Genomic DNA, 52,536 nt, shown 5'->3' on the forward strand with positions numbered 1-52,536 from the left:
TACATATACGTGATGGCAAAATAATTACTTTTTCTAAAAAAAAAAAAGGTTTTAAGATTTTATTATAACAATTAAACTATTAAAGTGAAACAGTCAACACATAAAAAGAAGAGACAACGAAATTTTGAAATGTATTAACAGATAAGTTTTCATGGATCATATGGTTAAGGAATCTCATGCTTGTAAGTATTATTAGCCAACTCAAATGCATGTTACCACTTACCACCATCTCACCTGTCACTGTGACTAGACTCATCTCTCCTAACTCCTAAGTTATTCTAACTGCCCCTATGCAAAGCAGATATACTCCTCCCAAGCCTCTCTCTTTAGACAACACTTCTTTTTTTTCTTTTTAATTTGTGGTCATATAAAATCTATTTTCTAAAAGTGAGTAGACACATGGCAGAGATATAATTTTTTTAAGAAATTACCAGACTCTTCAAAAAAAAATTTTTTTCTTCGATTTTTTATATTTAATTTTGTGAGATTAGTTGGTTTTTGTTTCAATGATCTCTCTTCAAAACATACTTAAGTTATACGTTAATTACTAATATATTTTTTATTTAATTTTTATAAGTAAAAACAATTTAAAAATTATTAATATTTTTTAGTTTTATACATTAAATTTAACATGTATTTGAAAAAAATAATAAAAAAATAAAAATAAAAACTAAACAATTTTGATAATTATCCTTAAAAGATAACGAAACTCTTAATAGAAAAAAATTTGTTAATCCTAATTGATTTTTAATGGATAAATCATCAGTTTAACATACAAGCTTATTCTGTTAATACTGATAAAAAATATTGATAGAGAGGCTAATCAGTTTTATAAAAATAAAGATCAGGACCAAAAAAAAGTATTTATTTTATTGAGGACTTTATTGTCTTTTGAAGTAATCTCGTAAGAAACTATTTAGCGTTTTTCTCAAATATATAGTATCTAATTTGGTTATATGAGAAATAAAAGAAAGAAAGTCATCGATCTTAAACATGCAACAGGCGTGGGCTTTTGCGTGCGTATATGAGAAAGTTGACAAAAACGCAAGTGACAGAGAGAGTAATGAGTATTAGTTATTGGAAGATGCCTTTGAGAGTGTTCGTCTACACCATATGCATAGCTTGTCTGGAACAGAACTCCCAGAAAGGAAAACTTCCACCGCCCCAGCTTTTGACCTTGACCTTCTTCCGCTTTACAACTAGAATATATAAGGAATCTTAGAATTAACCAATCCTGCCTTTCGATGAATAAAAAAACTAGGAAGAGAAGTGAGGCTGCTTGACCGAATAGAACCGTATTAATATAATACATCTGGACAAGGACTTAGATGCATTGGAACAATTAAATATAATAATTAACCTCAAATTTTTTTCCAGGATATCCTCAATCCAACTCAATAGGTCAAGAATGAATCGGTTGTGTTGTTGTGAAGTGAGTTTTGTTGAGTTTTATTTAAGAGTCAATAATTAGTTAATTAGTTACTACATATAGGATGGGAAATTCAAAACTTCACATTTTCGATAGTCAATGAGTTGTTATATATAAAAAATTAAACTCGAGTTTCTAACACTTATTTAAAAAGACAAGTTCGCTGCTCAATTTAATTTATTTGTATTGATAATTTTTATCTTTTACTAATAAAATAATACATTTTAATTATATATATGCTCAATTTTCTTAATCAAATAACACGACATAATTAATATGAATTAATTTTTCAAATGTTTTAATTTAAGATAAATTATCTTAATTATAGAAAATAACTTCTATTAATATTTTTTAATTATATTTATTCTTTTTTTCACTTATTCTTCTTCTTTTTTAAAACAATATAGAATAGGATTATTAGTGAACGAATATTTATTAATGTTTACCAAATTTTTTAAATAAATAATTATTTGAGACAAATAAATTGCGTGTGTGAAGAAATATGTGCACAACTTACAATCGCTGTTATTTGTAAATTTGTGAAAATTTAGGTGCAGTCGACTTCACATGAAGTTAATAATTGAGAGCCGTTAGATGAAATCATCTAACGGCTCTCAATTATCAACTTCACGTGAAGTTAATTGCACCTGAGTTTTCACCTTGCAAATTAAGACCAACAAAGGTGTAATATGATTATATAAAAAGTAAAAACTCTTTTAAAGGATTCATCAACTACCGCGGCACCCGAGAAACTCCTAAGTTGAAGAATTACTCAAAATCAAGATTTTAAAAATTGGACCAGACTAATCGGTTCAACTGGATTAATCGAAAATCGGTTATCTAAGCAATCCGGTCACTACTAAAATTGCCTTGCAAAAAATTTATGAAAAACCGATCAAACCGGTAATTAACTGTCGAACTGGCCGGGTTTTAACAAGCACCGATTTTTTTCCCAAAAGCCACCAACCAGCGTCGTTTAGATGCTGGAAAAAAAATTGCGTTCAATTTAACGCTGAACCACCTTCCTCCAACCCTAATTTCAAACTTCGAAGACACTCACCTCCCAACCTTTAATTTCCTCTTTGACCTTCCTCCAACAAACGCCACCGTCACTACCATAATCCACGCCGGATCGAAGCGTCACTGTTGCGGATCGAGGCAGCTGTCAGCGGCGTCGTCGTCTTGAACTCTGAACTTTGAAGCTTCTGGCGTTGGCGTCGTCTGGTCGTCGGCTTGTCGTCCTGGTCGTCGGCTTCTGTCAACGTCATCGTCGGGCATCTGGTCGTCATCGTCTGGCCTTGTGTGCCCTCCTGCGTTGAGTACTTTAACCTTTTTGTTTTTCGATTAATTTTGTTTATTTGGTGAATTAACTATGAATTGGGTTCTTGAGTTCTTGGGTTTTTTATTTTTTCAATTAATTTTTTATTTAGTGAATTAATCATTCTGTAATTCTGAATAAATTTGATATAAGTTCAATTTTGGGACTCTGAATTTTGAATTTTGGTATATTGAATTTTGCTATATAAGTTCAATTCTGCTATATTGAATTCTGGTGAATTAACTGGATGAATTGCTGAATTTAATTATGTTGGATGCCGTATGAATTGTATGAATTGATATATTCGTCTGGATTCTGGATTGTTGTCATTCTGAATTTAGATGGAACAACCACAAAGTGATCAGCAACTACAAAATATTGTTTGTTCAATGTTGTTTCTTTTGGTTGTAAAACATTTTGTGTTTGTCACTTTAGTTATAAACTTTAATATTTGAAGTTGTTTATGAACTTTTAATGATAAATTATGGATAACGCATTTTGTGAAATTGTCAAATTTTAAATTATATATTGAATTTTTTTTATAATTTTACTCTATATTTAATTAAACCGGTTTAACTACGATTCAATCTCAGTTGAACCATTGAACAATTAAACCAGTCACTCGATCGGTTCGACGACCGGTTCGGTTCACGCAACCTTGCTCAAAATGCTGTTTTTTCATACTTAGTGATGGTAATCAGTGGCTAAGAGAAGGGGTGTTGAATCTTAGCTTCTTTTTTCGTAGAGTATTATTTTTACTTTTTCAACAAACTTCAGGAGATATTTACACTTTTATCTTGTAACAAGTAGAGAGACATTTTAGTTTTGTCTCGTAACAAGTTGAGAGACATTTTCATTTTGTCTCCTGAGAACCAGAAATAGAGAAGAAGCAGGAAAGAGAGAATCACACCAAGATGTATCCTGGTTCAGCTGCTAAGTGCAATGTAGCCTACATCCAGTCTTCATCACAACAGTGACGGAATTTCACTATCTTTAACAGATTACAAATACCAATTCTTTCCCTAGGATCTACCCAATCCTATCTGGGACAACTCCAGATTCTAACCCCAATCTGAATTTGACTTGAACTGAAACCAAGCTTTCAACAGCAAAATGCTAACACAACTTGTAAGGGAATCTCCATAGGATCATGACACACAATAGAAAGATGTACAAAGAAACTCTGAGATATCTATGGCTTTTTCTCTAATTTTGATCACTGTCTTTTTTCTCTCACTGGCTTTTTCTTACAAATCTCACTATGTTTGCCTTTTTCACCATGAGACTCGACAGACAAAACTAAGAAAAAGGAAATAAAATGAACATCATTGAAGGAGAAGAACTTAGGAAGCTTTTGGGTAGCTATGAGAACTCTGTATTTTTTCACTTGCTCTCCTTGATCTCAACCCTTGGCCGTTCACCCTTAATATAGAATGGGAAGCTTCCAAGGTTGAAACCGGTTCAACCAACACAGCAACTTCTTCTCCAACTTTAGAGCAGCAGCGGTTCGAACAGAGAGGAGAGAGAAAGAACCCGAACCTGCTTGCATGTACCTCTCTCATCCTTTTTCATGCATTTTCTTCAATCTTGGCCATTGATCTTGACTTAGGCCCCAAGATTTGATTCTGAACGTTGATGAGCATCTGACCTAGGCTAGTTTCAACCTTTCTATTTTTGCTTCTTCTAGCTAGAGACTTTGGGGCTTTCTTCTTCTTTGAAGCACAAAAACGGAAATGAACTTTTTGTTGTTCCTTTACCCAAACATATTTGCTTCCTAACCGAAGCGGATTGTTTCTTTTCTTGGCAAAGAAATCTTTGAGCCTTTCTTCAAATCTTTCCTTCTGTGGTAAAAATCTTGCTTAGCCTTTCTTCAAATCTTTCTTCTGAGCATTACAATTTTTCTTCTATCTTCTTCCTTGAAAGATTGATGTGACCGAAACAGAGGAGAGAGAAGAGAGAAGGAAGAAAGCTTTCGGTGAAAGCTTTTAATTACATTAAAGTGAATTAAATTCTCACCTCTAGTAACTAAGAAATAAAGTCACGTGTGAAACTTTTGGTTACCATGTAGTTAATTGAATTGAGATTTGAGTTCCAGTAACCAAAGAGAGTAGGTAACCGAAGAGTGATATTTCTTTCTTTCTTCTTCTATTTTAGATCACGAAAAATGTTGGACCAAGAGATGTGATGACTTGGGCTTTGCATTAGTTTCTTGGGCCAATTAGTTTTACTATCCTTTTAAAATTCAGCACTTGTTATTAAATGATTTCTGCATAAGACTTAATTAATTCAAAAAGATCAGATTGGACTTGATTAGCTTTGGCCCAATAAGAAACTAATTTTCTTTCCTGCATACTAACAAAAATATCAAACAAACTATTGAAAGTATTTTGAACACTTAATAATATTTTAATAATTTCCTAATTTATATTTTGATAATGTTTGATCATTATTTCAGTTTTTCAAACTCAACACTTAAAAATATAATAAGTCAATTTATAATTTTTATACTAACTTTGAAGACATTTGATTAATTAACATCTCGTTTGTTTAGTGATATTTATTAACTTCCTATTTATTTTCTTTGTTTTTACCATAATCTCAGGAGGTCGAATTCAACCTTTAAATTATTATTTGATATCTTGATAGCATTCCCAATAACTCATCAACTTGGAATTCCTCCGAAAAAAGTGAATGCTTAACTGCTGAATCTTCTATTGGTACATAGACAACTATTTGGACCGATAGGCTTAGCAATCTTGATTGTTATAACTTACAAAGGACGATGTTACAACATCGAGACGATTGCTTAGCTAAGAAAATCAATATATTGCCTATATAGCTTATTCTTTACTCTTAGACCTTTTTGAAGAAGATTCTATTACTGACATGTTTAATTCAATATATAGACCTTTTTGTAGGTAATGTATTTGATTCAAGGCCTTGTCAAATTTCAATATATAGAGTATAGACCAAAAGAAAAGGTCTTGCAATTGTAGAATCTTTTCTTTATGCTATATTGAATCACTGCGATAACAGTATATGTTTCATAGTTATCTTGGTTTATCGTTTCAACATGTAGATTGTCCCAGCAACTTATGGCATACAAGTAAAAAGATCCGAAATAAGACCCCCTATAAAGCATATATTGTTTAATCCTCATGTAAAACCCCAACAAGCAACAACTGTGGACCCAAAGATAAACATCCGGGCCATTCTATCCAACCTGAAGATTTACAGAATCGTGCACTGTAATTTCCTTTTCCCATAACGGTGGCCTACCATGCGTTAGTTTGATATTGATCAATATCAAACTGGTCATCCATTGTATCAAAATATAATTTAACAAAAACCACGTCGGAACATGATTTCAGCCGGTCCAAGTTGAAAGTGGGGAATTTGCTACTATAGAAACACTTCCTTTCATCATTCATCATGGCAACGAGTTACCTGAAGAATAAACCAACGATCAAAATGCAGAGTTGAAAGAAATAATTGAATCTGCAGTTATTACTTATTACCAGTAGAGGACATAGACACAATGATCTTTCAGCTGCATTGAAGAACTCTTCGGGGATCAAGCTGCCCGCTACAATAACTAGAAGAAACAATTGAAAGCTCTAGTCTTCCTTTCCATTCTTCGCCAGGTTTCAAAGTGATAGGTTTTTCAATAGCAGCAGCCTCTACACAAACCATATGCTTATACTCATTATCACCAAAATCAGTCATAGCCTTTGCTTTTTTATCCCAAGGATTCCACACAACTGCAATAATCAATAATCAATGATAAAAGGGATTAAGGTAACAATCAGTAGTGAAACTGATTCCAGAATATATAAAAGCAAATATATATATAGTGGGCTAGCAAATGCCCAGCCCATGAAAAAGGTGTAGAAAACATAATAACAAGAAGGAACAGAGGAGACAATTTGGGGTAACCCGGAGCCTGGCTCCTCCTTCCAGCTCTTCCTCTACTCTTCAACACACAAAAAGGTCTTTCATGCCTCATTGTGAATCGTAAACCCCATCCCTAAACAATTGATGACCCTGGCTCTGTCTTCCACTCTCTTCTTCTCATCCTTTGCCTTGCAAACATTCTCAGATCATGCATATTCTTAGACTTTGGGAAGATAAAAAATAGCACAAGCTTAAAATGCATGAGAAGATTATAATCACCAGCATCAGGAAGCCCATCTTTACGTAACACATATGTTCTCTTCTTCTCGTGATCAATAATAGCAATCTTTGTAGGAGTGCTGAGATACATCTTGTCAACCTATCATATAAAGAAAAAGAGATGTATCAGTTTGGAACTCATGAATGCATGGGAAACAACAGTACACCCGAATTGGCTAAATGAATGTCATAAAGCAGTCTCACTTCTGATTCAAATGTTAAAGCATCCCCCTGTTCAGTAAAGCGTTTCTTTTTCTGCAAGTTGTCGAGATAATCTAGTGTCTCTAATCCCTCTACCCGGACTTCGCTGAATACAAGCAAACTGGTCGGTTAAATACTTAAATGCAATCCCAAATCACAGGCTACAAGTAAATTTCTGAACAATGAGAATAAATAAAACTCAGTGAACAGGCATTAAGTTGTAGTAAAGACCAAATATAATTCACCCAAAATAAAAAAAAGACTGAATAAGGCAACAACTTCCTTATTCTCTAAGAGATATAGAACAAAATGCGAAACTTAACAAAGAAATGAATTTGTGGGGGGAAAAAAGGAAATGAATTTCATATTTTGAGTTGAGAAAACAAGCTTTGCCCACATGATAAGATAATATAGTTCCATTGGCTTGTTTACTGTGGGGATCTTGAACTGTTTCTCAACCAAATCCAATAAGTAACAATGTAAAATTTGAGAACAGGGGCCAATTTAAAATAAAGACGAGCACATTAATATAAAACTCATTGTAGTGAGACAAAACATGGTCCAAGCTCTTACCATATATCTGAAACAGAGAAATATGTATGATAAGCAAATGTGAATGAAAATGGCTTCCCATCAGTGTTTGTGTTCCTAATCCGAGATGTCAACATCAGATCCCCTCCAGGTCCTAGAGCTACCCTAAGACGGAATTCAAAACTACACGCAGAAAGAAAAGCATAAAATATGAGAATTATAACAAAAACAACCCAAACAATAAAATGAAACATGAAAATATGAACTAAAAACAGGAATTCCAAAAAAAGATCATAAATAAAAGACATGTTTGTCCCTATATATACACCTGTGAGGCCAAATCTTCATTTCCTCTTCTGAGGGCTTAAGAATCAAATCAACAAAGGCTTTAATGGAATTATTTGTTGGAAAGGGAGGAGGGTGGTCATCAATGGCCCAGAAACGATTTCTAGCAAATCCATGCTGATCTAGGTTACCATGGCAGCTAAACTGCAAACAAAGAGCAAGCATCCTTGTACATGTTACATGGGATATGATTGTAAATTTTTAATAATACAATATCTAAAGGGTCATTTACAACCTACAAATTTCAGTTACATGAACAAGTGTTACATAGGAGTAGGATCTAACATGGTTGCAGGTTTAGTGTGATGGAGGCAGCAACGAAATCAAGATGCCTCAAGCTTATAATGTGACTAGCATACTTTTTGCGGATTATTAGCCAAGTGCAAATAATATATTTCGAGTTCAATTGAGTATTTTACTGCTTTGCTGCTGCTGGGCATGTATTATTTATGCAACTGTCACCTTCTTTTAACCTGCTTGACTCATCTGGAATGTTAATTATTCTTGTTGATGCCTGGTTATTTGGGTCCGCAACTTTTGACTAGCCTAAGTAATATACGAACACCAGAGAGGAAAAGGAGAACTTTTTTCTTTCTAAGAAAAATATTATGATTCCAGAGTAATTCTCTATGTTTAATTTCACACATTATCTTGACCTATTTTTCGTGGCAGACATTATAAAATATAAATTAATTCCATAAGCAACTTGTTGATCACCTCTAAAACTTCAGTCTACAGCTTTGCTATTCCTTCAGCACACAATCTCCCCCTAGCCTATGAAATATCATACTTCATATAGATCTTAACAATGTATTTAAGGAGAGTTTCTCACAATTTGAGTTAGGAGCTTAAGAACCAACTATTTAACAACTTCTAATCTCGTCTCTTTTCTCCTTTGTTCTCCAATTTCTACTTACTCTAAATTAAAAGAAAGCAGAATTATCACAACAAAAGCATCTCGGGAAAATGAAACAAAAAAAAATATATCATGAGAAGTACATACTTGAGGAAAGCATATTGGAATCCCTCCACGAATTGCCTTCGGAGGCTTAAAAGTAGCCTGCAATATCAATAAAAGAAGATGTATCAGAGCTTATAAAATTGATTGATGGAGTTGAAAATTTTCAAAAATATATTTACATGGACAAATCATAGTCACATAATTTTCACTATTCTTTCGCACTAAACAGCTTATATAAAAATATAGTGACTTATCATAACTTTATATCTTAACCAAGATTAATCAAATCGGGAGCACCATATTAGTAGTAGAAAGTCAGAGCATTCAATCGTATCATATTAACCTAGTAACAATTACAAGAGTAAATCAAGACTGAAACATACTTTCAGATAGATCCTAATCATCCTATATTCTTTAAAAGTAAATTGACTAACTTAATGCAGGAGAACACTCATCACAAGCTGATGTTTACAACCTAATTGAGAATATATATATTCCGCAGTCATCTTGACATATAATCATAAAGAAATCAGCTACAAACCATTATAGAGACAGAAATTACAAACTTGTTTTGCAGTATACCTTGCTACTAAGGAAAAGCAATTCTTCACCATGGTCATTCTTCCAAGAAGTCACATGACCACCGTATAAGTACACCTGAAGTCCAATAACAAAGAAATGAAACATAATCAGAGCAAAATAATACCAGAACATACACACATGAGACCTACTTAATCCACAGCGAAAAACAGCAAAATAAAAAAAAAATATAAAATAAAATCAAACACCAAAACCACGCAGCTCTATGCAAAGAAACTACACCAAAAGTTAAATCAAATTGTTCTAGAACAATCCTTCTAAAGAGCAGAGTTAACTTCAGCTGCAACACACGAATTAAAAAATAAATATTAAGGTGACGAGATCAGTACTCTAGAAACCGATAATAATCATAGTTATAGCAAAGGTGAAATGCGAGAATCAAAGAACGAAACCGAGAAAGTATGCAGATCAAGCAGTTTTCGATGAAAACCGAATATAGAAAAATGCAGGGATTAAGGTGCATGAAACATGATGCACGATGCATGATTGAAGCATGGAATCGGACCTCGGCGGAGCTTCCACGTGGATCGCGAAGAAGAACCTTGTCGAGGCCATTGAAGCCCTTGCAAACCTCATAGTACCTACTCTTCTCGCTGCTCATGGCTAATTCCTACCTCTTCCGAAGCTTCACCACTGGCACAACCACCGTCACCACCACCATATAGGGATGCTATGTTTGTGTATATATATTTCTCAGTTCACACTCATTAGTTCTAGATTTACGGTTTCTCGGTAACCCCTACCAATTCCACATTGTTTTCTGTAACTGCAATCTCTTCAATTTTCTTCTTTTTTTTTTTTTTTTTTTTTCCGTTACTCTTTTTTGGATTTCTCGATAAGACGTACGTATATACTGCAAATACTGTTGGGTACGTGTTCAGTAATCGTGCATTTCGAACGCTGATAGATACATATAAAATAATTAATAACTAATATAATAATAATATATCGTATTCAAACTTGATAGATTTTTTCATTTTAATAAAGTTAAGTTGGCATCAACTTCACTCATCTCACCAGAAGCAGGGCACAGTTTTAAAATGGTAACTTTGTCTTGGAATTGGAAAACTAAAGATATGGACACAGTAATTTTAATATTTGGCGAGAAACATGTTACTTTTAATAAATGATATTTTTATAGTGAATGCTATGGTGTCTATCACATTGTACCTAAGTTACTAAAAAGGGTAAACAAATAATATTTAATAAATTTTATATGATTTATTTTTTACTTTAAAAGATAAGTTAGGTAATTTAGACATCATAACAAAGACACCATAAAACTCACCTATTCTTATAGTAGACTAGTAGTCTATAAACATAGCATTCTGCATTAATTCAGAATTTGAGACCGTAGTTAATTTTATGGCTTGAATTCGTAATTTTGAAATTATAGAGACTTTGAGATTACAAAAACGATTAATCGTTGTTCTAAGATTTTCTTTCAGTAGTCTATCAATATTTTGAAATCAAAATTTTTCTAATTTTTTGTGTTTATTCTTCGTATTAATTTATGTTTTAATTATCTTTTTAATAAATAAATAAATAATTAAATATACGCTATTTTTTAGGACGCTGTCAACTTTATAAAGATACTTTTCTTCTAAACTTAATTTGTACAATTTGTAGAGTTGAAGTTCAACAAAAGCAAGAAAAAGTTGCCATAAACAAGAATAAGAAGAGAAAAAAATGATACTTTTATTTGCAAAATAATTAACTTTGAGTGGTTTATACACTCTGCTGTACAAATTTTATCCTCAATTATCAATACAACCTAAGATATTATCATATTGCAAGCTCAAAATTGCTTCGCCAAAATTAATAATGAATGAAAGAATGATTGGAGAAAACTCAATAAAGGCAACCTCAAGCAGTTCTCAACAAAGAAAAAAACTCTGCACATCATCAAACCACTACAAATAAAGGTGGAGAATGGTGGAAAATCTCCAGTTTCTCTCTACATCATGAAATCCATCTTGGGAGGAGCAGAAGCAGCTATGTTAAAAAACACTGATGCTGTCCCTTTCAATCCATGCCAGTTTATCACTACAGAATAGATAGCATATCTGAGGTGTATAAGAAAAAGAGCAAAGACAACAATGTGGAAGTTAAAAAATATGTAGACAGTGACAGGCAAAGTTTCCTTCTACCTGCAACTTGAACTGCATTGAATCAACACGAGGCAAAGTATAATGTAAACCTCAGAACAATTGAACGGTCACTTTGAGTTTGTTTTGTTTCCATTTCGGCAACTTGTAAAATTCAGTCTTCGTCATGCCAAGTTTTTCTTTGAACTCTGTTGCTGACAGATAAGCCTACATGCATGTAGCTCAAACAAGTAAGAACCAAAATGAATAAATCTTATAAACACAGTTTTGAAGGTATTAAGAAAAGGTGACTAAGATGAAGGTGATTTTATATGAAGATGATAGCTGAGAACTGTTAGATGGTTTAATATGTTTGACCAAACTACTTAATATGATATGGGTAACATCTTAGCTATCATCTTTGAATCACCTTAAGAAAAAGCTTATACCTCTCGTTTAGTCACATCAATGTCTGGTACTGGATTGGTAGAAGCTGTGTTAACGCTATCATACGGATAAACTGGGAGTCCTTCATCATCGTCAGCTTCACCTTCTTTTGCATCTTCCTCTGTAAGAGATTCTAATCTGCTGCTCATAGAATCCTCACTATCACTTCTTTCTGGGTTTGATTTGAGCGTATTGGAAGTCACTTTACATCATAACAACACAAGAAACAGATGAGGTATATTACATTAAAGCAAAATCTATTACTGAAATCAAATATCAATGGAGGAGGAAACTCATCAAGTTTATTATTTCATACCTCTAAGCGACTGAGGTATCAACTTTCCCCGTGCTGAAGGCATTTCAAAACTAGAAGTAAGCCGAGCTATGGCTGAAGACTTAGATCCAAGACCAAGAGAAAGAGTATTCAAGTTTGCTGTCCCTGATTTTGGATACACTTTTCTCACAATTGGAGGTGGGGTTGAAAGGTTCCTATCTTTAGGCTTCTCAAAAGTGGATGCTATGGCATTAAATGCTGGCGACCGGCCCCTGACACGAACACGTTCAGGAGTAGGACTAACAGACATGCTGCGCGAGGAACGCTGGCACTTATCACCATATTGTAAAGATGGTCTTCGTTTTGGTTTCTGTTAATGTGTTAAATATTCAACAACCAAAAGGATAAATGAAAATGAAAACAAAATATAAATATGAAGGTCAATGCTTTCACTACTATGCAATAATGTAGAGCAGATTAGTAGATGAAGTACACTAGAACTATGAGAGGAAAATGAAAATGAAAAGTGAATCTTCAGAGAACTATAATTCAAGAACTGTCAGGGAAGCAAAGAAAAGATGCCTTACAACCACTGGTGGAGTACCCCCATTTCTCAAGATTGTAAGCTTCCTTTGAAATGAATTTCCAAGCATCTGCCAAGAAAAAGTGGGGTTGGGGGGAGGGGTGGATGATCAACAAACAAAAATTCAAAATGATATAAAATCATATAATTTAAGCTATTATACTGAGAAACTTACTGCAGCTTTTGCAGCCTCCCATTTGAAGAAACAAGTGAAGAACGGTGGCTCGCTACCTTCCATTACAATAAACATTGGAGTGGTCCGAGATAATTTTTCTAGAAGAAAATCATGCTCAATAAATTTCTGTTCAATCCAAAACAGTAAGTTAAGAATTGCACACCCCATGTCAGAAAGTACTAAAAGATGTAAAAGACAATGTAAGTCAAAATCTTATGGTAGTCTAATGTTATACTGGTCTTAAAAGGACAGAAAAACAACCATCTTGTGAAGTTATATTGATAACTCTTCAGAATATTATTCACTAAGTTATACTAGCACATTTAAAACTTCCAGCGAAAGCAAAATCAGTTATACCTCGCCAATGGTTAGAGACTGCATTCTGCTCTTGGGGTCAACTCCCTGGCCAACCCAGACAAAGATTTCAGAGTAACAATCCAAGATGAATATATCTTCTGTCATCAGATCATCCTGGGAAAAATTGTATATCTCTTTCACCTGCAAACATCCCTTCAGATTAATGCATTGTAGCAGGTACAAATTGATCAAACTTTTTGCCAGCATTTTATATTGAGAGTTAGTCTTAAAAGGAAGAATAGATGGTCAAAACTCAAGAAGGGGTATCATATCCAAACTTCAAATATAGATATTTTATATTGACCAGGTTAGCCATAATTTGTTTGTATTTAGCCAATATAAAATAAAGTTTGGTAATTATATGAGTTTAATTAACACCAGTGTCTAGCTAAAATATATCACAGGACATATAATCAAGTGAACAAGCATATGGACTGCCATTGCAATAACTTGATGAAAACCCAAGAATGCATCTTTCACACTTAATCAACAGTATGTCATCCCTGTTCTGTAACTATTCACTGCTGATTAAGCCGATTTTTTTAATTATCAAGGATTTATTTTGTTTCCTATTTTACCAGTTTGAGTACCAGCTTGATTTTCCATCTTGAATAATGATTACTTATATCAATACAGATAAGTCAGTGTAGGTACCTTTAAGTCTCCTCCTGGATGTTGGTCAATCAGGCAGCCCAAGAAATCATTATAAACAAGTCATCCATTTGCCTTCAAGAAGAGAGGGATCTGGGGGCGAACATAAATCTTTTCTATCAAACAAGAAAATAGTCCTTACCTTTTGAGAAGTGACAAGAAAATAGGTGAGGGTCATGCTCCTTGCCCCTCACAATCTTTTGACTTGGATATTCTGTTTTTCCTCCTAATAATTCCCAAAACTGTTCAGATTCTATACCTTCCTTATGTGATTTGGGTTGTAACTCTGGCTGCAGACAATTGGCAAATATATGCATTCAGGAAAAAGAAACTTACTTTATATATTGGTATATTTTTCAGCTCAGTGGCTTGGAAAAATGTGAGATCAATCCTATATATCCCAATGGAAAATGTGACACCATTATGCCTTGTCATGAATCATGTCTAAACTCAGCCCATTTACACTTAAATCTCTTCTAATCAACTCATTCAGAGTCTAATATAAGTATGTAGGTGGAAAAATGGTTATCCTTTGAAGTTGGATAAAACAGATATTTCAGATCAAGTATTTCTTGGAACATATCAGACCTTTATGAAATCCAGCATTCTCTCAACAAGTTCATGGTCTTCTGATGTTGTTAAACTTCCAGACCAACTAAAGAGGGCGGTTTCGCTATGAAGTATGTAGCAATGGGAGGAATTCAAGGAGGAAGCAACCTGGTTGGCAAAAGAATATTCATTAGTGTGCATTACTCATACAAAATGGGTCTATAGAGATAGGCACTGTAAAGAGGCAAATGACATACTGGTTCAACTTGTATAGCTTGCATATTTTCTGGATCAGAGCCCTGGATGCGGAATAATGCAACACCAGCCTCTTTGTATGTCTCATCTGGAATTCCCTTTTCTGCAATGTGATTCTTGTATCCATCACTAAGTCCACCCTGATAAACAGTATTAAAGGAAAACAGTTATATTCGTCAAAAAGAGTGGTTTTTTTCTTAGTTCCAAAAGATGAGGATCCCACACCTTAAAAACGATGAAAGTTTGCATGATAGCATGAAATTGAATTGGTTCACTGCCCTCATAGATACGTGCCTTCAATCAATTGGACATGGATAATGTCAATAAGGACATGAGCAATGAGTGGACATAATCTTGCAACAAATCGAAATGAAAAATTACCATGGAAGGGATAAACTTCATTGACTCAACCATTTTGCAGCCCATTGAAAGAGCTGTAGTTCTATCTCCCTACTTTCAAAAATAAATAAATAAATAAATTACCATGTAAGGTATGCAGGTTAATATAGTACAGTTCTGAAACAATTTCTGTTTCCAGTACCAAAGAAAATACCAATGTTGTGATTGTTTGGAGACATCATGTTTTGCAAGCAGATTTTAAGTTGTTTTATTTTGTAATAAATCATCATAAACAGACATGCAAGAAGAACCAGAGGAAAATATTTCAAATCTTTCACCTCAACACTATTATTTCCCATCCATGCTCCTATGAGACACTCTTCCCTATCATCTCCGTTATATGTATACTGAAATATATAGCAATCTCCACTATAAAACTTTGAAAGTTCAGAGTCTGGTAGGGAAATTTTTTCCTGATCGTTTACGCGCCAAACCTGTGCAGTAATAGTAAACCCCTTGTTAACAACAGAAGCAAAAGAGAAATGTTGAAATGAAGCACAGTCAAGCCAATCATTCGAGCCAAAAAGGGAGAAATACAGAGCATATTTCTAAAATTGTTAAGGGATGCTATTTATCAAAACCTTATGAAGCAATACAAATATTTGCCTAAGATATCTAGCCACAACTGCTTGTAAATTCATAAATTCCACAATGGAATTGACTACTTTCTCTTTGCTGTTTCAAGTCAACAATTATGATCTAAGTAAGGCATGCTTTTCGGTGAAAACTTAAATAGTAACAAAGTGGAACGAAGGAAAATTCTTGGGATCAATAAAGCAAAAAGAAACCATGGGAAAGAGCTTTTGTCAAGCCTTACATGGGGTTACAATACCAATAGCCAAAATTAATTCTTCAGAATTCCAAGTTAAATCTAAACAAGTCAATGTTTCACATATTGAAGTATATAATAGAATACAGCTTGCATGTCATGTATGCTTGAAGTCATCTTTAGAAGGAGAAACCAGTGGAGCTTTCAGCATGCAGATGACTTAGTGTAAATGATTCTTGCATTACAAAAAATCAAAAGACATCAGTGTTGATGGATTAAGATACCTGCAAATGTCCTGTGCAATCAATGTGCGGTTTAGGTTCTTCTTTTACTGGCTCAGCTTTCAATAGACCCTTTACATCCACTCCTTGACGTTTTAGAAGTGCTATAAAGAAACAAAATAATACATAAATTTATAAGAATATAATGACAGTATGACCAATTATGCTGAGAAACAAATATAAAGGAGGAGAAATCTATACAGGCTACAAAAGCTACAAAGTTTATTTCAAACTAACCTGCCACCTTGCCGCGTCCATCTTCGGAATTTTGCACATTAGTTGTCTCAGGCCAAGAATCAAACTTGGACTTGAACATCACTGTTTCAAATCCTTCAATTATACGAATTATCTGGGATTTCGGTCGGTCGGTGCTATTGAGTAACTCCTGTTTTAAGTTAGCAGCAATTTAAGAGTCATAACTCAGTAAAATGTTGAACAGTATTAAGAAAGATATAATCAAATGAGGTCTTACTTCTGCAGATACACCTGCGCTTTTTCTTGCATCAAGAGAAGTGTTTCTTCCCATCCATATAAACACTTCCAACCCACAATCTAGAATATAGCATTTTTTTGTTTCAAGTAACTCCCTTGTCAAAGAATCAGCTTCAATTGGTTCTGCCTTCCCTTTTTCAACACTGTAAAAGTGCTACTTTCATTAATTAACTAGAGCATTATAGAATCTATTTAAATATAATCATTGATTTTCACCAATATAATCTGCTCACTGAAACAACATATTACCGAAGCAGCTTTAGAGGATGAGAACCATGTTTAGCATCATCACTAGCGCCTTTTCGGGGAAGAGGAGCAAAGCCTCCAAATAAAGCCCAGAATTCTCCACTTTCAGCATCAGCCATCAACTTTCCATCCTCTGCATGGAAGTTCAAGTACATACATTCAATTCATGATACTAAGCAATCACTTTGAAAATTTTAAAATATATCTCTATACTTGCCAATAGCAGCTATGTCACATTTGCCATCATGGTAAGTATCCTTAATATACTGCACAACTTCCAATGCTTTAGCCCTTTCTTGAATAGATGAAGTGGAACCATTAAATTGGAAGATTTTGGACTCGGTATCCAGAATAAAAACATCATCATGGTTGAGAGAAGATCGAGCAAAAGGAACCTGTAACCAACACATATAGCTAAATCACAAGTAGTACTAAGGTCTCCATGCATGTGTGGTGTGATATACGGTCTGGACAATAATAAGACTCAAAGCTAAACAAGTTATTGTCACACTTGCCTCTCTAACGTGTACAACATGTTTTCCTTTGACCTCAAACAACCGTGTCTTATATTCTTCAGCCTCAGCATGGTTGAAACCAGAGGCAATTCCACCTTCTTGTGGTATAATGCATGGTTTGAAATAAGACAGGAACTTTTCAGTTTCGTGACCTTGCACCTCACGATACTGAACAGCACGTCCTCCTAGAGTTGCATCCAACTCAACTGTTTTTATAGCTGCAGTACCAGCTTCATCCTATGTTATTGTCATCAAGTCATCATGATTAGTAACATGTTATAAAGAGCTAGTTGAATCAAAAACAGGTGGAGGAGAATGGCAATATATAAACAATAAAACTTACCTGACTGGTGTCTTTTCCAAGCCAGAAATGGATATCATGGCGTAGAGCACCACTTTTTGAAGCAGTTGTCTGCATGGAGTGTATCAGAAAAAAGAAAACTTTGGCACATCAACATCTTTTATGTTTGTACCTAGAAAATGCATATAACAGCAAGAACTGTTCTGTATCACTTTGTCATATTTGAATCTAACTAAATTCTCAGGCTTGATAATGTCCCCCTTCTTTTGGTTGCACAGCTTTACTCTTATGATAAAAGTTAGAGGTTTTAATTTGATAGTGAAACACTAAATATCAACTTAATATTAGAGTTCCTCTCCACCTTCTAAGGTTGCACTCTTTATGCAAGAAAGCCAGAGAGGCAAAGTTAGCATAAAATAGAAACATTATTTAATAGGATTTCTTACATCTAATTCTCTCCCTATACTTCATAATAGTGGGAGCCGCATGTGCTAAATCACCCTAAAAGCATTTAAGTTCCATAACCAATGTTCACAAAGAAAAAAAAAAGAAGGAGCAAATATCAAAATCGATCTCGTGTGACATAACATAACAACAATAAATGTCAATATGAGGCCAGCATTCCATGAAAGAGAAACCAGTTGGAAAATATTGGTTACCTTTAAGATCACATATGAGTCACCAGTGTAAAACTTCCCATGAGAAGACTCAGGGATGGGAACTGGATTAAAATTCTCAATACGCCAAATTTCAAGTCCACTATCTATGGTTAAGGAAAACCATAATGAAGAAGTACTAGTAAGAGTACAAGCACGAAATCAAAACTAAATGAACTTGAATAAACTATCTCCAGATGAAAATATTATAAATTGTAAACATCACAATACATTGAGACAGAGAGAAGATAGATATATTATTGTTAACTAGTTCAGGATACTCCTTCTGTCCAGCTCCTTTGAAAGCTGGATCCAAATCTTTCATTGAAACAGCCATCCTTGAATATCAACAATAATTACCCTGAAACAAAGCAATGAATCTGGATATCAAATTAGCTGAATCTGTTCTATAGCTGAAAATAGGAAATGGTGAATTGCAAAGGTAGCTTATCAGCAACGGAAACAAAACGCGCCACCCCCAAAAAATCATAGAACGAGATTCAGACACATTTTTTCGGGTGGCATTTTGTTGCAATTTTTTGTTGATCATTGTATCCGCATTCTTCAATGCCTTCAATCGAATAATATTAGCGCGCGCGTCGCAATTGGATTGAGAATCGAAAGCGAGTTTTTGGATGAATTCAAAATTTTCTATGACTAAATAAGAAGGAAAAAAAACCACGCACAATAAAAACTATACCTTTTTCTTATAATTAATGTGGGAATCAGCTACAGTGCGATGAGAAATTCCATTGTTTTGGTATGTAGCAGTGGGTAATAAATGACACTGAATATGCATCCATACATGTATCACCACTTTTTTGTTTTTTTTTTTTTGTTTTTTCCAATTTCTATTTTCTATAAATTTGTTTGTTCTAGAGGTTTTCTCTTTTGCATGTTAGTGACATTTCCTTTTTCTCTTTTTTTTTTAATTTTATTTAATTTTTAATAAATTTGGGACAATAATTATTTGAGGAGATAGAAGAGATGAGAGCGAATGGAGTAGGGAGTTTAAGAATGTTTGGCAATGGAGGGAGCTGACTTCCGCATTTTGTGGATTGAATGCCAAAAACATACTTTAGCCTAAGGTGCTGCTGCTTGCTAGGAATTATTAAAATTAAACTTTATATAATTACAGTTACAAATGATGGAAGTATTTATATGAATATCACGTACTAATTCATGTGTATAATTTATGGTAGAAACTCATATTCAATTAACTTTATGTGAAATTGATAAGTGAGAGCCGTTAGATGATAATTTAATTAATGATTATATTACGTGTACATTAAAATTAGTCACCGGTATAAAATATATGTTGAAATATAAATACACATTAAAAATAAATTAAACCACATATATATAAATACATTGATGATTGATTTTAATGACTGATTTTAGTATACAAATAACATTTTTGTTCAACTAAAATATCAAGTCATTTAACGATTCTCAACTATCAATTTCAAGTGCACCTAAATTTTTAACATAATTTATTTGGGTATTAGAATAACACCATAAATATATATTTTGTAATTAAATATTTTACATGGGACGTATTGCATATTTCATACTTATTTTTCAAAAGATATTATGTTTCAAACGAGTTGAACTGTATTGATTGTTAAACATATAGTGAAGAAAACAAAATGAAATTGATATTACGAAATTCGTACATACATTATTCCATGTAAAAATACTAAAGAAAACTATGGTTATTAAGAAATGAAATCTAATACTATATTAAACACGGTTCAATTAGCATGATTCCTCTTGGTAGAAATGCTTCCTAAATGCATCCATATGATCCACTTGCAAACATATAGCAAGAACAACAGAACCATCACTATCAAGACCAGGAAGAAGAACAGAATCACCATCAAATTCATGTGTACCGGGATACATTTGAACCTCTTTACCCCATCCAAAGTCAAGGCCGTTGACCGGCAAAGTCAACCAACTGACCACACCCATGTTAGGGTTACCATAGAATGGACCCTTGTCACTTCTCATGGCATGAAGATCCTGAAACCTGCTCAAATCCTGTTGGTTCTTCAAGAACTCAATCTCTGACTTGATGTACTCATCAGTCACCTTCTCAATGGCTTCCCTTATTCTGCTTGAAGCATACCCTAATGGCCTTGAAACCAAATCACCGGAAAGAGAGGTTGCAACCACGTCCAAGGTTGCGTTCCCGAAGTACCCTTTTGGCAATGGCGGCTTCATGCGACACCTTGAATCCACACACACCCCTAGACACGTTGGTTGGTCATTTTTGTGCTCCCTTGCCTTGCATGCGCTTCTCCACACGTGCCCCGCTACTGTTTCGTACCTACAACACAACATATGCTAAACTTGCATAAGTGAAAAAATTAATAATCATTAGTTTTTATTTATTATTTTACAAATATCCTCGCTTTAAATAGCTTTTTTCCGCAAACCTTATCGAGAAATGGCAAATATTTTTAGTGGAAAAAACAAATTGTTAGTGTTGGTTCTAAGTTCTAACGCATAAATACAAGTGAGGAAGAATTTTTTTTTTGGAACAATTAGTAATTAATATTTAAAAATATAAATTAAAAATATGTTATTATTAGATTATTATTAAAAATTTAAATTAATAATTAAAAATATTGAATGAAAGTAATAAATTATGTTGGCTCTTGAATTTTTTTAATACAAGTATTAAATATTTTCTAAAATATTAACTTATATCAAATTAAATTCTTTAAATAAACTCTTAATATATTATAGATTTTGTTAAGAAATTAATTTTTCTTTTAACTAACAATAATTTAACAAAATAACAAAGTATTGAAAAAATAAAAAAAAAAATGGATTATCATTGAATATTCACTTGAATATGATAGCTAATGAGATGAAAAAAAAAGTTAATTATTACTTAATTAGTTAATTATACTAAAAAGATAATAATACAATCATTTTATTTAATTTAATATCTACAATTTTATAATAAAAACTCACATATACAGTTATATTCATATAAAATTGATAGTTAAAATTTGTTAAATTATCTAATAATTCTCAACAATTAATTTTACATAAAGATAACTGCATATAAATTTTTACTTAATTTTATATATGTAACATTTTTATTATATCTAAATTTATTTATTTATTTATTTTAATAATAATTAATAAATATAAAATAAAAAAATTAGACTATTTTGGATTAATTTATACAACTATACAAAATATACACTAAAATTAATTATCAATATAAAATATATATTAAAAATAAATTAAATTATACTTATATTTATATACAAATATATGATAACTAATTTTAATATATAAATAATATTTTATATTTTTTATTATCTTGTAAATATTTTTTGGTAGTTGATTACCTGGTATAACCACGTCCATTGCTAGGTTTACCCCAACTAAGATTTGCCAAATTCCTCAACCCATCAACTTGTTGTTTGCTCAACTTGAAAAACTCCACCGTGGTTTTCTTTTTCCTCTGCTCCATATTGGTAGACTGCCCCAGCAACAACGGAGGATTTTCGAACTCCGACCGCCCATGGCCAGCCGGCAACGGCGCCAAAGGTGGTTCTCCGGCACGCAACACTTTCCTATCAAGAAACGGCACCATCTCCAAGGCCTCACCGCGCGCAAACCTCGACCACTCGTTGATAAAATGCAGTGCACTTTGTCCATCGGCAATGGCATGAGAAATCGCCAAGCTGAGGCCGAATCCGCCACACTTGAACGTCGTGAATTGAACAATGAACAGCGGCAACTCATGAATCGGGAGAGTATAGTCTACGTTTGGAGAAAGGTGGTAGAGATACTCGGACGAAAGTGACAAGTCACCAACCTCTTCTAGGGTTGATGACGATTCGGCTTCAATGAACTGAGCTCCCATGGCGTTGCATTCGAGCTGAAGACGACCGTTATTTATCCAGTGTAACCGACCAGCCAAGGGGTAAAATGGTACAAGCACACGACTCAAAGAGTCCTTCAAAGTGTTGACAATGGTGGAAGTGTGTAAGGTTGTGGGTTTATGATAGAAGTAGATGGTGGGAACATGTGTGATGGTTCCTATTTGGTCCCATTCGGATAATGGTAAGCGACCACACCATGTTGCCTCGTTAGGCCTCACCATGCAAGACCCTATTAACGTGATTGCCATAGTGTAATTGAATGCTTGGTGGTGAAAATGTTTGTTATTACTTATAGTATAGGTAGTAACTATGAAAATGCATGTTATCTTACCATAAATGTAGGATGAAATGAAATCCATATGAGGGGTTGGTTACGTTGTAGCACCAAAGAGTCAGAATTTCAGCTTTGGTTTAAGCGCATTATAGTGCAGGCACGATTTCAATTTTTTGAATAAATTTGTTGCTTGCACGTTTTTACTTTCTCCTACTTCAACTTTTCACCAATGTGTAAAATGGAAACAAAATTCTCTTTGTTATTCATTTAGAGAGTAATACTACGTTATCAACAAAGTTTATCTTCTTTTTTAAATATTTGATAATTTTAAATTCTAAGTATAAAAATAAAGGAAAAGTAAAAGAGGGTCAGCCAAAAAAATAAATAATTTAACTAATTTATAATTATATTTAATTAATTTTATTTGTTTTTAATTTATAATATTTGATATTAATTGTTTCTCACCCCAAATTAAAATTCTGAATGATATGTTGAAGAAATAGGGGCGGGAATCACAGAACTTCCAACAATCCCGATTCTTAGTATATAAAAAAAATTATAAAATATATAAAAGAACATCCATTTAGTATGAAAAAAAAAAACATTCTGATACTTAGTAGAAGAAACATCCTAATACCTAGTATAAGCACCATCTACGTAGAGATTTTGAATTCACACAGAGACATTTAGCTGGTTTTTGACTGGTACCTTCTCCGTTAAAAATAAAATATTAATCTAATCTACTAACTAATATTAATAAAAAGTGTTAACTCTCCATAATTTTTTATTTAAATTTATTTAATTTTGATCAATGATAATTATGCAGGAGAAACAGCTTGTGAATAGAGATGTTTTGATGTAACAAATTTACAAAATTTTTTAAATATACTGTCTTGTTTATTTTTATTTATTCACGAGTCTCAAATTTTTTATTTGTTTATGACCAGTTTAATGGGTTTGTTACGATGGGTAACCGGAGATTAATGGGTTGAACTCGTTGGGTTGGCCTAATCGTTTGAGGAAGCCTCCGAGCAGGTTTGCGCCTTGGGGCCTCCGTCCGATTTGTGTGTGAGAAAATGGGGTGGTACCTGCAAAGACACTCCGATGTGCTTAAGTTAGCAAGGGTATAAGCAGGTCTAGAGAGTATTGGGACTTTTTTATACCTGAGGGGTGTCAGTGTATTTATAGTGGTGAACCAATAACCACCGTTTGAGTAGTTTCACCTTTTAAGGAGGATAACCGTCCCTTTATCTTAGGGAGGTTAGAATATGGCTCCTGGAAGTGTGTTGAGAGATCTTAGGAGCAGTTACTTATTTGAAAGAGGGTTATCTACCAGCTAATCTTCGTTCCCGACTTCTTTGAGCCAAGTCGCTGTTGAGACCGACTTTCCAAGAGGAGGTCGGTAACGAGTGAGAGCCAATCTTTAAGATTGGGCCTTTTATTTGGGCCTGAACCTTAACATTGGAGCAGGATATGAATAGGGTTATATAAACATATCCATTTATTTAAAAAGATGATAAAAAGAGTTAATTTTAATCCAAAAAAATTAAATAAATAAATTTTTTTAGTGGGTGAATCAGATTTTTGAGTTGAATAAGGAAAAATGTTAAAAAAAAAAAATAATAATAAATCACCTATTCAACTTACTCTTTTTAATTTATCGAGCTCAATTTATTTAATCCAAAATCAGACTCAACACATTTAATCTGAAATTTAAGTAGGTCTGATTTAAAAAGTAAAAATTCGTTCGTTTTTTGGTTTTCCACGGTATCCCCCAACCCGGCAGGTCAAGGACTAATCCGTCGCGGTACTGAGCTCCATTTAAGGGTTTGCCGCTGGCCAATGGGTTGCTGCATGCACAAGGCGGGATTCGAACCCCCGACACTTGCTTAAGCGGACTAGTGAGCTAACCACTAGACCAACCCAACTAACCCCACGAATTTGGTCCATTTTGAAATTTGTAACTTTTTTGGGACTACAATTTATTTTCTTATCTTCGAATTATTTTTCTTATTATCCATCGGGTCAAAGACTAGGAAAAATATAAAAGGGAGAGTAGTACTAATACAACAAGCCCATATAGGTCCATGAAAAGCCCAATTGGCCCAACATTTTTTATTATTTGCCTGTTTTTTATTTGACCCACTATCATTCGGTTTTCATAACCATGAATTAAATCATCTTCTCAGCTAAGAGGGTTTAGGGGTTTGCACTTTGCAGTTTGCAGTATCAAACCCTCCCCTTTCAGCTAACGGTGTTTAGGGTTTTGCTCCTGCAGCAGTTGTTATTGTTGAAATCTTGAAGCTGAAATTATCAAAATTAGCGTGCGATGGCGTCTCGACCGGAGCTGGTGGCGCCACCTGAGATATTCTATGATGACGCCGAAGCTCGCAAGTACACTTCTTCTTCCCGTATCGTTGAAATTCAGGTTTTTTTTTTTTTTTCCTACCTGTACTTCTTTTCCCTTTACTATACTCAATTCCGATCCTGATTATGTTTACTTCTTAGATGAGCTTATTGAACTAATTTCTGTTTATGTTAAATCGAATTAAAACAAACAAAAATAGGCATCACTGTCGGAGAGAGCCCTCGAGCTTCTTGCTTTGCCCGATGATGGCATTCCCAAGTTACTCCTCGATATAGGTAATTCATTATCTTATCATTATTATGCTTATCATGATCATATGAATATGCTTTTATGAATGTGGAAGTAGCATTTTTTTTTTACAATTGTAATATTGGTTTATTTGTTCTATGTAGGTTGTGGATCAGGACTTAGTGGTGAGACACTTTCAGAGAATGGACATCACTGGATTGGTCTTGACATTTCCCCATCAATGCTCAGTATGTTATTTATTTATTTATATATTTATTTTTTTAGGGAGATAGATTGAGTTTAGATGAATTTTTGTTATTCCTTCATTCCTGTTATTTTGCTTTTGCTTTTGGTTTGTTGACATATTCTAATTTTAACTCTCAGATGTTGCTGTTGAGCGAGAGGTTGAGGGTGACCTTCTACTTGGTGACATGGGCCAGGTATTCACCCTAAAGCACTTTCAGTTTCCAAGTTGGTTCTTAATTTTGTGCATTTCACCTGTTTAATTCGTTTCTTAATAGCCTTTAGTTTTTGGTTTCAGGGTTTAGGGCTTCGTCCTGGAGTAATTGATGGGGTCATTAGTATATCTGCTGTTCAGGTGTGCTTTAATTAATAATTTTTGTAAATGTCTTAGCTTTGGGATTTTGCATTAGGATTTAGGAAAACTTTCTACCTTTGAATTGGATTTTGCATTACTTTAGTAGAGATTTGCTAATAGTGAACCAAGTGCAGCAGAAGTATGCATAGGAACACCCTAGGAACAACAAAATAATGGTAATAAATGAGGATAAGAAAATATAATAGATTATGAGTACCACAGCATGAACACCATATTGGAAGTGAATGTAATGCCTTTTGAGAAGAATTTTTTTTACTGGTACTTGGTTAGAACCTTTCTGTAGTGTCTCAATGTATTTGTAATGCGTAGTAAATATTGTAATTTAAAAATTGTATAATCCAATATAACGAATCAAGAAAAATTTCTGGTTTGAACCTTATCATGTGAATAAATCATGGTTTTCAACTATCAACCCTTTTTGTGTGTCTCATACTCTTATTTCTATTCTTAATTTTGTGAACTTATTTGATGATGATCCAGTGGTTATGCAATGCTGATAAATCGTCTCACAATCCAATACTAAGATTGAAGTACGTTCCGTTTCTTATTTAGTCCACTTTTAATTATTTATAATTTGAATCTCCTTAAACTCTTAACTCAAGGACTTGGAAAATTGCAAACATCTAATGGTTATTTTTTGTATTGATAAATGTTGCTCTAATAACATACACTTTTTTCCCCCTCTCGTAGGGCTTTTTTCACTTCTTTGTACAGATGCTTGGCAAATGGAGCTAGAGCAGTATTTCAAATTTATCCTGAAAATATAAACCAGCGTGAATTGATTTTGAAGGCTGCTATGCGCGCTGGATTTGCTGGTGGTATAGTTGTTGATTTCCCACACAGGTTTGAACACTTGTTACATAACTACTAAGGCTTGATTTGTTTCAAGAGGAATTACATTTTTTCTTATTGGTTGTTCAATCAACCTCCAAAAATTGTTGTCTTCAAGTGTTTGGTGTTGTAATCCTATTTTCTGGTCAATCTAGCCATAGGACATTCTGGCTATCAATTGAGCTAAATTTGTGTCCTTTTGATGAGGTAAATAAGTGTGTATTGTGAAGCACAAGAGATGTATGTGATCCATTCCTCTGTTCACTTGGCAGTTTTCGTTTTGTTTCTACATTGTTTGCACAAACCAGCTGAAATTTATTACATAATTTATCTTGGATAGGATCATCTTGAACTGTATATTTAACTTGCTTGCAAATGTGCATCGGTAGCTTATGACTCTTTGCCTAGCCCTCCCGTGCATTGTGGTCGACTAACTTGAAATTGTCTTATGACAGTACTAAGAAGAGAAAAGAATTTCTTGTTCTCACATGTGGTCAAAGAGCAGTAAATTCAATGCCGGAGGGTAAAGATGACAATGGGGAGAGTTGCTCTGATGATGACAGTGAAGATGAAGAAAATCAGACTGTGAGTGTCTCTTCATAACTATTAATTCATTTTAGATCTTTCCAGAGACAAATTGAGCTCTCTAGAGAATTAGAACTCCAAAAAATCGTGGCTTTTAGCATTCCCCCCTCCCCCTTCTCCCCTGCTTGTTTGAGCTTTTAGTTTATTGAACAAAAATAAAAATACTGCAGGTACGAGTTTCAGACAGGCATAGACCCCAGAAGAAACAGAAATGGAATAAGAGTGGCAAGGGAAAAGAATGGATAAAGAGGAAGAAGGAGCAGATGAGAAGAAGAGGAAATGCTGTACCTCCGGATACCAAGTACACAGGTCGGAAACGGAAGGATCGCTTTTAATCTATTTGACACTTTCCTTTCTGTCGTGCATACCATACCAACCCATATGCTATTTATAGACGGGCACAAACTGCATCTGTCCTGAAGGATAGTGTTGCGTGCTCAATGGAAGCTCCTCAATCAAATGGAGTAGAGGACAATGAACAAATTACACTGTGGTGTGATAACACTTATTTTGGGATCCTCAGTCATAAGGCTGTTCTTTAAATTATAGGCGATCTTTTAAAATCTTTAATTTTTGGATCAATTGGTGTAAGGAGAGTCAAATCTACATTTGCTTTTCTGTTTTTTATTATTTGACGAGCTACATTTTGCTACCGTGATGCATTCACGAGTTTTGTTTGCTTTCTGTGTATCATTTTTTTAATTATTATTATTACTATTATTGTTTAAGAGAACCCAAATGATTTGTGATAATGTGTTAAACTCTATGAAGCACGGACACGGGACACGACACGCGACACGGCGACACGCGAATTTTAAAAAGTTGTCGGACACGGGGATACGCATATATTAATAATATAATATATTTAAATAGAGATATGTCTTAATAGAGATATTTCAAAAACAACCATATGATATGTATTTTTCCTAAAGTGTATAGGTATTCAAAAGATAAAAATTCTAAATTTCTATGTCTTAATAAAGATAGTAAGAATTTTGTATATCACATGTACACAAAAAAAAAGTTATCTAAAGTCATTCATTCTCCATCATATATGGTTGATATCTTCATCATTAGAAAAAGTCACTCTTTCCAACTCCGGTTCATCAAGAGAAAGGTGAGCAACTTCAAGAACACCATTTTCTTCATCAATTGGTGAAAAAGCATCTCCAGCAATATCCCACATCATAGTTTCTCCTTTATTATATTGTGGAATTTTTCTTGAAAGAAGACGAAGATTAGTGTGGACAAATACTAAATTTTTTGCACGTTTAGGCTTCAACTTGTTTCTTTTCAGGGAATGGATAAAAGAATATGTGCTCCAATTCCTTTCACAACAAGAAGATGAAGATGGTTGCCCTAGTAGCCTAAGAGCAATTAGTTGAAGAAATTTTGCTTTACTACCATGAATTAGCCACCAAGACTTTGCATCAACTATGCCTCTATCATTCAAAGAGTCATAATCATCAAAGACACCTCTACCATCAGAAAAGTTTGCAAATTCAATGTTTACCTTTCTCCTTTCTTCTTCATTAGGAAAATACCTCTTCAAGCATTTAACTCTCTCATTAGTGATCTCAATATCTTGATGAGGAGAAACTCGTGTAAGATCTTCTCTCAACCATTGGTGGCTATAATACCTATATAATTAGTGTTTAAGCATAAATTAATAATGATTCAATTATCTTCACTTATAAATTAAAGTTATAAACAATAAATGTAAAAAGTTACCTTGGATTCAATGAATGTGCTAAACAATGAAGAGGTGTGCTACTTTTTGTCCATCTTTAAACTAATATTGAGTGCACAACATCGTAGAAGGACGATGACTCTTGTTCATCTTTTCTTTCATAGAGATATATAGCACTTTTTACTTTCTTGATCATTGAATCCCACATATCATGGACCAAATGAAGAGTAGGTGCATCTGTGTCTGTACTTCTTAAAACATCATAAATAGGATTTGTGAAAGCAAGAATATAATCAATTTTTTGCCACCAATTTTCACTCAAAATCTTTTCTGTAACAACTTCAGCTCTGCCAATATTATCTTCCTTATATGAAGACCACTTCTCACTTATAACCATCTCTTTGAGGCCTTGCTTTAACAACCTAAATCTTTTGAGCATCACAATAGTAGAAGCAAATCGAGTAGGAGCAACATTAAGCAACTTCAATGTATTAAATTCATTGAAAATAGATAACCTCATATGATGATTAACAATAAAATTTTTTATAAAAGAAACATCGTCAGCAATTTGAGTAATCCATGAGCATTCTTGATAAACAAAATTATTCTTCTCTGTATTCTTAGCTGCACAAATGTCCTTTAAAGCAAGGTTGAGAGTATGAACAACACAAGGAGTCCAAAAAACAGATGGAAATTCAGCTTCAATCAATAAACCAGCCGCTTTACAAACCGGCGCATTATCAGTCATAATCTGCACTACATTTGAGAGACCAACTTCTCTTATGACATCTCTTATTTGCTTTGCAACATAATCTTTGTCTTTGATCTCATCTGAACAATCTACAGCTTTCAAAAACATAGGCCCACTTTCAGTTACAGCCATAAAATTAAGAAGAGGCCTCCTTTGGGGATCACTCCATCCATCACTTACAATGCTCACTCCCTTTCCACTCCATGAATTCTTAGTAGGTTCTAACATTCTCTCCACATGTTGCTTCTCTTTCTCAAGCAAAGTTGTCCTCAATTTATTATATCCAGGAGGAATATAACCATTAATATAATTATTGGCAGCATAAGAAAAAGCTTTGACAAAATACGGATTTTTTGCTAGATGAAAAGGTAATCCAGATGAAAAAACATTCTAGCAATATGTAAATCTAGAGTCTCCCTTGCATTCACATTAAAAGCTTTCTCTAAAGGTCCAGTAGCTCTTTTTTTTCTTGAATCAATTTCATTTGCATTAGATAAGGGTGGAAGAGGAATTGACTTAGCCTTTTTACTTTCATGCAACAATGTACTTTCACTATCAAGTTTCTTAAGTTCTTCAAGCTTTGTTGATGTAACTTTTGCACAAAATCTAATTTCTTTTCCTGAAATCTTCAATAAATGTGCTCTTACTCTAGTATAAGAACCACTGAATAAAACTTTGCAAAATTTACATTGAAATTCAAGATTTCCGCCCCCTTCAATTTTATCTTTCTTTGTTACAAATTTCTATAAAGGCTTATCAACACTTTCTTCAAAATTATTTTGAACACTCTCTGAACTCATCTCTCACAATCCTACAATAATTTAAGAAACAAAATTATTTTTTTATAATTCAATTTCTTGAGCAAAACAGAACCAAAAAAAGCATTAAGAGCAAACAAAACCAAAGAAAATTATTATATAATACTAAACATTTGTGTAAGTAAGCTGAGTTCATTCCCAGCTATTATTGTTTAATGTTTACTACAAAAGAAACAAATAAAAACATATTATAAAAGGTGCGAATTACCAATGACCACAACAAAACCTTAACAAATAATCCTTCAATATGAACATGATTACTAAGAAGAGAAACATAACCTAAAGTTATGAATCAGGATTAGCATTAGAACCATGATATATATAATAACGGCATATACATAAATGCATATAGAACAAATTATAGTACAGACAAATTGCTATCTAGAGTCTAGACATTTACACTAAAACTCAAAATAAATTGATTTCTAGGAATCTTACAAGTCACTGCATATTCCACTTCATATACATAAGTGCTGAATACTGCCATATTATGTATGCTAAAAAACAAATTAACAATCAATCCAGTTTTTTTCCCCTTGTCTTTTTTCTATCAGTTCTGTGTCTTTCTATTACTTTCTAATTTCTAATCTTCTCATAGCAGCAATAAAAAATTATGAAAGAAGTCTCTAACAATATCTAATTCCAGAAGCACAAAACAAAACAAAACAAAACAAAACAAAACAAAACAAAACCAAACCAAGGAGATGCACATAACAAAATAGAAATCCAAAATCAAATGGAAGCACAAAAATGACAAAACAAATCAGAACCAAAGAGAAGCACAGAGGCCAGAGAAAAATAGAAATACAGAACCAGAAAATTGATTGATGGAAAAATAAATATTCTCCCTTACTTGAAATGGAGGATGCAGAAGAGCACGAGAGCAGGGCAACGGTCACGTTAGAAGTGGTGACCGGGGAGGTGGCGAACACGGCAATGAAGAGGTGGCAAACCGGGGAGTGAACGGCAGCGAACGGCGATGACAAGCACCGCAGAAGAAGTGACGGCAGTGAAGAGAAGATGCTGAGATTAAGAGTGAGTGGGTGTGGAGAGAGATGATGAACATCCACGGTGGTGACGACCGAAGGTGGCGGCGATGGCTGGAGGTGGTGGTAGACTGGCAGTGAGGAGAGGGTGAGTGGGTTGGAGCCACAGAGCCAGAGACGGGTTTGGGGGTGGAGGTGAAAGGTTAGGTTTTTAACTTTTTGTTAAAGTGAAGGGTGAAAGACTGAAAGTGAAATTGATGTTCCAAAATGGCATTGGGCCGTGTCCGGCCGTGTCTGGGCCGTGTCCGGCTTATTTTTTTGGTTTTTTGGACATGACACGTTTGGACACGGGAGACACGCGTGTCGGACGAGTGTCTCCGTGCGTCGTATCCGAAATGTGTCCGACACGCCGACACGGCAATTAAACAAAGTGTCCGTGCTTCATAGGTTAAACTAAATAATTTTTTGCTCCTGGATGTGATCTGTACAATGTGTCAATATGAGTACCTGTGTAATGATGTGATAATAAAATTCAGGGCTAAAAACTGAACAATCTTGTAACGTGAAGAGTGTGAACATGCTTGGCTTAGATTACTTTTTTGAAAAAATATTACTTAAAACATGCGTTCTCCTTTCTTCATTATGGACTCTCTCAGACAAACTTTTGGGTCTTTGCGAGCATCGTAATTTGTGTATCATACCACCTTTAATGAGACTCGTTTGCATTTGCTTCCGAAGTATTATACTAAGAGTAAATAGCCAAAATTATTCCTGAAAGATACTTCGATCTCCATTTTAGTCCTCGAAAGATAAAATTAATCGAAATCGTCCCCGAAAGATACACGATTGGTCACGTTAGTCCTTCCGTTGGATGATGACATGTCACGTTAAGTGTCACGTGGCATATGATGACGTGGGAGGCTAATGCCACGTGTCACAAGATGATTGATTGACGTGTGAGCTCAGTGACACATGGCATGCCACGTGTTAGATCAATGACACGTGGCATGCCACGTGGCACTTGACATGTAAAAAAGTTATTTATAATCAAAATAGTCCTTGAAAGTTCAGACGTAAGTTATTTTCATCTCTGAAATTTAAAAAATTAATCAAATTAGTCCTTATATAATTTTTTTATTTTTTCTTGATAATATTAAATTTAAAATATTTTTTGATACTACTAATTTTAATAAAAATGTAATTGACAATAAAAAAAATTAGCAATTGTATCTTTTCTTCTTAAAAAGTTTTTCAATAAAATTATCTCTCTCCTTTAATTCTTGTCAAAATCTCTCTTATTCTTTTCTATTCTAAAACCTTTTCTATTCTATTATTAAGAAGAACTTAAAGCTTAATGTTCCTTAGTATTTTCTTACATTTTGCTTTAGGAATGTTCCTTATATATATACTCAAAATTGAAATGTATGTATTTGTTAATCTAAATAAAGTTATATGCTTAAAACCAAAATTTATATATGTTAACCTAAACAAAGTTAATAAAAATTTATATATCTTTTTTTTTTATTACGATATTACTTTCATTTATGTTAACATACATAAGTTTTGATTTTGACCATATAACTTTGTTTAGCTTAACAAATACCTACATTTCAATTTTGAGTATATATATATATATATATATATATATATATATATATATATATATATATATATATATATATATATATTCCAGCAAAATGTAATAATGTAAGAAAAAGATTTTAGAATAGAAAAGAATAAGAGAGAGTTTGACAAGAATTAAAGGAGAGAGATAATTTTATTAAAAAAAATTTTAAGAAGAAAAGATACAATTACTAATTTTTTGATTGTCAATTACATCTCTATTAAAATTAGTAGTATAAAAAAATATTTTAAATTTAATATTATCAAGAAAAAATAAAAAATTTATATAAGGACTAATTTGATTAATTTTTTAAATTTCAGGGATGAAAATGACTTACGTCTGAACTTTAAAGGACTATTTTGATTATAAATAACTTTTTTATATGTCAAGTGTCACGTGGCATGTCACGTGTCACTAATCTGACACGTGGCATTGACCTGACACGTGGTATTAGCCCCCACGTCATCATATGCCACGTGGCACTTAACGTGACACGTCATCATCCAACTGACGGAAGGACTAACCTGACCAATCGTGTATCTTTCGGGGACGATTTCGATTAACTTTATTTTTCGAAGACCAAAATGGAGATTGATGTATCTTTCAGGGACGATTTTGGCTATTTACTCATTATACTAAATATTAAAATTAAATTCCAAATTGAATTGATGTAATAGTTAATTTATTAGTTTGTTTAAGTAAATATTGAAGATTCAATTTCTGTTTATGTATAAAATAACTCATTAACCAAACCTTTAAATGGAGACAATACATCTTAATCTTGCTTCTTAAGTGCAAGAGAGTAGCTAGAGCTAGGTCCGCGGGAGTTTAGTAATTTTCATAACATTTTATTATTTAGATTTCTATTGATTGGAATATCATAATCAAATATAATGTTATATAAAATATCAAAATTAAAATAGATCTAACAAAAAAGTATTTTAGAAAATAGAGAAAAAATTTAACTTTTAAAATTACCAAGTAATTAGTAATAAATATTTAAAGAAATCACTTTTCATAAAACATAAAAAAGAAAACAAGATAAATATAAACAAGGCTTATTATTTGAAAAAAAAAAAGACTTACTTGAGTTCTTTATATTTATTTTATTATTCATTCGCATTGCATGAAGTTGTGGAGAGATTTTTCATTTTTATTAATAGTTTTTTTTATTTTTTAATATATTTTGTGATTTGTTCAATACTAACAAAATATATTAATAAATATCAATAATTTCAAATTTCATATAATTAATAATAATTTAATTCACATCAATATTATAGTAATTATAGTTTTTCTTATTTATTTTTTCTTTTTCAGTTGTTATTTTTTTATCTTTTAAGTCACCAAAAAATTAGGACGTTACTTATAGAATTAACTTTTATAATATATTAATGCTTTAATCAGCAATCAACATATTCACTATTTAAATTACAATATTTTAGAGTCACCAAAAAAAAAAATTACAATATTTTAAGGTAGAATATATTTCACCTAAATAATAAATAGCGTTGTTATTATATTTTCCAATAAAATTTATTTCTATTCAGTATAATTTTTTTGGGGTCAAGTCATACACAAAAACTTGTATTATAACTTTAACAAAATGACTTCTCTTTTTATGAACTTATTTTTAAATACCTTCCATGAATATTAATCTATAAACCCTAAGGCCTAAACCTCTGCAAGAGGCAAGAGTACGGAAGAAGGAGCAAGCTGAAACCTTTGCATCGTTCTCTTCATTCATGCGATCCTGCAATGGCTGAAAACGAAATCAACACTCTTGTGGTGAGGAAACCCTGCTTTGGCCTCCCAACCGGTTGCACTCAGTGCCTCTCCGCTTACCTCTATCTCAAGTTCGCTCAACTTTCCTTCCAATTGGACTTCCACCTCAACAACCCTGATTCAGGTTCATTTCCGCACTTCAATTTCTCATCATTCTGGCCTTTCAACTGTTTTTCCATGTGCGTTTTCGTTAAAGTTTCACTTTTTATCTTTTTTAAGCTCATGGGTATGTAAATTTGTGTTTGTTTAGATCAAATTCCTTATTTTGAGCTTGGTGATTATGTGGCGTATAACAATGAGAAAGGAGGGTTGATTGAGTGTTTGAAGAGAGATGTTGGGGGGGTTGATTTGGACAGTGGGATCTCCTCACTTCCTGATTGGATTCAAACTAAAGCAATGCTCACAACTTGGCTTGCTGATGCACTTGCCTATGAACTTTGGGTGGGATCTGAAGGTTATTCCTCCTCTCCTGCTTATACCATCTATTATTCTGATCTTCCATGGCCTTTAGGAAAGGTCCTCTTTTGGAGGAAAGCTTATTGGATTAAGCAGAAACATGGGATAACTAATGAGAATGCTGAGTTAAAGAAAGAAGAGGTCAGTTTCTATTGTCTCTCTTTCCCTTGCAAATGGTGTGTATTTCAATCTATCTTTGATTTGGTACTTATTTATTGTTATAATTAGTGATACAGATTTATAGGAGAGCAAACTCTGCATACGGTGCTCTGTCAACTTGGTTAGGTGAACAAAGCTACTTATTTGAGAATAGGTGACTTCTCTGGCTGTGCATTTCATCTGAAACATAAAAGCAATGCTGGACTTCTTTTTTCTCTTTTAGTGAAAGTGGTAACTTTATCGACGTGGTGCTTCTCTATTCATATGCTTTTCTCTGTTTGCAGACCATCAAGCTTAGATGCTATTTTTCTTGCGCATGGATTAGTTATTCTTCAAGCTTTGCCTGTAAGTTGCACTATCAGTTAATTGTGGTACTTTTGTGGTAGTAAGGCGTATTGTATTGGTCGATTGGTTTACAGTCAATTAAAAAGTTGGACTTTGGATAGCTATTGTTACATTTGTCACCATGGGTGTGTGATATATCATGAACCTAGTCAGATTCACAAATTAAGGAATCAATGTTGTTTTTTGCTTTAGTTAAGTGACAAAAAAGATACATTCGGAAAAAGGATTATGTTAGGGAATCCATTTAGAGCATATCCGTATATTAAGTGCGCTGAAGGAAAATTGTAACTCTGCTTCTTGCGTAACTCGTTTGTGCCATCAGGAATCGTCAGTGCTGCGATCGAAGCTCTTGGAACATGCCAACTTAGTTAGATTTGTGCAACAGTGTAAGACAGAACTTATTGATGCTAGTCCAACTCCTACCTATGTCCAGCAATTTCATACAGCTGGATCTTCATCAACTTCAAGAAGTCGTTCAACCTCAAGTAAGATATTCTTATTATTTTGTATATGCACTCTTTTCTTGTGGTTTGTTTGATGGGATTACCTTAAAAAGGTGAGATAATCATTCCTAGGATTCTTTTCACAAAATTTCTAAATGGACCATAGGTTTCTTAAATTTAAAGGTGTGTTTGGTGACTGAGGGGTATTTTTTATTAATGATTTTGGTGCCTAGATTTGTGTTTTCTCCATCATATTCTTTGCTTCATGTTAATAGAAATGAGTTGCTGGTAGTCATATTGCACCCTGAGCATGAAATGTCTGAAAAACTTAGTCATCTAAATTACAGGACAACATAACCTTACTTTTGAGCATATAGAAATTTAACTATTGGAAAATTATGCAAGTGTTTAGGTAGAATACTACAAAAATTATGATCTGATCTCCATTTGTACCCACTCATATTTGTTGTACCATTAGTGCCTGATAACTATGTGAAGAAGCATTGATTTGCTAACTCGTGCTGTGTCGTTTAACTTGTAGGTTCAAAGACCAAGAGCAAACCCAAGAGGGAGAAAACAGAGGAGGAGAAAACCTTTAAAAGGAGGTCCAAATATTTTGTGGCAGCACAGCTGGTTGCTGTTGTTGTTTTCCTCACTATTATGACTTCATTTGATGATGCTGCAGTGGACTTGGATGATGCTGATGGAGGTTATGGTTATGATGAATAGAAAACAAAAAAACCATCCACGTATTTATTTCATCGGCTCTCTGTTTGATAATACAAATTAAGAATTTTGGTTCTCATGCCAAATTAGTATAACAATGATCCATTTTTGTATACAGGTGTTGATTTTCAACAGATTGTCAATTGTAATTTTTATTTAATTTGTATCAGAATAGTACTACTAATAATCCACATACCATTTCATTGGGTTTGAGAATTTTTATTATCTGGTGCACAATGTTATATAGAAATGCAAAACTGATTTTTCAGAAGACAGAAATCTTGATGAACAGAAATCTTGATGGCTGCCTACTCAAAAAGATGGCAGAACAATTTTATGTATCAGCATATATACTTTTATCAAATCAAATAAATGTAAAACAGAGCGAGCGGAAAAGAGGTAAACTGTAGGGGAAGGAGATAAATGATAAGCTCCTCTTTGAATATTTGAACTCCATATTGGAGGAGCTTTAAAGTCAATAAAAGAATGGTAAATAAAATTATTTATCATTTCCCTACCCTAAGGCTACTTAGTATCAAAAAACTCTCAAACATGGGTGAGAGACTTTACATAAAACTTTTTCCCCTCCCCTTCCTATTCCACCACTCTCCAAAACCTACCCTTAAGTAAATTACATTCACTGGCACTAGCTAATTAAATAAATAAGCCACAAAATGCAAGAGATCACGTTCCAGTCACACAAGTTTGTTGCTGCTGCAACTTCTCATTCTCCCATTGCTTAACAAGTTCATTGTATCCCTCAGCAGAATCAACAGCAAACTCTGCCATTGAACTCATAGCAGCTGACATTCCAGCACAAAGTACCTTAATAGCGATTTCAGCCAATTGCTCAGTACTCATTGCCTCTTCTACCGGTCCAGCTTCCACCATTTCCATCCTCTCATTGGTTTCCGTTGATCTACCAACATTTTGTCGAGAATCTTCTTTTAGCTGTTGTGCATAGAAGGACCCTATACCAGCTGCAAAGAAGTCTATGCCGTCCAGCACCACTGATTCTTGTATCGCGTCCAGTCGCCTTGACCACTGAACACACAGTCCAAACAATGGGTGAGTGCTACCTGACCTGCGAGGAGAACATAGTAACTTTGATGCATCAGGCTCGCATCTCATACACCGAAGCAGCCAGCCGGCAAGTGCACGAATGTAGGATCTTTGAGAAGTGATCCATGACTCGAAGGTGCTTCGCCAATTCCTCAACTCAGTTTCAAGAATTGAAGCAGAACAAGCAAGCCTATGTGGATCAGTTATTGACATGCCAGACTGTTTTCTGACATCAGTGCCAGTTAGAAGAATCTTAGCTTCATCCAAGGTTATTTTCTGCATCTGATGACATTCTGCCATCACATTCCACATCTTTGCCAGCCTGCATTTATATGGTTTAAGAATCAGCAATATGCATGATTATATGCTATGAATACTGTGATATATCTGTTGCATTTGATATGGTGATCATAGTCTATATTATATTTAAGAACAAATAGCATGTTGCTCATGATGAAATCAGGAAAGTATTGAAGATGTCACACACAAAACTCTGTGTGTATAGGGTAGGGTTTCCTTTCTTTTTTTTTTTCTTGGGTTGAAAAATATAGTACTAGCAAGCATGTTTGAAGAATGTAGTACTAGCAACCATGTTTGAAGTCTGAAGTCAACCTATACATCTATCTCCTTGTATTGGAGATAAGTTTTAAAGCAGCAAACTTTTGTATTGGAGATAATGATTTTTTATACATACCCTTGTAGCAATTCAAGAAGTTGGGGATGCAACTCTTCATCCCTTAGAGTTTCAATTCTCTTGGAGATTGCTTCAATTGAGTGAATTGAAATTGTTATCTGGGTATGTAGATCTCTAATGGCTGCTCTTGTTTTATCTACATAAGATTGGTCCTCTCCTTTCACATCATGGTTCTTGAGTTGCAGACATTTCTTCTCATACGCAATTCGAACACGTTCTCCAGACTGTTGCAGAAGAAAATGGGTATAGCAATAAGTTTGCCATTATCAAAATGTATGCAAGCATAAGCATGATGACCTGTAACAATAATAATCTAATAAAATTCAAAGAAATGAGATGCTAAAAGGAAAATTACTGGATATTATGTAAAAGGTTAAGAGTGTTATTTGTTCAAATTTCCATTCATCTAATATAAATGTTTCAAGTAGCTATTATCTCTATAGTTCATAGGTATGTTCAGTATATACCCTAACTTCCTCGTACAGCTTCTTCTCCCAAGCATATAACCTGTCCAATGTTGATTGATGACTACCAGAAAACATACATTGTTCCTCTAAGGGATCACTAGTGCCCTTGCAGCCATCATCCCCAGTGCTTGAAGAATTATTCTTCAAAAATCTTGATGATGAAGACCGGAACAGCGCTACGGGATTCAACAATTTTGATGCTACAAAAGAAGTATAATTTAAGTTTAAATTCCTGAAAATTTACAAATAGGTATGAGTAAAAAAGAAAACAGAGTACTTAGTTCAAGATTATATGTATTCAGTATAAACACATGTGAAGATTAACAAATTCTTGTCCACAAGAAGAAGTTAGCTCAGATTGCATCATGAAATCCAATATAAGATTCCATCAACCCATTTAACATTCATATCTCCTCCAAAAATAAGAATTTTTAGAATGGATATTCTAGAAACTTTGAGGCTTAACTCACATTTTTGAGGACTATGAAATGCAGGACTATGCAAGAACAATTTCATCAAATTAAAATTATGTATTATAAACTGCACCAAACCTGACAGCTCATTAGACGTCGACGAATTTTGAGCTTTATTGACCTCTAATAACGCTGAAAATTCATTGGCTGCATTACAAACTTTTGTGAATTGAACATCAAGATCCCTGATTACTTCTGCCATGCTTGTCGGCCTTCGGTTTACATAAACTGTAAAACCAGGTGTATCTACCTTAGCTTCTTGATTACCAACTGCCACTTCCTGATGGCTTGTAGATTCAACTTGACCTGCAGTTTGAACTTTTGATACTTGAAATCTTTCACTGCCACTGCCTTTTTTTGATTCTTTGACCTCATGTGCAATTTCAGTTTTTGTTCTGTCCACTTTCTCCTCGTCTTCAACCGTGACCTCTTCCTTGGTGGAGTTTATATCAGTTCTGGTTCTTTCTTCTGCAACATTTCTCTTTCCAACAAAATCTTCTTTTTCAGTTTCAACCTCTTCAAGGTCTGGAATTCCTTCTGCTTCTCGAACTTGCCTCAATCCTCGGTCCTCATCATCCGCAATAGTCTCTTCAAGGCTACTTCTGGTTGGGTATCCGTAATAGTCTAATGATGTAAAAGGGTTCCAAAAGGAATCCCATTGAGATGTTTGAGGAGAAGGGGGAGGAATACTAGGCCTATTATTGGGAGAATAAGCAAAAGCTGATGAGTTCATAGGTGAGGATTGCATGGCAAAGAAACCATCATCCATGGCATATTGCTCCATTGGAGAATATGTTTCAACTCGAACCATTTCGGGGGATTGAGGCCTTTCCTCAACCAAAATTGGCGGGTTGCCACTGGGCCTTAGATAATTGACCTTCAAAGTTGAATTGGATGAGAACTCAATTGTTGTTGGAGTGAAGGACTTGGATGATATGGAAATGAAGGCTGGACTAGTCTTCTTCACAGGTGTTATGAAAGAATCCAATGAGAACTGGTGCGGCTCGTCTCCTTGAATGTAATTTCGCATGGCAGCCGAGACTCTTTTCAAGGATTGGATGTATGCTATGTGGCCAGAAGCAAATTGTGCTCTTTGCTCAACAGCTTGTTTGATGAATCTCTTTCTATCTTTGCAAATCTGAACTGATTCTTGATCATCCAACCTTGATTGAGAACATCCCATCTCTTATTCTAGCTTGTTTTTTTTCTGTTTCCCTTTTAGTCCTATGAATGAATGAATATTTCTCAGGCTTGCATTGAAATGGAAATCAAAGAAGAATCTGTCTGCAGAAAATGAATGAATGAACACAAAAAGAGAAATGAATACAGTAATTTGGATGCTTTTCTTTATAGTGAAGTCAGAAAAGGAGAATGAAAGTTTGAAACTTGGTGAAGAGAAACAAGTAATTGAGATTCCTCAAGCATTCCAATTCCCTGTGTCCCCAAAAAAAAAAACCCTAGCTATACTCTATCAGTAAATTAATTAAGAAAGAAGCATCTAAAATGTGCAACACATGAGCAATTGAAAGTGAAAATGCAGACATTGAAAGAGATGATGATAATAATAATAATAAATTAAGAGTGAAAACAAGAGAGCGAGTCATCGAATGGAGAAGCATACTCGACAATGGCGAGCAAGAGCGGGAAGCTTTGATCAGAGAAAGAGAGAGACGTTGAGAATAAAGTAACGGTCAAAACTCAAAACATAAAGACGACGAGACGAAACAAAACAACTTCAAGAGAAGAGGGAAAAAGTTTTAATATAATAATATATATAAATAAATAAAATAAATTTGAGGTTGGGTGAAGAACTGGAGATAAAAAAGTAACAACAAACATAAATCTTATCAAGCAACTTAAGTTAGTACTTAGTGGTTAGTACTCTCAATTGTGTTCAGGTTTGAAATGTTTTTTTTTTTTTTTCAATTTGAATTGGGAAAAAAAAATTTGTTTAGTGGAGATTAAAGTGAAAGGGGAACCATGTACCTTTGAAAGAGCCAAGGTAACGGCCCCATTGATTATGATTATGTGTGAACCAGATTCAAAATTGCCATTAAAGTTTGAACATCAACGTAACAATCATTTCGCATAGGTTTTTGTTCAGATTTATAGTAAAATTAGAATTGAACCGATCAAAATATAATTGGTTTAGTTTAATTCGAATTTATATTTTTTTGTATATGTACTCGAACTAAACCAAATCAATTAAGAACGGATTGGTTTGGTTCGAATAATTAGATACCTGATGACTTTGAAATTTATAAAAAAAAAAAAAAATTTATTTTAAAACTTTAACAAGTACAATAAACATGTAACATCAATAGAAATAATACAAACATATTAAGCACTAAATACATTAAAAACTAAACTCATTAAAATTCAAACATATTAATAATGAATAATCATTGTCTAATATAAAAGCCTTATATATTTTTTTATTTTTTTATTTAATTAATATATAATTGGATTTGCGGGTTGGTTCGGGTTCCGCACCCCTAAAACTGATACTCGAACCAATCACTAACAAAAGTCATCAGTTTGGTTCGGATTGGACCTGATTACCCGTTAATTTCAGAATCAATTTAATTGGTTTGGTTTGGGTTCGGACGGATAATCGAGTACTTGCTATCCGTATTCGCCCCTAATTTCACAGAAAGTACCAATGGTCAAATATCCTATCCTATCCTATAGTAAAAAGTAAAAAATTTTCGAGTTAATCCCTTAACTAAAAAAACAAAAAGGATTATATCCTATGGTGATTTATTCTCACCTTAAATCTCTAAACTGCTCTAACTGAATAGAGAGAATTCAATTCATTATTTAGTAGAAACCATAGTTTAGATTTTGCGTGCTACTGCCAATAGGAGATAACAAGAGATAATAAGGATAGTATTGTAATTTGGTTCATCATTTATGGAGGAGGAATAAATAGTAAATGATCCAATTTGTCACTGAAAAATTATTTATTTTTTAAAGTAATTTTCGAATTTTTTTTAAATCAATTTAAATATCAAATTATTTTTCATGGAAGAATTATAACATTTACTTATTTGTGGATCTCAATGCAACAAGTGCAAGTGGGTAACACATGCGCAGACACGACAAAGATTCCGTAACGTAACATGATGCACACATGCTTCTCGTTCATTCCATGCATGGATTATGCTGCATGGATCCTACACCCACACATACGTTATACTGTAATTAATGCTGTTATGTTTTTTCTCGTTAAATTGATGCATTTCATTTTATTAACAAAAAGAAGAGACACTAGTGGCAAGTGAGTACTAACGCTCAGTTTGGCAAGTTTTAAAAGTAATTTTGTTGAGTTTTTCACTTATAAAAAATAGTAATATTAATGTTTGGTGCAATTTTTAAAATTAAATTACGACTTTTTAAAAAGTTATTTAGGAGCTTATAGAGAAGTTAAAAAAAATAACTTCTCTCATAATACTATTATTTTTTACTATATTTTTATAAAATAAATACTTTTAAAACTAAAAATCTAAATACAAAATAACTTATTTATAAACTATTTTTAAAATAATTATTTATTATTTAAACTATTTTTTCAAAAAGAATTTAATTAAGTTGTTTATCCAAACTGAATCTAAGTAGTGAATAGTACTTCTTAAATAAGGTTAACAATAAGTTTTGAAAATGTTACAACTAGTAGAAAACAGGGTTGAAAACTTGAATATTATGGATTAGTATTTGTTTGATTTATCTTTTCATTTTGTCACGAATTTTGTAAAGTTTATAAATTAAATTCTTAAACTGCATAGTACATACTGTACACATTATTCACTGTCCAACGGCTGAGATCGATTGATCGAAGCAGCGCTGCACTCTTTTGGTGGGAACTTTTCCATTCACACTCTTCGCTATTTTCAAGTTTCAATATTTTGAATTGAACTTGGTTTAGACTTATAAATCAGCAAATTCGACATTTTCATCATGTTGCTGAGAAACTATTGAGTAATCTTCAACTAACCTTTTCGCATTAGTTGCTAACTTGATTGGAGAATTCTTTAAAATTTATAAATATATTTTCTTAATTTATATTTTTATAATGAATTAATGATAGTTAGCTCGCTTTTGTAGCATTAATAATATAATAATATTAGAAAACCTTTTTCTTTTTAGGTAATGTGTGATTTCTCGACCCACTAATAAATATTGAGGTGTTTTCCATGTAAGGTTCATACATCCACTTCCAACTAGCCCCCAACAATTCTAAAGCCCAATTTGTCCGAATGCTTTTTCTTAAAGATCCAGTAAGATCATTGAGGGCCTCAAAATAGAAGTTTGATGAGGTAGAAGCCCAGAGAGTTTAGTCGAAAAATAAAAGAAAGCCATATAGTTGGGCCAACAAGATCAAACAATGAATTTGGTTTCCTGTGAAAAAACAATAAATCTATGAGATACTTTGAATGGAAAGGAGTAGAAAATTAGTAGGGGTGGCAATACTACCCGAACCTGCGGGTACTCACTCCATTCTTATCCGCTTGGGGCGGGTAATTATCCATCCCTGCATCGGGCCGGGTTCTTGGGCAGGGTGGGACGGGTCGGGTTTAGGTTAAACCCACTCCTACCCGCTTCGATATATATAATATATGTAAATATATATACTTTTAATATATAATATATATAAAATAATTAGTAAAATGATTAATCGTATTGTATCATTTAAATTTTTACTTTAATTTATGTTATGTATGTAATGATGGTTATATAAATTTTAAAATTAATTTTATTTGTTAAATTTTAATAATTATAAAAGCGGGTAAGGACGGGACGGATACCCAATGAAGCAGGCGAAATTTAACATTTTATTACTTACGAATAGAAGCGAAATGGGATTGAGTAGGTCAAAAATCTGCCCCTACCCGCCCATTGCCACCCCTACAAATTAAAGATCAGACTTGATAATGAGTACAAATTTGCCACATTATATACACAAGAGATGTTATATGTTTTATATGTCCATGATCATTATCAAGTCCAATTCTTAATTTTTTCTAATTATTGTTTTACATTGTTTGATTGTTAGTATTATTCAATTATCCTGTTTTGATTTTTTTTTAAATTATCCTTATAAAAATTAATCTAACTTAAACCAATTTAGTATGTATTCATAATAAATTATTTTAAATTATATTGATTTACCTTTATTATGTACTTAAAATGATTTAGTAGAAAAATATATTTCATTATAAATTAATTTATGTAAAACTAAATTACTAGGAATTTTTTACTTGTGTAATTTGATTTTACTTAAACCGATTTACTAGAGTTTTCACCTTTATTATAAGCACTTTTATGAAGTTTAAAATTTTTATTACACAAATAAAATAACATGATTTATTATACAAATAAAATAATACAATTTTTAACATATGTTTTTAATATTAAACACGCGTGTGTGAAAATTTATGTATAGAAATTCGAATGAGTCATACCATATATCATATATGATATAATATTATAATATAATAATCTCTCTACTCTTTTGATCATTTCTCAACCCAAAAAAAAGTGTTATTATTCGTTGTTGAAAGATTGAAGGGATCGAAGAATTGAGAAAAAAAAAATTGATTGTATTGAATTAAATTTTTGTCGGTGGTATATATATAAGTACAAAATAGTAGATAAATTCTAATTAAATATAATTACTCTAACTAACTGTAGTGAATAACATAGTATGCCGGGGGACCAAGCAGGGCATAGCTAGCGGCGTCGAGTCCGTTGTGAGAGGCGCTTAAAAGGCCGTTAAGGCATTACACTAAGGGGCCCCGAAATTGGATAGGGGGAGGGGAGAGGTTGCATCCACCTTCTATTGCACCCCCTTTCTTTTAGTAGGTTAGGTGGTCGAGATAGGGAAGAACTATCGGTAGAGGCAGCTCCAGAGGGGGTTCAGGTTGAGGCGGTTGCCGACCAAGGGGCAGCCGTTGGGAGTGCTGGCAATAACGACGACGATAGAAAAAATGAGACAATGTCAGCTAACAGTCCTTAAAGACTTCCACCCTTTCTACCTATCCCTAGTCTTCCTAGGGGGTACTATTGCCGACTCACAGAAAACCAAGCCTAAGGACTTTCATACCAGGAAATGGAAGATGTGCCAAATCGTCCTCTATCAACGTAAAGTTAGTCCCGCTAGAAAGACTATGAGGAAGGAGTTGGCATCGCTGATATCTCCCTTTAAGGTGGAGCATAGATATCATGTATGTCCAGTTTGGCCATCAAAAATCTGAACTGAGTCAGAGAAAGTGCCTTTGTCAAAATATCTGCAACTTGGTGTTTACTAGGATGTACACGAGTTTCACTGTACTGGATACTACCTTCTCACGAATAAAATGACAATTCATTTTGATATGCTTAGACTGCTCATGTAGAGCAGGGTTAGTGGCCACGTGAATCGCTGAAATATTGTCACAGAAAAGCATGACTGAATTGAGATCGATGTGAAAAAACCTGAGCAATCTAAGTAGCCACACAATTTCACAAGATGCATTCGCGATAGCTATAATATTCAGCTTCCGTGGAACTTTTGGAGACTACTGCTTGTTTGTTGCTCTTCCAGGACACTAAAGAATCACCAAGGAAGGCACAGTAACCAGTTGTGGAACGCCTTGTATCAAGGCAGCTTCCCCAATCAACATCACTGTAAACAGACAGATTGAACTTGTTCGTTGCTGGAAATAAAATGCCTTGTTCCGGAGCCAACTTAAAGTACCGAAGAATTTGGTGAACTGCATTAAGATGCGGGACACGAGGGTCAGACATGAACTGTGCTAGTTTGGTGACTGCAAAGGCTATGTCCGATCAGGAGATTGTTAGGTACATCAATTTGCCAATGAGTCTGCAATAAGCAGACGGGTCAGCCAAGGCCTCCCTTCACCTGCGCGAAGCTTCAAATTTGTATCCATGGGAGAGGAAACAGGTTTGCAACCCAAGAAATTGGTGTCCTCTAGTAGTAAAAGGGTGTATTTACGTTGGGACAAAAAAATTTCCTTGCTGAATTTTGCCAACTCCAAACCAAGGAAGAATTTTAAGTCACCAAGAACTTTGAGCTTGAAGACTGCCTTTAGTTTTGCTTCAACTCTTTTGATGCTGTCATTGTTGGGTCCAGCTATGATGATGTCATCGACATAGACCAAGAGGAAAATGGTTGACAGGCCGTCACCAAATGAAAACAGAGAATAATCACTTTTACACTGTGTGAATCCATGCCGGAGTAGTGTTGTACAGAATTTAGTGAACTGTTGACGTGATGCTTGCCTCAAACCATAGAGTGATTTGGTTAATTTGCACACTAAACCTTGATTTCTCTGTGGATGCCCAAGCGGGACTTCCATGTAAACCTTTTCAAATAATTCTCCATTAAGAAAAGCGTTGTTTATGTCCAGTTGTAGAAGATTCCAATTCTTGGCGGCTGCTATGCTCAAGAGAACCCTGAATGTGGTGATCTTTTCCACTGGGCTAAAGGTGTCTTTGAAATCGATCCCTGCCTGTTGTGTATAGCCTTTTGCAACCAAATGGGCCTTATACCTATCGAGAGTGCCATCAGCTTTCAATTTTGCCTTGTATACCCATTTGCAGCTAATAGTGTGTTTGTTGGGTGGTAGAGGGACTAGTTGCCAAGTGTTGTTCGTCTCTCAAGCTATGAGTTCTTCAGTCATAGCCTGTCTCCACTGCTCATCTCTCATGGCCTGATGATAGAAATGTGGTTCAGGTATTTTGGTCACATTGACAATAGTGACCTGATAAGCATGGTTAAGTCTGTGGTGGCTAAGGTAGTTAGAAATTGGATATGGAGTGTTGGTGTGATGGACATAGTCTCAAAGATAGTGAGGGGTTTGATGGGGTTTGGTGGACCTTCTAAGAGGTTGGGGGGCTCAGAACCAAGTATGGCATTGTTTTGACACAGAGGTGGTAAGGTTTCAGTAGCAATATTTTCTAGGAGTGGTTGCACATAAGCAGTGGGATCTGGATCCGAAGTAGGTCTTGGGAGCATTGTGTCATTGAATAGATCAGAATCAAGGTCAGGGTTTAATTTGTTGGTGAATGGAAGAACGGATTCATGCAAAAACAGCGTCTCTAGATACGAAAAATTGTTTTGATTTTAAATTTTACAGTTTGTATCCCTTGTAACCTATTGGGTAGCCAATGAACACTGATGGGTCAGCTCGAGCATTAAATTTTGATCTTCCATTTGAATTAGTAGCTGCATATGGCAGGCAGCCAAAGACTCCTAACCTCTCATATGTCGGTTGTTTGTTGAACAAGATCTCGAATGGTGACTTGAAGTTGAGCAGTTTCGATGGTATCCTATTAATTAGAAATATTGCCATGGCGACACACTCTCCCCACAATTAGATAGGGACCTTGGATTGGAAATAGAGTGCTCTAGCTACATTAAGGATGTGCTGGTGCTTCCTTTCAATCACTGTGTTCTGCTGAGGCCTGTATGGGCAAAAGAACTGGTGGAGGACTCCCTTTTCATGCAAGAAGTCAGTAATGACCAACTCTTTTGCATTGTCTGATCGGATTCATTTGATCTTGGTATTGAATTGAGTTTCGGTTAATGTATAAAACTATATGAGGTAACCTGCAGCTTCACTTTTATTATGCAAAAAATAAATCCAGCAAAATCTGGTGCAGTCATCAACAATACTAAAAAGATATTTGTAACTATTATATGTTGGCACATGGTAAGGTCCCTAAACATCACAATGAACTAAATCAAATGCATTCGGATACATGTTGTTATGTGACTCAAAAGGAAGCTTTTTGAATTTTGCTAAGGGACAAATTGAACAAACAGAATTGGAAAAGGGTTCATTGAACAGGGATAAACTTTGTAAGGTTTTATTAGATGCATGGCCTAATCTAAAATGCCAAAGCTCAGATTGACAGAAATTTACTTTAACAATGTCAGGTATTGGAACCGAAACTGGTGGAGTGATCTTGGAAGGTGGCTCAGGCTTTAGGATGTAAAGTCCATTGCTTAAGTCACCCTTCCCAATCTTCCTCCGTGAACTGGGGTTCTAAATGTCAAAGAAGTTGTGGCCAAATGTTATCATAATTTGTGTGTTTCTTAGAAAAGAGAAAATTGATAGTAGATTAATAGAAAATTCAGGTATATATAGAACATTATTCAATGTGATTTCAGGACTGATAATCACGGTACCTACATAATTTGCTGTGAAAACAGAATTATTTGGGAGGGTTACTGAAAAATGTTTAGAGGTATGAAAATTGGAAAAGAGGTTCAAGTCACATGCTATGTGAATTGTCGCTCTACTGTCAAGGATCCAACAATTTTGAGGCAATTGATTTCTTGAAAGTGATAAGTTGAGGACTATACCTACGGGTGTGGTCACATTAGTGGAATCAGCTGCTGGTAAATTTTGGATCTGCTGATTGCTGAGTAATGCAATCAATTGCTGTATCTGGTTCTGGTCCAGGTTCGGTGTGGACTGTGCTTCTGAGGCTGCAACATGATGAATTGATGGCTTGGTTCCACGTCCTCTGCCATACCCAGGAGGGAAGCCATGGATCTTGTAGCATTTTCCCACGGTGTGGCCAAACAATCCACAGTGGGAGCACATATGCCTATCCTTCTTCTGCTGTCCCCTGCCTCGTCCATGGAGCAGTTGTTGAGGTTGATTATTCTTTGCCAAGAAAGCTACCTAATTTGAGGAGGAGGAAGCGCCAATTGACTTGTGCCTCTCTTCTTGAACTAAAAGAGAGAGAACTTTGTTGATGGTTGGTAGGGATTCCATAAGCAGAATTTGAGCAAGAATTTGTGCAAAAGATTCATCAAGACCCATGAAAAAAAGTGTACGTATTCAGATTGAAGAAAGTCGTGTATTGAGCGGGCATCACCGCAATTACACGGCACTAGACGATAGGAACTGAGCTCTTCCCACAGCATTTTGATCCTGGTGAAATACTGAGACACAGTCATGGCACGTTGCTTTAGGTTCATAAGTTCCCTTTTTAGCTCGAAAATTCTAGGTCCATTACCATGTTCGAACCTTTCTTTGAGATCATGCCAAAGTTTCTCAGCAGAATCTGCATAAACCAGTGAGATTGCAATTTCTTTCGAAACTGATTTGAGGATCCAAGTGCTCACTACATTATTGACACGTTGCCAATTTTCAAATTGATCAGGATCTGCAGCTGGATCTGGCCTTGGAATTGTGCCGCTGATAAATCCAAGCTTTCTCTTGGCATTTAGGGCTTTCTTCATGGTGCGACTCCAAGAGTGGTAGTTTTTCTCAGTGAGTTACTGAGTGACGAGGATTAAACCCGGTTGATCTGCCGTGGAGAGTGCAAATGGATCCGCCATTGTAGGATCAATGAATCTTGGGGTAGAAAGGTTCAGGACGTCTTCTCTAAACTAATTGATTGGAGCTTCTTACTTTTATTGCAGACAATCACAAATTGGTGAAGCAATTAAGTTCTCATCAAACTCTATTGAGTGAGTTTATGAAAAGAGAAAAGAAAGAAAAAGGAGAAGAAAAGTTCCAGAAGAAAATGAAATTTGTGAAAAAATATAGAAGGAAATGTCTTCTGATACCATTTTAAAAGATGAAAGGAATCGAAGAATTGAAAAAAAAAAAAAAAGAATTAATTGTATTGAATCAAATTCTTGCCGGTGATATATATACAAACTCAAAACAGTAAATAAATTCTAATTAAATATAATTACTCTAATTAACTGTAGTGAATAACCTAGCTTATCCTTATATTCGTTTTGAAATTGGAAGTAGAGAGTTGTTTCTCAATAATTTATCAATCATACGTGAAAATATGAAAAGTTGATTCATCAAAATTGAACGCATTACATGATGTACATAACTTTAATCTAAATTTGTAGTTTAGTTCTGCGTGCTTCCAATCTCACGCACTAAAAAACATAGACCTGCATCATCATCATCTTTTAATCTTTTGTTTGCATTCTCTTATAAATTATAATATCATCATATTATAACAGTACAATAGTGTCACTAATAATGGTACAACTGAACAAGGTTCACTACTACTGTAATCTTTGTGGGGGCCAAAAAAATGTTTCTATTTCAATGAGGGGGTTGCTTATCACGAAAATACACAAATAGTGATCCTTATTGGGTGGTGATTCTTAGCCACTAGGTGTTGTTTGGCAATTATTCTTATGGCCTAATATCCTTAATTCCTTATAGTGATTTTTCTTGATTTTTTTTTTTGGCATTTATTCTAATGCCACAACTTTATGAAAAGCTAGCACTTTTAGTTTGTAGTTTAATGTACACGATCCATGGTATAGAGAAGAAATAAATAAGAAAATGCATGATACATTTATTCTGTTAGGTATAGGTATACCCTTGCCACTTTAGTTATATACAATGATCTTATATTCTTATCTCTTCTTCGTCCTTATTTTTACCTTAATTAATTATTCAACAGATCAGATCATCATAGTGGGTCTGCCATTATATTCTATTGAAGAAGAAATAATGCACCACTCATCATAGCTTGGAAAAGATACATGACACTTAGACATGTCACAAAAACATAAAATTAAAAAATAAAATAAAATACATGACAATATATTGTTCCCTTCGTGCAGGCAGTGGAGCAAACAAGAATTCATAATAAGTACTAAAAAAAATCTATATTATGGTATGTTGGATGTTAAGAGACAATAAGAGACTTAGCTTATCTAGTATATATGATAAGTTATCTTGACTATATTTTATATTGGATAAGAGATTTTTTTCAGTATAATCGCGATTAAAAAATCCTCTCAATAATTAATTTATGAGAAATACTAAAAGACCAGCAGAATTTATTATTTTTAATCAGTATAATTTATTATTAAATTACTGAACCAAAAGAATTAGATTGATAACTAAAAGTGATAGCCAAAAACAATAAATACTGTTGGTTCTCTAATAATATATATTTTTTCTCTTTAATTTTGTAAAAATTTATGTGTATTATTATTATTATTTTTTTTTTGAATCATTAATTGATTTGTAGACAGTTATAATCTGTTTAGATAAAGGAAAAATATTAGAACAAATATTATTAGTTACTGACATATACTATTGTCAATGTTGGATCACATTATTGTAGTATTTAACTTATGTTTTAAATTGGATGTGGCATAGACAAACTTAAACCTCATAAAATTTGTGTCACAATCTAAGTTTCATATATCTTACTGCAATTTGTTGACAAGAGAAACAATAATGTGGGGGGTGAGTCATGATGCATTGATGCACATATACTTATGCTAAAATAATCAAAACCTTGGTCGTTGACTCATTGGTCATGGCAACTACAAATATGAACATCTACTATATATGGCTTGAAGATTATATTAAAAAAAAAAAAGATTATCATGAACCTTTCAAGTTCAACTCTAATAATTACATGCCCCGAAATAGCTATGTTTCAAAATTTAAACAAAGGGTCAAAGATATAATGATAGTTATAATTGTAGTCATAATCATATAAACGAAGTGGAGAAGGACAAGACAATAGATTCCAAATATAGTGGATTGCCAACCAAATTCCATTATACCTATCTTTTTCTTTTAATTTATTTAATTGGAATCATTAAGCATTTAAGCATCACAACCACAAGTAT

At 33.9% G+C, this 52,536-nt stretch overlaps 6 protein-coding genes and 1 long non-coding RNA gene across 11 annotated transcripts; 2 read left to right on the forward strand and 5 right to left on the reverse strand.

The window, feature by feature from the left end:
- Nucleotides 1-5,737: 5,737 nt before the first annotated feature.
- Nucleotides 5,738-10,467, reverse strand: LOC112723582 (putative glucose-6-phosphate 1-epimerase). 3 transcript variants are annotated; one of them, XR_011867979.1, is made up of 9 exons: nt 10,064-10,467; nt 9,541-9,615; nt 9,001-9,057; nt 7,981-8,141; nt 7,695-7,835; nt 7,125-7,227; nt 6,921-7,020; nt 6,266-6,829; nt 5,738-6,194 (listed from the first exon to the last, which is right to left on the reverse strand). XR_011867979.1 is itself a non-coding variant. In XM_025774999.2 (9 exons), exons 1-8 carry the CDS (start codon nt 10,157-10,159, stop codon nt 6,294-6,296), a joined length of 948 nt encoding a protein of 315 aa, XP_025630784.1. In that variant the 5' UTR covers nt 10,160-10,467; the 3' UTR covers nt 5,738-6,194; nt 6,266-6,293. The 3 variants fall into 3 exon arrangements, 2 of the variants coding, with proteins under 2 accessions (XP_025630784.1, XP_025630785.1); XM_025774999.2 differs by having other exon boundaries at nt 6,266-6,508; XM_025775000.3 differs by lacking the exon at nt 5,738-6,194 and having other exon boundaries at nt 6,696-6,841.
- A 767-nt stretch (nt 10,468-11,234) lies between these two features.
- LOC112723584 (villin-4) lies at nt 11,235-19,452 on the reverse strand. Of its 2 annotated transcripts, XM_029290369.2 has the most exons (24): nt 19,296-19,452; nt 18,877-18,956; nt 18,599-18,698; nt 17,982-18,050; nt 17,639-17,875; nt 17,341-17,518; nt 17,127-17,256; nt 16,858-17,020; nt 16,623-16,770; nt 16,389-16,489; nt 15,614-15,769; nt 15,318-15,386; nt 15,162-15,230; nt 14,939-15,076; nt 14,721-14,849; nt 14,275-14,422; nt 14,136-14,149; nt 13,482-13,622; nt 13,125-13,250; nt 12,954-13,019; nt 12,409-12,736; nt 12,095-12,294; nt 11,709-11,873; nt 11,235-11,604 (listed from the first exon to the last, which is right to left on the reverse strand). In XM_029290369.2, exons 2-23 carry the CDS (start codon nt 18,930-18,932, stop codon nt 11,760-11,762), a joined length of 2,880 nt encoding a protein of 959 aa, XP_029146202.1. In that variant the 5' UTR covers nt 18,933-18,956; nt 19,296-19,452; the 3' UTR covers nt 11,235-11,604; nt 11,709-11,759. The 2 variants fall into 2 exon arrangements, with proteins under 2 accessions (XP_029146202.1, XP_029146203.1); XM_029290370.2 differs by lacking the exon at nt 19,296-19,452 and having other exon boundaries at nt 11,235-11,624; nt 18,877-19,263.
- A 901-nt stretch (nt 19,453-20,353) lies between these two features.
- LOC112723585 (spermidine hydroxycinnamoyl transferase) lies at nt 20,354-22,754 on the reverse strand. Its single transcript, XM_025775003.2, has 2 exons — nt 21,967-22,754; nt 20,354-20,927 (listed from the first exon to the last, which is right to left on the reverse strand). Exons 1-2 carry the CDS (start codon nt 22,752-22,754, stop codon nt 20,354-20,356), a joined length of 1,362 nt encoding a protein of 453 aa, XP_025630788.1.
- A 2,170-nt stretch (nt 22,755-24,924) lies between these two features.
- On the forward strand, nt 24,925-28,150 carry LOC112723587 (18S rRNA (guanine-N(7))-methyltransferase RID2). The gene is made up of 9 exons (XM_025775005.2): nt 24,925-25,208; nt 25,348-25,423; nt 25,541-25,624; nt 25,761-25,816; nt 25,918-25,974; nt 26,476-26,525; nt 26,686-26,838; nt 27,282-27,411; nt 27,582-28,150. Exons 1-9 carry the CDS (start codon nt 25,110-25,112, stop codon nt 27,744-27,746), a joined length of 870 nt encoding a protein of 289 aa, XP_025630790.1. The 5' UTR covers nt 24,925-25,109; the 3' UTR covers nt 27,747-28,150.
- Nucleotides 28,151-28,257: 107 nt separating this feature from the next.
- On the reverse strand, nt 28,258-31,892 carry LOC112723586 (uncharacterized). The gene is made up of 3 exons (XR_011867980.1): nt 31,524-31,892; nt 29,143-30,663; nt 28,258-29,051 (listed from the first exon to the last, which is right to left on the reverse strand). It is a non-coding gene; the product is annotated as an uncharacterized lncRNA (long non-coding RNA).
- A 2,901-nt stretch (nt 31,893-34,793) lies between these two features.
- On the forward strand, nt 34,794-37,410 carry LOC112723589 (mitochondrial outer membrane import complex protein METAXIN). The gene is made up of 6 exons (XM_025775008.3): nt 34,794-35,189; nt 35,316-35,662; nt 35,758-35,834; nt 35,965-36,025; nt 36,348-36,510; nt 37,010-37,410. Exons 1-6 carry the CDS (start codon nt 35,039-35,041, stop codon nt 37,195-37,197), a joined length of 987 nt encoding a protein of 328 aa, XP_025630793.1. The 5' UTR covers nt 34,794-35,038; the 3' UTR covers nt 37,198-37,410.
- A 189-nt stretch (nt 37,411-37,599) lies between these two features.
- LOC112723588 (nitrate regulatory gene2 protein) lies at nt 37,600-41,739 on the reverse strand. Of its 2 annotated transcripts, none has more exons than XM_025775006.3 (5): nt 41,512-41,739; nt 39,969-41,174; nt 39,418-39,617; nt 38,951-39,174; nt 37,600-38,578 (listed from the first exon to the last, which is right to left on the reverse strand). In XM_025775006.3, exons 2-5 carry the CDS (start codon nt 41,071-41,073, stop codon nt 37,879-37,881), a joined length of 2,229 nt encoding a protein of 742 aa, XP_025630791.1. In that variant the 5' UTR covers nt 41,074-41,174; nt 41,512-41,739; the 3' UTR covers nt 37,600-37,878. The 2 variants fall into 2 exon arrangements, with proteins under 2 accessions (XP_025630791.1, XP_025630792.1); XM_025775007.3 differs by having other exon boundaries at nt 39,969-41,114; nt 41,512-41,595.
- Between the last annotated feature and the right edge of the window lie 10,797 nt (nt 41,740-52,536).

This window comes from Arachis hypogaea, chromosome 11 (assembly GCF_003086295.3).
Source record: "Arachis hypogaea cultivar Tifrunner chromosome 11, arahy.Tifrunner.gnm2.J5K5, whole genome shotgun sequence".
NCBI classification, from domain to species: domain Eukaryota; kingdom Viridiplantae; phylum Streptophyta; class Magnoliopsida; order Fabales; family Fabaceae; genus Arachis; species Arachis hypogaea.

Coding starts and splice junctions, on each gene's coding strand:
- LOC112723585 (XM_025775003.2), bottom strand. CDS start 22,754: ATGGCAATCACGTTAATAGGGTCTTGCATGGTGAGGCCTAACGAGGCA. Junction 20,928..21,966: donor AATGGACGTGGTTATACCAG/GTAATCAACTAC, acceptor GTTGTGTTGTAG/GTACGAAACAGTAGCGGGGC.
- LOC112723588 (XM_025775006.3), bottom strand. CDS start 41,073: ATGGGATGTTCTCAATCAAGGTTGGATGATCAAGAATCAGTTCAGATT. Junction 39,175..39,417: donor AGCTGTACGAGGAAGTTAGG/GTATATACTGAA, acceptor CTTCTGCAACAG/TCTGGAGAACGTGTTCGAAT. Junction 38,579..38,950: donor CTTCTTGAATTGCTACAAGG/GTATGTATAAAA, acceptor ATATAAATGCAG/GCTGGCAAAGATGTGGAATG.
- LOC112723587 (XM_025775005.2), top strand. CDS start 25,110: ATGGCGTCTCGACCGGAGCTGGTGGCGCCACCTGAGATATTCTATGAT. Junction 25,975..26,475: donor TTAGTATATCTGCTGTTCAG/GTGTGCTTTAAT, acceptor ATGATGATCCAG/TGGTTATGCAATGCTGATAA. Junction 26,526..26,685: donor AATCCAATACTAAGATTGAA/GTACGTTCCGTT, acceptor CCCCTCTCGTAG/GGCTTTTTTCACTTCTTTGT.
- LOC112723589 (XM_025775008.3), top strand. CDS start 35,039: ATGGCTGAAAACGAAATCAACACTCTTGTGGTGAGGAAACCCTGCTTT. Junction 35,663..35,757: donor CTGAGTTAAAGAAAGAAGAG/GTCAGTTTCTAT, acceptor TTAGTGATACAG/ATTTATAGGAGAGCAAACTC. Junction 36,511..37,009: donor AAGAAGTCGTTCAACCTCAA/GTAAGATATTCT, acceptor TTTAACTTGTAG/GTTCAAAGACCAAGAGCAAA.
- LOC112723582 (XM_025774999.2), bottom strand. CDS start 10,159: ATGAGCAGCGAGAAGAGTAGGTACTATGAGGTTTGCAAGGGCTTCAAT. Junction 7,836..7,980: donor ATGAAGATTTGGCCTCACAG/GTGTATATATAG, acceptor TTCTGCGTGTAG/TTTTGAATTCCGTCTTAGGG. Junction 7,228..7,694: donor TTCTCTGTTTCAGATATATG/GTAAGAGCTTGG, acceptor GCTTGTATTCAG/CGAAGTCCGGGTAGAGGGAT.
- LOC112723584 (XM_029290369.2), bottom strand. CDS start 18,932: ATGGCTGTTTCAATGAAAGATTTGGATCCAGCTTTCAAAGGAGCTGGA. Junction 17,519..17,638: donor ATGTTGTACACGTTAGAGAG/GCAAGTGTGACA, acceptor TGTTGGTTACAG/GTTCCTTTTGCTCGATCTTC. Junction 17,257..17,340: donor ATGTGACATAGCTGCTATTG/GCAAGTATAGAG, acceptor ACTTCCATGCAG/AGGATGGAAAGTTGATGGCT.